This window comes from Lytechinus variegatus, chromosome 13, assembly GCF_018143015.1.
Source record: "Lytechinus variegatus isolate NC3 chromosome 13, Lvar_3.0, whole genome shotgun sequence".
Taxonomy (NCBI): domain Eukaryota; kingdom Metazoa; phylum Echinodermata; class Echinoidea; order Temnopleuroida; family Toxopneustidae; genus Lytechinus; species Lytechinus variegatus.
Window position 1 is genome coordinate 11,719,561 of NC_054752.1, and position 72,089 is coordinate 11,791,649.

Below are 72,089 nucleotides of genomic sequence, written 5' to 3' on the forward strand. Positions count from 1 at the left end.
TTCTCAGCAATTACACAATTTCTTCTAGAATCCTTTGGCACATAATTTATTTATACAAACAGACACTTTGGTGGACATTTTATTGGATTCTGTACGAATTCATTTTGATATCATTACTAAAACTGGCATTTACCTTTAAGCGTAAGGATGTGTGTGTGTGTATGCAAAATAGTGTGTGAATATCTCTATGTAGTCCCCGCCACAAGGCGAGCATTATTTTCTAAATAGACCCTGCCTTCATGACCTTATATATTTACCACATTTATTTTATGATTATTAGGTGGCTTATGGTATTATTCAGATGATGATCCTCGTTCTGATCCTCGTGGACCTGGTGCTGTCTACCACGGTCTCCATACAAATATCTCCAAGGCGTTAATGGCGTACTCAGACTTTCCTTTTGCAAAGGATCTACCCCCTTTCCCGAAGGTATGCCAATGTTATGTGGTCTTGGAAATTAGCGAATCAAGCTATTTTCATTTTGTTCTAATTTATAGTCTAAAAATTGTGGCTGTAGCGGGTATTAAAATACTGAAAAAGTATATTATCATGGTTTGCACCCGGTGGGGTCACTCAATATGACTTGGGGATCGCATGACCGTTACCAAAATCGCGGGAAATAGGGGTGCTCATCACCGTCCTCGATCTGATGGAAATAGGGGTCAGGAAAAAGGGGAGAACGATTACGGAAGTAAAATCTGTCGCCGAGTCACCAGCCGCAGAGGGCACGCGCTTCATGCTCTGTATCTTTATATGGACAACTCTACATTTATTTTTACAAAGAATTCTACTTTTCTTATTTTTCAAGAAAAATAAGGTTCTTTTGGATTATTGTATTAGTATGACATGGCTCTTGCTCATCTTTAAGGACTGAGCACTCTGACACCTGTGTTGCAATTTCCTCTGAGGAAAGGGTGTAAATGACCTGTCCTTGAAATACGGTAAATAGGGGTAAATTTTCGAAATGGGCAAAAGTGTCCTTACAATCTTATAATTAGGGGTGTTTCAAGGTACCATTTTACCGCAATTTTGTCCTTGTTTTGCGTGAAAATAGGGGAGTAAATTTCACAAAATGTCCTTGAAATTGACTGCAATAGGGGGTCACTTGCATTTGTGGTAACGGTCATACGTGTCCCCCTCTGCGGCTGAGTGGTAAGCACATCCACAACTCCCCACATACAAATAACGCACACACACACAAGCATGATAGCATCATTGATCTGTACCCCGGGGGCCACTTACATTGACGAGTGGATACCATGCGCGACCAAAAAACACGTAAAAATTATGTCTTTTTCAAGATAGGGCACGTTACGTACGTAACGTGATAAGGATGTCAAAAACACAAAAATAATGAAAAGATTGTCTATTTCGCTAGGAAAAATACATGTTTAGGGTCAAATTGTGGGGATGATAAAATAAAATTAAAATGTTTTATAAAGGATGTCCTTTTTCCCCCCCACACTACGTGTTTAGAGTCCGATTTGCGCGAGGTGTGGAAGAGGGGGTTGTACTAAACCAAATGATGTATAAAGGTAAAACTGACGACCGAATGACCCGTGATACAACAATAAAATATTCCTGTACTTGTTTCGGGGGTTCATTTCAGGGAATATTTGCCAAAAGTGTCGTTTTGTTTCCAATCCCAGAAGAAAAAACCAGTTCCACTGGACCAGTATAATTTTAACTGGTAACTCTGGAAATTGGAACATCGGTTTACTGGTCTAACTGGTCATACTGGTCCAGTTAAAATTTTACTGGTCCAGTTAAAAATTAAACTGGTCTTGAAGAACTGGAATTTTATACTGGTCTTGTTTCTGGTGGTTGTTACTGGTCTCACTGGTCTTCATACTGGTCTAACTGGTCGAACTGGTCCTCGTACTGGTCTTACTAGATCAGTATATTATATGCATTTGGTTTGTTATATACCATGGCCCGTGAAATGTGATGGAAAAGATAGTTAGTAAATTAATCTTTCTGCTGTTATTTTGAATGTGATGTATGAAATTACACATTTTCATTGTGAATTAGTTCACACACTTATTTTGAAGGTTTTCAAACAACAATGAGTGCTATTGCAAGGATATTCCATTATAAATCCTGATTTTTCTTTAAAAAAAACAGGAAATATGCAAATGAGGTAAACCACGTGATCAGCATCATCAGAATTACTGGTATTACTGGTCTTGACCAGTTTAATTTCAAACATTGAATTACTTTAGACCAGTTGACTTTATATCAGAGGAATACATCTTGCTTTGATCTTCATCATAATTAGAGGAAATAATTATTTTAATGTTAATATCAATACTTGATAATTGGACCAGTATACCAGAATGCAATTGTTTGAACTTGTCTCCAGTTCATTTTTACTGGTCCAGTTAAAAATCAATTGGTCCAGTAAACATATACTGGAAACCAGTAAAAATCTACTCGAAACCATTTATTGGACCAGTAACACCAGTTTAATGAAAAACAATTTAACTGGTATAACTAATTGCTTCGACTGGAATGCAATTGTTGGAACTGGTCTCCAGTTGATTTTTACTGGTCCAGTTAAAAATCAACTGGCCCAGTAAAAATATACTGGAAACCAGTAAAAAAAAATTACTGGTCTAACTGGTTTTTCTTTCTGAGATACTTGTTAAGGGTAGGTTTTCACATGCCAATACTGGGGTGCATTTCAGAATATGGAAAATATGTGTTTATGGTGCTTTTCGAGACCCCATAGTCGCGCATGGTATCCACTCGTCAATGGAAGTGCCCACCCCCCGGGATCTGTACACTAATAATATTCAGATAAGTGATCCGCATCCACGTAGGCCTAACCCGTATGGTTTCTCTTTTACAAGTAATAAAAGAAAAAAGTAAAGGGAAGAGAGGCGAATATAAAAATTTAAAAAAATTAAAAAAAAAAAATTGAAAAGGTCAGAGGGTTCTAGATAGGGATAGATATAATATACAAATAATGCACGTAAGCGCGTGCATAAATAATGAAGAGCCAATGGATCTACCGCGCCGAATTCCGCAGGACCGAGTGCGGTACCCATATGGTGAGTCGAGCACAGAGTTCGTGATTTAGGTCCTCAAGAATCTGTGCATTATTTTTGTTTTATAACCCCCCCCCCCCCCTGTTACTGAGTTGCCCCGAATGCTATTTTTTATCTAAATTGTAGATAATTATGGAAAATTCTAGACACCGCACTATCCTGCACTCTCATGTCTGAGTACTGGACAGTACATTTGGTATGACGACAGAGTGTAGGATAGTGCATTTTCGATGGAATAATGCAAATTCGCTGAATATCATGTGATCCGATTTGGACCAATCAAATTACAGAACATTCTTTGGAGTTGTATAAATAAGTTTATCCCTCTTCTTTCTAATCAATAATAAAGGGGGCCGATGTTTATAAGTACTACCAGCGGTATGCCGAACACTTCAGACTCCTCAAGTATATCAATTTTAATGTGGAAGTCGTGTCGATCGACAAGGACCCCGATCACAAAAGCACCGGGCGATGGACGGTGACAGTCCGCCCATTGTCAGGCGAGATAAGGAGTGAGGTCTTCGATGCTGTAATGGTGTGTACTGGTCCTTATCCCAGTGGGCACCTGCCAGACTATCCTGGGTTAGATTCTTTCAAAGGACAGATCATGCACAGCTGCCAGTTCAAAAGAGGGGCTGACTTCACGGACAAGAGGGTTCTGGTTGTAGGTAACTTAGATTCTTATATATCTTTACTGCCAGATAAAAATCTGTGAAAACAAACATCATCGTTCTATCAGGGATTCATAAGGTCGTGAATTTATTAATTTGATAAAAAATGAATTATACATAATTTGTTTGATTAGCGGAATTTTTGAAAGTTTAGCTTGTCCAAAAAGAATCTAGGATATTACATATAATTACGCAGTTTGCATGACATCATGTAGCTTCATAATGAAAATATAAATTGTTGATAGTTATTCCATGGATCCTACTAGAACCCATGGTTATTCTGGACCATCTGTGGTGCAGGCACAGAGCTTTGACGTCGCAAGGTCTTGCATTTACATGATTTTCTGCTTTTTTGACATTTATATCCGGGGATGATTTCCTCTTGTTTTCCATCTAGATGTTTGGCATCTTTTAACAAACTTCACAATTTCCTGTAAAGACTTAAGAGTATGCGATTCTGATTTTGAACTGTTAACATAGATATGCCACGATCTTGTGAAATAAGCCATAACTTTAGCCTCTTGGTCTTTGTCATGCGCTGTGTCTATCTGCATGTGAACGTTCCTATACCATGTATACCACATGTTCCTACAACTCAACTATCAGCATGTATCTGTTTCCAAATAGAATTCAATTTTTCGTCATAAAAGTTTAGGTTATATAGAAAATACATGTTGATTAATTTCATGCGGAATAAAATTCGAACACACGAGCCTCTGTTTCAATGTTAAAGGACTAATCCCCTGGGCTACAACCGGTCCATATGGATGTACTGATAACTATTATTACCCTTTTGCTTTTGGTTGATAAATATGGTTAACGCTGAACAGGTTCAAGTATTTCTGGAGGAGATGTTTCCAACTTACTCAGTCACCACGCTGATCAGGTAAGTGCATGGGATTTTGCAAAAAAAGGATTTACCAATTAAGAAATAAAAAATGTAGGCCTTTAAACATGTTAAAGGCCTATACATTCCTTCCCGTTCTATTAAACCATGTTTAAACAGAGTGAGTGGAGTACTAGATGAAGGGCTTGGGGTGCTTGCCCCTCCTCTCTCCTCCCCCCCCAAAAAAAAAAAAAAATCACGACCAAGGGAAAAAAATGAAAAGGAAATAGAGAATCGATAAAATCGATGGTATTGTATTATTATGTCAAAATCTATCACAAAAGTTAGATTTTGTGATAAAAAATACCTGCTATATCTGGCATCAAAGTTTTGGCCCATTGCGCCAATGTGTTTAAAACATTTCGAAAGGGAGCGAACCGATCAACCATAATGTGTTTCCAGGCGCTGATCCATGAGGGGGCCGAGCCGGCCCCCCCCCCCTCCTTTTTTTTGACAACCTGCACAAAAAAGTCAGTGTACTCTTTATCTTGATAGAAACTACGAAAAACAGAAAGAAAAGTAAGAAAGAGGTATTATACCCATGATGTGTAATTTACAGCCTCGTAACGGCCAGCCCGACCCCGAAAGGAAACAAGAAAAGGTGAAAAGGTTCTTTAATTTCAAATAAAAACGCGCTTAGACTGTCCAATTTTCAGGTCGGAAAATAAAAAATGATTAATTGGCGATACTTGTATCCTCTTCATTAATCACTAAAAACAGTCTTAATTGAGTCTCTTTTCACGGTACTGTAAAAAAATTTCGGCTCGCGCTTCGTGCTCGCATTGTTTAGTTGGATACTTATCTTTGTTCATGATAAAAACTGCTCAAAATCTTCAGTTTTGAGGACATAAAATATCAAAGAGTTTTAGCTTGCACTTCGCGCTCGCATTATGTATTAAGACCACATGAGATATCTCGTTTTAACAATAAAAACTAACGTATACTTCAGTCTTTAGTTAGGAATACCCCCTGAAAAACCAAGAAAAAATCAGATTATAGCGGCCATTCGAGAAAAATGTTGGTGAAATATTTTTCGCCCCCCCCCCCCCCCCCCTATTGGCGAAAGCTGGATCCACCCCTGGTTTCGGTATGAATATTTTGATCAATAAGAATTTATTAGTCATCCAAATGTGCCCTTAGCCCTATATTAGATTTATATTTATTTCAGTACAACAAAATAAACAAATATAATCGAAGTAATAGAACATATTCAAAACGATATAGACAGTTCAATGACATTTTATAGCAAATATAGAAAATTAATTAACTGAACGGAGGGACTTGCCTAGAAAAGCGATGCTTGTATTAAACGCAAGTCCCTAAACTTAGTTTCAATAATAATTAACAAAGCTATTGTTACATATAAGAAGAATTGTAAAAGCAATTACATTCATCTATTAGTTATTTCCTCTTTAATGATAGCCAAGAATGATAAAGAACATTCCAGTATGTCTTTGTAAAAGCTTTTTTATTATGCAGGCCTTGCCTATTTAAAGGCCAAGGAGTTTTATTGTTGAATAGGGAAAAGCCAAACAATCGATTGCTACATTCCAGTGAACAATAGGATTAGCTATGTTAATTTCACTGAGGTCATTCACGAATGTTTTAGAAATGTCAATGCTCCAGAAAGAAGGAGACCGCGGCAACCGATGAAAAAAGAGGCGGTCTCGCGGACCTTCGGTCTCGCGGGCCTTTGGTCTCGCGGACCCTCGGTCTCGCGGACCCTCGGCCTCGCGGACCTTCGGTCAAGTGGTCGGACCCCTCGCCATCATTGCGAATGTTTAATTTCTGCCAGCCAAATTGGAATTTTACTTTGGATTATTAATCAGATATATTGCACATCTGTCACCTCAAGGGACGTAAGATAGACATTTATTTGTTTTATTTATGATTGTTACTGCATAATCAATTTCCTGTAATAAAAGAAAAGTAAATTCAATTTCAACACTCAAATTTTACTTGTTATTTGTTGCAGTATCGTAACACTATATACAATAATGGAGACTGTAAAAACAAGTAATCTACAAAAACAAATTGAAAAATAAAGCGACTACAAACATAAGAGAAAGCAATTTAAATGATAACAATAATAATAAGAATAAATTGGAAGTATAAAATTATAATAGGGAGAAAAAAGGCAAAGGAAAGAGGGATAGAGAGAAGGATGGTGCAAATAAAGCTGAAAACAAAAAGAGGAACATGGCAGGACTGGTGCACAGGTCATTGAGCATTGTGTTATTATTTAGAATATATAATATTGGAGAAATTTATGACAAGACTACATGTCTCAAGATGTTGCATGATGGGTTGTGATCCTGGCCAGATATGAACAGTTTACATGGTTTAGGAATTTAGTTAGTGTTATACATGTCCTGGTATAGGCTGTTTGTTCCTATCAATCTGCTGAAAGATACACAGATGCTGCGCTTAACAGACGTAATATGATCCCGGTCATCGGATCTTCACTGGCATGTCCGTACAGAATGCATGCATTTTTGCCACTTCCTTACCAACGGTCTCAAATAAAACCTTAAAAACATAGTAGCATGGATTTCTTTTTTCTAGTGGTGATTGAATGATTCATTCTTTTGATTCCAGGTATTCCTTAGCTTGCGGCACGGAGCATGGTGTATCCCGCGATTCTTTTACAACAAACAGTCCGCAGTCGATTTCTTCAGTCAAAGATGGAAAACCTGGATACCACCAAGGCTGCTTATGAACTGGCTTGTGAACAAGCTGAACTACCACATGGATGGGAAGATACTGGGCTTACAGCATTCAAAGGGCCCATTCAACATCCATTGCATGGCAAACGAGGGTATACCTACTAGCATCATGGAAGGGAGAATAAGAATCAGAAGTGGAATTGACAGATTTGAAGGCTCCAGTGTCCATTTTGTAGATGGTTCGGTGATTGAAGACATTGACTTTGTCATCTTTGCCACAGGCTACGAGCTCAAGTTCCCTTTCTTCAAGAAAGACCTCATTCCGGGTGTGTTACATTAGACAATCCGCTATGTTCAATGCAATTGTAATTTTTCCCTCACCTGAATTGGCGAAGTTGAAATTTCCAAACCAATCACCTTCGATAGGATGTGAGTTACCTGTACAGATTTTGGGGTTTTTTTTAATAAAAAGATATCCAAAGTTATCCATACCTATCAAAGCGTCATCTGTTCCATTAACCATTTCTTACTTGTTTCCATATTCCTTCCAACTTTCGCTGGTTATAGAAAATTTTGTTTTGCCTCCCTTCCTAATTTTGAAACGTTACATTTTCCTACCATGATTGCATTCTTTAGACGGATACGATAAGATAGAGCTGTACCGATACATGTTTCCTCTCCGGCTTCGGCATCCAACCCTCTCTTTTGTTGGGATGTGTCTCCCATTTACAATTGGTGCCAATTCGTTCGTTGAGATGCAGACAAGGTACATCACCAAGGTCTTCAGAGGAGAAGTCAAGCTATCTAACTTTAAAAAAATGCAACAGGAGATCATGACTACAAAGGTTCTCAACTACAGGCAATTCGAAAATCACTTCCCATTCTCGGTTAGTTATCCAATGTGATCTTGGGGCCGTTTCATAAAGCTGACCGTTAGTTAAGAGTGACGAACGACTGGTGATCATTTCTTGTGGTAAATGATATTCTGGTGATCATTTCTTGTGGCAAATGATATTCTCCATTAACATGATTGAGGTTGTTATTTAACGCGTAAGAATGTTCACCAGTCGTTCTTAAAGGTATTATTTAACTTTGTGAGCAGCCGATTTAAAGAAATTCTCAAACCAAGATAAAAACATTTGTACAAGTACATGTATTAGAACTTTATAAAAACCATGAAAACAACCATTATTGAGAATGAAAAGCTAAAAATACAAGGCAACACCCAATTTTGTAATTAGGCGTCTTAAAGACGCTTAAATAGAACACATAAGTGTATGGGATTACATTAAGATGGTGTTTCCGGTCACTTTATATTTTACCTTTTGAAGCACTAAATAATGATTTCCAGACGCGAGTTTCGTCTGGGCAACATTTTTGTAACATCACACACACAGGTAACAAGTGTGACCTTCTAGCTCAGATTTTGTTAAAGTCAAATCAATGTTAGCCAATCACTTTAACTTACGAACAGCTTTATGAAACACCCACCAAGATGTGAAGCTGTGTGAGAATGTGGGATATTATAAGAGGATTCATGTTGGTGGATGGGTGGTAAAACTGTTCAAACCCGTCAGGTGGAGCTAGGAGTATCTCGGGATGTCGGCTCAAGCCACTTCTGCACACAGCAAAGAAACAATGTACAGTACTTATAATGCATGTTGTAAAGTCCAGGGCCCGTATTCTGATAGCGTGGTTTAACTTAACCCTGGTCTAAGTGTGGTACTAAACTGCCATATTTAGGTTTAAGTTTCGTATTCCGATAGCGAGGTTTAAGTTAACCCTGGTCTAAGTGTGGTAATAAATCCTCAAAAAGTTAAACTCGCGCAGGGGGTAGTTAAAGCCTGGTTTAAATCCAACAAATCATGGCCAACAATTTTTTAGAATGTATGCCTATCCCGGGGGGCCACTTCCATTCACGAGTGGATACCATGCGCGACCATGGGGTCTCGAAAAGTACCGCCAATTTCCATATTCTGAAAATGCACCCCTTAACAAGTATAGGCGTGTGAAACCCTACCTTAACAAGTATTGGAAACAAAACGATACTTTTGGCAAATATTCCCTGAAATGAACCCTCAAACAAGTACAGGAATGTTTTTGTTATACGGGTCCTTCGGTCGTCGCTTTACCTTATTTGGTTCAGTAGGACCCCACCTTCTACACCTCGGTAAATCGGACTCTAAACACAAAGTGTTGGGGCAAAAAGGACATCCTTTATAAAACATTTTAATTTTGTTTTATCATCCCCGCAAATTCGACCCTAAACACGTAATTTTCCTAGCGAAATAGATACCCTTTTTCATTATTTTTGTGTTTTTGACACCCTTATCACGTTACGTACGTAACGTGCCCGATCGTGAAAAAGACATCATCCTTTTTACGTGTTTTGGGGGTCGCGCATGGTATCCACTCGTCAATGTAAGTGGCCCCCGGGATGCCTATATTGCATTACAAGCTACTTCCTCGGTTTTTAACCGATTCTCATGAAATTTGGAACACACATTGGTCTCAAGGTAAGGAGATGTAAGAATTTTTTTTTCCTTTTTTTTGTAAATTGCGTTGCCATGGTAACAGTATATCATGGCCAAAATCTTTTTTAAAATACATCACAGTTTTTTACCAACTCTCATGGAAGTTGGCTCACACATTGGTTTTGAGGTAAAGATGTGCAAGACACGTTTTTCCATGTGTCGGATATTGTGTTTCCATGGTAACGGTATATTACAAAAAATTATGAAAAATATTGCTGTTCCAACTACTTCCTCAGTTTTCAATCAATTCTCGTGAAATTTGGCACAAACATTAGTCTTATTGTGAAGATGAGCAAAACATATTCTATGTCTAAAGTATGTGATTGCGTTGCCATGGTAACAACATATTACATATCGAAAATTAGGTTAAAAAGTTGTGGTTTTAATTACTTTATAATTTTTAAACGATTTCTCATGATATTTGGCACAGACATAAGTCTTTAGATGAAAATTTGCGAGACACATTTTTGCATGTGTCGGAAACTATGTTGCCATGGTAACGGTATATTATTACAAAAATTATGTAAAATTCTTGCAATTCCAACTACTTCCTCAGTTTCAACCAATTATCACGAAATGAGGCATAAACAATAGTCTTGATGTTATATTTTATGACTTTATAAAAAATCATGTTGCCATGGTAACAAATCAAATATCAAAGTTAGATGAAAATCAAGTGATTTGAACTACTTTATCAGTTTCCAACTGGTCAATTCTCTTAAAAATTTGACACATACATTAATGTTGAGTTGAAGATGTGCAAGACATATTTCTGTATGTATCAGAAATCGTGTTGCCATGGTAACAACATATTACATAATGAAATTAGGTGAAAATCTGAACTCCATTAGTTTTCAACCAATTCTAATCAAAGTTGGCTCACACATTGGTTTTGAGGTATAGATCTGCGAGACATATATTTGTGTGTGTTAAAAAAATGTGTTGCCATGGTGACAGGATAAACAATAGATGTGTAAACACATCTAATGGACTGAACTTCTTCATTTTATGACATAGGCCTATGCTCATGAAATTGACTTGAGTTAAAATAATCTGCAAGGCACATTTTCTCATTCATCAAAATATGTGTTTGTATGGTATAAATTACACACACCAAAATAAAATTAAGACAATGCTAACTGTTAATTGTTTGGCTACACAGAGAACTACAATGTAGCTGTAGGCTTAGTACTAGTTTTAAGGAGGGGTGCTAGACCTCTAGATCTCGAGTTACAGTCCCTAGCTTTAGATATAGGCCAAGATCTAGATCCTTTAGATCTATCATCTAGTAATAGAAAGATAGTATGGGGTTAAGGATACTGCAGGAGCTGTTATTTTCGCGGGGGTTTTATTTTCGCGGATTTCGCGAATTGCCGATCGGCCGCGAATTTAACAACACGCGAAAATATTGACACATTTCTTAGTCAGCGCCAATGCCCCCAACAGCAAAGCTTTGCTATTGAAAACATCCTGCATATTGAGAAAATGGAGATATGCACCTCTATATGTACAAAAAATAGGCTTAGAAAGTACAGTTAGTGATTCAAAAAGTTAGCTAGAATTTCACTTTTTTAATTTCTCAAATAAAATCAGGGCCTAAACTATTTTCTAACATTATTTTATCAATATTTATACACTCACTGTAATATTTAAATGTATTTTCCATGAAACAATTTGATTTTATTGTCATCTGATTGACTCTATACACACGTATTGGTAGCTATTTGCATACTCATTAATATTCATAAGTCACATGAATTTTGAGGAGAATATTCTGTTCACAAAATTCCACAATTTTGCACTTTTTACTAACTTTTTGAAAAATGAATCGAATCAAACACAAATTCCAAAAATTGCTTAACCCTATAGATCCTGTGGCATGATGAATTTTTAGATCTAAAGGTTAAAAGAAGTGAAATTTAATCCACTTTTTCCACAATTTGTAACTGTTTTTACAGGGACATATTTATGTACAAAAGACATATCAGCATGGTGACTTTGAGAAGTATAGATTTGCACATGAATTGCACTAGTTTTGCTTCTTTGAAATGCTGTGGAAATGTATCATACATCTTCCGATCGCGAATTTAACAACCCGCGAAAATGTCGGGACCCCCGCGATTCGCGAAAATTTCTGTACGCGACAATAACACCTATTAGAGAAATAATCCAACGTTAGATCTCTAGCCTACTTTACTTAAAGGCCTAACGTTAGATGAGTAGATCTACTGTAGACTAGCCTACATTTATTTTTTTAATTTAGAATCTACATTGAGCATGTTGAGAGTCTACAAATCTTTAGATCTAGACCTACATACCTAGATTGATATAGATCTAGGTCTAGATAGGGTCTAACTTTTAGTCTAGTTATTTATTCTAGATATAGGCTAGCGCTTCTAGATCATACAGTAGACTAGAGCAGCCAGTTAGGGCTACCGGCTAGGCTAGAAATAGAATCTAGAATGAAAAATATAGCACAGACTAATGTTAGGCCTAGATCAAAATTCTTAAATCGAGGCCAGGCCTAGTCTAGTCAAGACTGAGCTGTTGGTCTAGGTTTAGGCCTGTTTTCTATTCCTGGATCTGGAAACCTAAACGAGTCCCAAAAAAGTTTGAATAAAAAACTCTTCAAAGACAAAGCAACATATGGACTTAAAACAGGAGTAGAGAGATGTCTAACGTAAGGACTAATTCCAAATTTAGCCAGGCCTATTTCCTTGGCAAGCAATGCAGCGATAGTCAGATCTAACAATGTAGACAGGAATAACCATTGTTCCTGGGGATTTGTTTTAAAAATTCTGACATTTTACTCTCATATCACATTGCCTTGGTGAGAGAGGCCAACGCAGACTAATAATTCAGCAGAACAAACAATACAGAGACTGTTCAAAGCTTTTTGTCTAAGTCAGATCTATTCCACTAGATCTAAGCTAAGGTTAGAATAATAATCTATATCTATCCCTGTCCCTAAGCTAAGCAGTCTAAGTCCTGAATGCTATTCTGGGCCTAGACCAATATGTATCTTCAGTCTCGGTTGCTCCACTAACTCACTAGACTCCGACGTTTTGCTTCAGGAAAGTAAAAAAAAAAGTAAAAAACAATGTTCAATTCTCAAAAAAACAATTGGGCCTAGGGCCTAGGCTAGAACTAACTATAGGCCTAATGGTAGACCCAAGACTACTCTCAAAAGTTACAAAAATTTTCCCTTACTTAAAGTTAGAATAAAGACGGCGACCTCTTAATAAGCTAATTTATTGTTTTAGATCTAGGATTAGAGTCTAGACTCTAGTCTAGAGTGGTTGAGGGAATCTATTCAATTTAGATTTTGACAAACATGAAAAGCAACAAATGGGACTGAAACACAAAAAAACTGTGCAGGTCACTCTGTTTGGGGTTGAAATGTTCTAGTAATTAACAAACATAGAGATAATCTAAATTAAAATTTCTTACCATATATGGGTGATGAATGCTTTCCTTTCACTACAATAGTTGTAATTAGTTTCCATAAAATCCAAATTATTAAGAAAAAAACAACTTTAGTGACATTTTTTCAACTTTGTTGCAATCATCCCTGCAGCAGTTATTTACCAAAAAGGTGCTAGTCTTGGTTAAAAGAGGACTATTATTTCCAAAAAGAATTTTAAACCCGGGTTTAACCCAGGTTTAGTTAAACCCGGCTATCAGAATACCAAAATAATTAAACTACACTTAGACCAGAGGTGAGGTTTAGAGGTTTAGTTAAACCAGGGTTAACTTTAGACTAGGGTTAAATTAAACCTGCTATCAGAATACGGGCCCAGGGGTCGAAATTGCAAGGTGAATCGTAATCGTAAGTATGTCGGACGAGTCCCAAATGTCATCGTTCCCATTTTCCTTATTTGCCATCAACATACTGAATCTCATTAACTTTAGTTGTTTCTGTTCGTATTAAAGGTGCCACTCGATGTTTTGTTCTTTTACTCAGGTCAATCCAGTAGCCTACCTTGATCAGCTAGCCAAAGCAATCGGTGCGCTACCAAGTTTGACAAAGCTTCTCTTCACCGATCCTGTACTTGCGTATCACTTCTACTTCGGAGTCGCCTATCCACCTTGCCATAGGTTAGTAGGTCCTGGTGCCACTCCTGGGGCAAGACAGGCTCTTCTCGACTGCAAGGAGAACCAGGTACATGGTATTACACTGACAACAGTGCGTAGGGATGCGGAAAATTGTCTGCAAGCCTATGAAGACGGCCAGAAATCCTCCTTAACTGTGTATATCATGATCTTCGGAGCCATTTTATCTGTAATTGTCCTCATGGCTATATTTTGATCAGAAAAGAGAATCTTAATTGATTTAAACAAATTGCCAAACGTTATACGTTTTATATTACCTTCATGACGGCTCTCAGCCTATCCCATCAATATTCGAAATCAAGATTAATTTCGATTATGAAAGGCCAATTGTACAAGACAATGCCCATCGATATTGTTTTGATGTTCTTAATGACACCCACCCCATGGATCACAAGTAGAAAATATTATAGTGATTATAGATATTATATTGAAATGAGAGTCGTTTATGACAAAAAAATGTCCATTTTGAAAAGATATATTGTTATAATTGTAATCATATCATCATAGCATTACATGTACCCACTCTTGGTATTTTTTACATCAATGGTTGTTGCTAATCTTCTGTATCTAAATAAATACAATCATGTAAAATGAAAAAAAAATATCTGTAATGATCAGATCTTGTTACAAATGAATCTTTGTATGTATGAAATCGTTTACATGTGTGGGGATGAAATGAAACTGATTTCAAATTCAGTCAAAGTCCATTTTGATATCAAGTTTAATTATATACCTAATAACTGCTTGCAATTCACTTATTGGAGATGTAGACATTTTGCTGATCGACTCGGGCGAATGTAGCATAATTACTCTGACTTGTTTGTAAAAAGATACTAATAACCGGTAAAAATACAAAAGACAAGAGGTACCGCCAGAAAAGGAATAACTTCATTTTCTCTTTTTTCCCCAAATAAGTGTTTATTCAAAACAAACATGAAACTGTAGGAACCAAAATAAACCAACATTTATTAAAAATGTTTACACCATGGCGTATTTGGTCATTAATATAACACCCATATGGATTTTGCCCAAACACTTCGAGCCTGTGTATAGCTTTGGTAAAGGGTCAATAATGTGATTGATAATCGAATATCATCTAATATGACAGTCTTACTGAAGCGTAGAGACCGTTAGATATTTTTCCAACTGCACTTCTCTGAGAAAATTTCAAATATTCAAATCTTGGATATATAGCGCCCTCTCTCGGCGATGCTTGTTTTAAATTAAAAAAATGGACATTCAAGCACTTATCTTAAAAAATTAGTGATTAGATATCCAAAAGTTACAGACAAAGAACATATCTTGAAAATTTCTACCCATTCAATGATTTGGAATAGGATTTAACTGAAAGACAAAAACACACAGATATTTTAATTTGATCGGCTGACCCGATCAAGTTAAATTTCCATGTAAAAACGCAAAATTTATCCTGTAAAACACATTTTCATTTCATATCCTCGACATCATAACTGTTATAGGGCATATCCATTCATATTAGCTAGCAATGAATTGGAATAGTGATAGGTGCATTTTGGTGGATTTACGTAAACTATACACAAGCTTTAAGCGTCAACATCTTCAAACACACCACGCGCCGCCGTGAAAGCCGCAAAAATGTGCCATCCCCCCCCCCCCCCTTTTTTCAACCATATATTTTGATCCGATTGGCCTAATTCACCATCAGAAAAAGCATTAGAAAATTTAACTCTTCTTCGTTACGGTGATGTAAAATCACGATTTTTTTTGTTGTGCCATTGCACCGTCATTTATTGTGTATTTTCCATCAATATTGTCAAAATTTCTGTGGTATTGAACTTTTTGACTGAGCGCTTCCGGCTAGATCTGGCGGTTTCTTGCCGGGTGTGGGCTATTTTTTACCACCGGAAAAAGATTCAAGTCATTCAGGTCATTCTAAACATTTTGATATATAAATGATTCTCATTGGATGAAAAATAAACCGTCAAAAAAATTAACAAATTGGAGCCTCCGTCTGATTTTGGGAACTTTGCTACATTTGCGCATTTCATTTCTCCACGAGGGGAACAGAAACCCGACACCGGGTATCGATGAGATTGAATGAGAAAAAGATGGAGAAGAGAGGCGACATTTGTACTAATCTTCAGTAAATAATCACGTAGGCAGAGACCGATGAGACAGCTATAATGAATTGCATCTCACATTCCTTGAAAAGAAAATGACAATAAACAATTCCTGCTGAAAATAAACAGTCTCAATAGATCGCCGTACGTATCCCTCCCACCATGCCCACCTCCGTGTCACCCTTGCTCTAAATAGAACGGTCGCGAACCTAGCGTGATCCAATCCGATCCAATCAGATTCAACCGCACAGCTGAGCGACAATTGTACGCTTAGTCGGTTCTGTGTGCGCGCAGCTGACCCGGGCTGATTAAAAGCTTCAAATTAGGTGAAAAAAATCGGGGGTCACAAATTCATATGTACTAAGTCAATTAATTGAAATTTGAAAACCATTTCAATGGGCATATTCTATTGATTTTTTTCCCTTTGCCTCCCCCCCCCCTGCACAAGTACCATTATTAAGTAAGTTAAAATGTTCAGGTAATCATGTATTTTAGTTTTGCTATTGAAAAAAATCAATTAAATCTGTACCTCCATGAACTTGCCAAATTATTATAAAATCTTCATGTAATGTATTACCTTAATGCTAATAAGAATAGGGATCTGACTAATCCCCCCCCCCGACATTTTTGGCGGTAAACCGACCGCTCGTCGCTCGCTGACTCTTTACTTTCAAGTCTCGCGCAACTTTTGAGACCCAAATTGCGACCCCCAGGTACGTTGTTACGAAATTACGCATTATAAGTGCATGCAGACCAAAAAATTGCAACGAATCCCCTCCTTTGGGCCAAAGACCGTCACCGCTAATACTTTTATAAACAGAGCGATGGCAGCTAATGCCCATTGGTTTGAACTTAGGTTATATATAAATCAAAAGTCCAGTAGGCAGTTCTTTAAACGTATATACAACAGACATTTATTAGTTGAGATGCAACAACGATGATCACTACTGCGTCATCTTGACAGCAGCCATAACTTTCTCTATGCAAGTAGTCACGTGTAATAACAAAGTATAGTCTACGCTTGCAGACCTTTATCAGTTATCACCACACCTCCCTTTCTTTAAAGAGGTTTATATACACATATATAATACTTCTTAAACTACAGAGTGACAGGGTGGACTACCTGTACACTTACAACAGTACTAGGGGATTATTCTGCCCCTTAAAGCTGGAACACTGTCGCTGTCAAATATTTTAACATGCAACATTACAGTTCATATATATTTCATTTTTGCTGTTTGTATGATGCGACAATTCGTTGAACCGGTAGAGACATCTGTTGAGTAGAGTTTTGTGATAGCGATAAATTCAATCCGGTATTGCTGATTAACTTTAACATGCAAATTTATATCATGCACATGCAATCATGCAGTTATCATGGGGTTGTATTAGAGTTCAAACCATTTACAGTTTCAAAGTTATTTTTGAACTCATGTGGCTATTTACAAAACGAAACGCGAAAGTTTTCCTGTTTAGTTCGCTTTCCTCTATTTACATGTTTAAACGATCTGGCGGTTTAACGACTCGTCCGCTTCTGGTTGTTCGGGATGGTGACGAAGATGCGCGAACATCAGATGCTGGTTCCGCTTCTGTGCTGTCATCTAGCTCGAAGTCATCCTGTGTTGGCAATGGAATAGACTCGGCTTGGTGTCTGGGATCTGGCCTAAGGTGACGTCTGTTTCTGCGACGTATCTCGCCTGTGGCTGTTTCGATTTGGTATGATCTGTTATGATTATTGACAGATTTTATGATACCATGTTGTGACCAGGTATTATTTTTCATGTCTTGGAGTATCACATGATCTCCAGGTTTTAGCTTTGGCAAGTCATGAGCATGTTTATCGAATCGCTCTTTTTGTTTCACCTTCTGCTCATCCTTTCTTCCCCTCACAGATTTAGTATCAATCTGTTGGTTATTGAGCAAAGTGTCAAGCATGGGAAGGTTTAACCTAATCTGACGATTGTACAGAAGTTCTGCTGGAGATTTTCCGCATGCTATTGGTGAACTTCGATAGACTTGTAAAGCTCTGTGGATATCTTGTCCACTGTGTTGTGACTTCAGTATGAGATTTTTGACAATCTTCACAGCATTTTCTGCGAGGCCATTTGATTGTGGATAATGTGGACTCGATGTGGTATGGTGAAAATCCCATTCTTTTGCAAAGCTTTTGAATTCTTGGCTTGCAAATTGAGGACCATTATCCGACATCAGTTCACATGGTGTACCATGACGAGAAAATATTGCTTTCATGTGATTAATCACGACCTTGCTTGTAGTTGAAGTCAAAGTACATACTTCAATGAATTGTGAGTAGTAGTCAACGACGACCATATATTCTCTTTTGTTCAAAGTGAATAGATCTACTGCAATTTTTTCCCAAGGACGATTAGGCACTGCATGAGGATTTAGGCTTTCAGCCTGTTGTTTTGGTTTGTACATTAGGCATGAAGTACAATTTTGGACCATTTCAGTGATGTCTGCATTGATTCTTGGCCAATAGATTACTTCCCTAGCACGTTTCTTACATTTCTCAATGCCTAAGTGACCTTCGTGTACTTGGTTTAGTATGTATTGTCTCATGGAAGTTGGAATTACTATCTTAGAACCTTTGAATATGATTCCATCTGCTTCAGAGAGTTCACTTCTAATGTTCCAGTACTGTTTTATTCTAGCTGGACATTGTTGCTTACTTTCTGGCCAACCATTTCTGATGGTGGCTAGCAACTCTTGAAGCTCTACATCTTTTTTGGTCTCTTCAACAATTTCTTGTCTTTTGTTTGATGTTACTGGCATTGCTTGTACTATCATATCTACATAGACTCTGATATCTTCTTCAGTTTCAACATTCAATTCTGCTTTTGGATCTACTGCTCGTGACAGTGTATCGGCAGTGAACATGTACTTTCCAGGTGTATATGACACTTTGAGATCATATCTCTGTACTCTGATTAGTAATCTTTGAATGCGTAAAGGACAATCTGCCAATGACTTAACAAACAATGGGATAAGTGGCTTGTGATCTGTTTCAACTTCTATCTTTTGACCATAGATATATTGATGAAATTTTTCACATCCGTAAGTGATAGCTAAGAGTTCTTTTTCTATCTGAGCGTAACGTGTTTCTGCATCAGTCATAGCTCTTGATGCGTAAGCTATTGGATGCCAATTTTGTTCATGTTGCTGTAGGAGAACTGCTCCTAGTCCATTTTTTGAAGCATCAGCTGATATCTTTGTGGGTTTTGTGGAGTCATAGAAATGAAGCACTGGTTGACTCATTAGAGCTTCTTTCAACTCGCACCATGCTTTTTCTTGTTCATTTTCCCACATCCACTCTACTTTCTTGTCAAGCAAAATACGTAGAGGTGCTGACCTTGTTGATAGGTTTGGAATGAATTTTGCTTGGTAGTTTATCATCCCCAAGAACCTTTGTATGTCCTGTTTACATGTTGGTCTTGCCATGTTCCTGATGGCAGCAACCTTTTTAGGATCTGGTCTGACTCCATCTTGGCTGATCAAGTCACCAATGAAAGTCATCTGGTTCACATTGAACTCACACTTGTCTCGATTGAGTTTCAGGTTTGATTTTTGTGCGATGTCTAGAACTTTTCTCAGACGATCGTCATGCTCTTCTTGAGTGCTTCCCCATACCACTATGTCATCCATCATGGTATTGACACCAGGTATATCTACGAACAAGTTATGTATTATCTTGTGAAATACTTCAGGAGCACTGCAGATACCAAAAGGTAGTCTCAAGAATCTATATCTTCCGTACGGAGTGATAAATGTACAAAGCTTGGAACTATCTTCATCTAGTTGGATTTGCCAAAAACCACTTGATGCATCTAATTTACTGAAATACTTGGCTCCAGCAAACTGAGAGGTTATTTCAGCTCTAGAAGGCAATTTATAGTGTTCTCGTTTGATTGCTCGATTAAGATCACGCGGATCTAGACAGACTCTGAGTTGACCATTCTTTTTCTTGACTACAACAAGAGAAGACACACAATCTGTCGGTTCATCAACCTGTTTGATTACATCCATGTTTTCCATCTTATCTAGTTCCTCTTTGAGTTTCTTTTGAAGTGGAAATGGAACTTTACGACATGCATGTTGAACTGGTTGTGCATTGTCTTTCAATGTAATGTGATGTTTGCCTGGAAGACATCCTAATCCTACGAATACATTGTCATAATCTTGCACTACAGTTTTGCCTGTTTTTATCTCTGTTTGTTTATCAACATGATAGACGCGTTTTACTAGATACAAGTCTTCACTCGTTCTGAGACCTAGCAATGGTTGACGATTTCCAGGAATGATGAAACATTGAACACTGTGTTTAATTCCTTTGTACTCCATTTGGACATAACAACGACCTTTTACTGGAATGTTAGTCTCATAGTAACCTGTTAACTTCACTTTGGCTTTTTGTAGTTTTGGTTTTGGTTTCAATTTGTGATAGATAGTTTCAGGGAGAGTGTTAGCTTGAGCTCCAGTATCTATCTTGAACTCAACTAGCTCATTATTGACTCTCAAATTGACTTTCCACTCTTCTTTTGATTCATGTTCCTGTGAATCAACTGAACAAATCATGAAACAATCTGAATCTACCTTCAAGTGTTGCAATTCATTTACTTTTGCTACTGGGGTACGACAACACTTAGCAAAATGATTTTGCTTACCGCACTTTTTACATGTTTTACCTTGTGCAGGACATTTTTCTTTGGTGTGTCTATTACCACATCTTGTACATGTTTTATTGTTAGTACGATCTTGAGGTTTTGTTTGTCTTGTTTGGTTTGACTTTTTACCAGAAGATTTCTTATTCTTGCTGAGAGAATCAACCGGAATTGAGGCATTTTTCCCGGTGGAACTCAACGCTTGGGCCTGCGTTCGAGTTTGTTCAGCCACCCGACAAACTTGCAACGTTTTATCCAATGTGAGATCATCTAGCCTCAACAAATGCTCTCTTAGACCATCATCTAAGATACCACAGATAATTCTGTCCCGTATAAGACTCTCTTTCAACGAAGAAAACTCACACGACTGTGCACGACTTCGCAATTCAGTTGCATACTGATCAACACTCTCATGCTCTAATTGTGATCTTGTGAAAAATCTATGTCTCTCATACGTTAGATTACGTTTTGGCATGCAATATTCCTCAAATTTGTCCAACACTTTCTCAAGCTTCATGCTCTCATCCTCGGCAAATACAAATGTATTATACAATTCCAAGGCAGCATCACCAATTACGTGTAGAAGCATTGATGTTTGTGACTTGTCATCTTTTTCTGACATTCCTGAGGCAACATTGTATAGAGTGAATTTTTGTTTGAATCTTTTCCAATTCTCGGAAATATTTCCCTTTAAGTCAAGTGGAGGAGGTTGACTTAGATTTGTCATGTTGTCTGTTGTTGTCGTTGTTTCTATGTATCGTTAATGTTAGTAACTTTGTCTTACTTTTTAGTTTAGTAACTTTAACATACCAATATCACTTGTGCATATACTCATGAACAGTATAATAATTAGCAAGTATTTGTATCTTTCCAACAATTATGTTTGCTCAATTATTACTACTCTCACTGAGATAGAATGTTCATGTCCCATAAACGTCACGCTAACTGTCCGTCATACTGTAATTTGGCCAGGCACATTCATGCACTCCAAATACATACAACGACATAGCCAACTACTATGGACATAACATCACACATACAGCAATGGTCATTCACTGATACACATGAATACAATAAGCTCTTTGTCTTTCACCATCTCTCTCCTCACGGGGGTTAGGGAGAAAATGGAATGAACTGGCCTGATTTCAATGATTCCTCCATCTCAAAGCTCGGTGGGTTACTCAGCATAATAATGCAGAATCTGACACCATGGTTTGAACTTAGGTTATATATAAATCAAAAGTCCAGTAGGCAGTTCTTTAAACGTATATACAACAGACATTTATTAGTTGAGATGCAACAACGATGATCACTACTGCGTCATCTTGACAGCAGCCATAACTTTCTCTATGCAACTAGTCACGTGTAATAACAAAGTATAGTCTACGCTTGCAGACCTTTATCAGTTATCACCACACCCATGAAGCCGGTCGTAAAACACGCTATCACCGATGGACAGCGGAAATCAATTGTGCGCTGCTCCTACCCATTGCGATGTTGTTCGTTCACTTTATCAAAAGCAACGCACATCAGCGAACGTTAGCGATGTGAAAATGATTGCAGAAACAAGAAAACAGGCGTGCATAAACATATTTTTTTACGTACATCGCAAATAATCGCACATGAAATGCATTCAAGTTGACATCACCTTGCAGATCAGTATATTTACGGCAAAGATGCACTTGAAATTTGACGGAAAAATGTGCGGAAAATCGTTAAAATGTCCATTTGTGATAGGTCCATGGTTAGACAGCGATTTTGACAGCTGGAAACAGGTGGTGGTCATAAAATGCTCTCGTTGAATGTCCATTTGTAATAGGTCCATGCTGCAACGGACCCCTGGTCTATTAACGAATGATACACGCAGCACCCCCACTTCCCAGGGCCATGGCAAGGCGGAGAGTCATGGTTGCTCAATCACGTTTTCGTTGGATAGTATATAGCCTCCTCCTTAACTTGGGAAATATCAAGTTTTCGTATTTACTACGGGGAAACTTTCTACTTTCTACAACGCACCGATTCCTTTGAAAATTTAATTAAAATCACAATGGAGAGCTAAGAGGCTTTTGTCATGTTTGTCGAAAGTTGGTGGACTGGGACAGCAGATCATCTAAACTAAGATTTGTACTGGACGAACTGAAAATATGTCGTTGTCCAGAGTCAATTGAGAATCCGATGCTGTCTCGGTCCACCAACTTTCGACAAAAGCCTCTCCGCTCTCCATTGTGATTTGAATTACATTTTCAAAGGAATTGGTACGTTGTAGGGTTTCCCCGTTGTAAATGCGAAAAGTTCTGCATAACTGAGAGTTGTCTTGATAATCGTTTGAGAATAAGGTCATTAGAACCAGCTCAAAGTTGTCTGATTTCGGCATAATACTACCATGACTACACACTCTTGCCATTCCCCTGTAAGGTTTCACTTTTACAGGTCCTCTATCCATGCTTTTCTTTCTTTATTTTTTCTTCAGGTGGGGGTTTCTGTTATGTGCCAGGTTAATAGGTTAACGAAAAGTCATTCATCATTTGATGTTGATTGTGTTGAGGTGAATTGTTGAATTTATGTGATAAAGGGTTCGGAGAAAATTCCCTTGACATTCAAGCAAAATGTCCTCCCACCCCTCTTCTAACTTCTCGCTTGCTCTTAATAGAAAGCAAAAGAAATGTTGCAAATAAAGATCTCAAAAGTCGTTAGATCAAAGGTTCAGGGGTTAGGGATATGGAAAATGCGGATACCGCCTAGAAGATTTAAAGCAAGCCCGAAAGCAAGCGAGGGGAGACAGACAGATGAGTTTTCAAATCAGTATTAACCTACATTGGCCTTCACGAAGCTGAAGTGTTTCAGAGGATTTCGTTCTAATGGGTAATGGGATAATGTTGGCCTACGACTGTGCTGAAGCTATTAGGCGACTTGGTCTTGTTTTAGTTATGTTTTAATGGAATTAAGGTGCATTAATCAGAGTTGGTGTCTGCAAAACTGGTTAGCGAAATGACTGGTCGAATAGCAGTGATAGGTGCAGGAGCTTCGGGGCTGGCCGCCATTAAAACATGTCTTGAAGAAGAATTACAACCTGTTTGCTACGAACGATCGGCGCACTTGGGTAAGTCAAGAAAATGAGGAATGAGGAACATATAGCAATTCCTCGCCATTGCTCTAACGGAAGAATCTTAACCCCCCCCCCAAAAAAAAAAAAAAAAAAACACAGAATATTCATTCATATCTGAAGGATTTACAGGTAAAAGGGACTTAATCCCCCTTTCCCCTTCACAAATCAGAGGCTTTCCCTCCTAATTCAGGAGTTTATTTTACCATGTTTATAAGAAACATGGATAGAGGTAAAAACAAAATTATCTTTCACAGATTTGTTTAAAAAAATTGCAGCGGGCTAAGGTGCCTTTTATTTCATATGATTTTTTTACATTAATTGGTTGTATGAAGTGTTTTGGAATTATTCACTTTTGCATGAAAACGTAAATTCCATTTTTGATACTTCGGGAGTTAATTAGTTTGGTTGCACAGGGTTAATGTCTGTTTAAACATTTAAAAAAAAAGCAGGATAAGAAAATGGATTTAGTCTCTTATGATGACGAGCTTCGACTATTAGCATGGATGTGATGTTATGTGCATGTTGTGGGTTTATTCTCATTGTTCTGTTGAGTGTTTTATAAAGTTTGTAAGTTATGAAGGTGGAACTGGTGATACTTTCTGACTTGTGCTCTTCCTGTGTAGCTGACTTAGGCCCGTATTCTAAAGTCGGGTTTAATTAAAACCCTGTTTTAAAGTTGTGTTTGACTATGGATGGCCAAGAGTGGCATAGATCTTACAGTAGAATTTCAAAGTATCAACTCATTTTGCTCTAAAAATCATTCTTGACTGTTTCGGCCTCCGAGTGCGCTCGCGCAGAGGCGGATGATGGGACAGCGCTTTGCGGCCGCTTTTCATCAAAATTACATCTTATTCTAGCAGATCAACACGACCGGAACGGCGCGACGAAAAATATGCAAAGTTTTGGAGCGGATTTTTTTTCTCGATAAGAAGAAAACGCACAGTTATAACCATGGTCTAAGTTAAACCTGACTTTCGAATACATGCCAACTGTATCCAATAGCAAGTAGTTGTGGTAAAGTTGTGGGTAACTTTACGAAAAACTTTAAAATGTTTATGAAACGCCCACCTGCTCCATGATTGACTGTAACTTTCTTGACTGATTCCCAGGACACTCCCAGGACAATCTGTGAAAAAATCCGCGAAGATTGCTAGTATAATGTGCTGGGAAACCTAGATTTTCCGCCTCTGGTCCGACAGAACGCCGACAGAACTGACATAATTTGATTCCGCAAAACTTCCATTCTAGTTTTGTCCACGCTCTGGTGGACGGTAACATTGAGGGTGTGTCGGGGGGGGGGGGGGGTCACTCGACCAAAAAAGTGGTAGGGGTGTGCCGCGGACGAGACGAAAAATGGGGGGCTTGGAGCAGGCTTATTGTAAAAAGGAGGGTTCTCGGAACCACAAATGTTTGTGAAAATGGGGGTCCTTGGAACGGGTCGCTAGCGTGTGAGTGCGTAGGCATCCCTATGGAACGGGTGTGCGTGCATGATGGAGCTACTGAGGGGCGTTTCATGAAAGGACTTGTCGGACGTTTTATCCGACAAGTCCCATTTCATCCGACAGTTACCATAGTAACAGTACCTCTCAGCCAATCAACATCAGAGAAAGATGTCAGATCTGACAACTTGTCGGATGAAAATGTTGATGAAACACTCCTCTGGTGTCACGGCCGCCGAGTGCGCTCGCGCAGAGGCGATGATGCGACAGCGCTCTGCGGCCGCTTTTCACCAAAATTACAGCTTATTCTAGCAGATCAATATGACCGGAACGGCGCGACGAAAAATATGCGAAGCTTTGGAGCGGATTTTTTTTCTTTTTTCTCGTTAAGAAGAAAACGCACAGTTATAACCATGGTCTAAGTCCACCTAAGAAAAATGTTGATTTGAATCAAAAGAGAAAAATCAGACAAGTACAATTATGCTGAAGATTTCATCAAAATCGGATGTAAAATAATAGTTATGACATTTCAAAGTTTCGCTTATTTTTAACTAAATAGATATATGAACGAGCCAGTTACATCCAAATGAGAGAGTTGATGATGTCACTCACTATTTCTTTCTTTTGTTTTTTTTATTGTTTGATTTATATATTTTGGTCTGGAAGTATGGGGTGGGACGTGCAAAACAACCCTGAACCCTATATTATTACTACAAAAACGAATAGCTAGAATAATGACGTTCAATCATCATACTTACCACTCTGTGAAAAAATCCGCGAGGATTGCTAGTATAATGTACTGGGAAACCTAGATTTTCCGCCTCTGGTCCGACAGAACGCCGACAGAACTGACATAATTTGATTCCGCAAAACTTCCATTCTAGTTTTGTCCACGCTCTGGTGGACGGTAACATTGAGGGTGTGTCCGGGGGGGGGGTCACTCGACCAAAAAAGTGGTAGGGGTGCCGCGGACGAGACGAAAAATGGGGGGCTTAGAGCGGGCTTATTGTAAAAAGGAAGGTTCTCGGAACTACAAATGTTTGTGAAAACAGGGGTCCTTGGAACGGATCGCCAACATGTCAGTGCGTAGGTATCCCTATGGAACGGGTATACGTGCACATGGTGCATGATGGAGCTACTGAGCTCACCCGTTGACACGCGTTGACGAGTGTGCTCGCGCAGAAGCGATGATCGGACAGCGGTCTGCGACCGCTTTTCACCAAAATTATTCACCAGCTTATTCTAGCAGATCAATACGACCGGAACGGCGCGACGAAAAATATGCGAAGCTTTGGAGCGAATTTTTTTTTTCTTTTTTTTTCTCGATAAGAAGAAAATGCTATGCTTTAGAGAGCAGCTTTATTTTTTCTTTATAAGACAAAAAATGTTGTGACTTAATTTGGAAAGGAAATTTGAGGTAAAAATGGGGGTCCCTCCCCCACCCGGGGTTGTGCGTGTGTGCGTTTTTGGCGCTAGGATGAGTGGGTGTGTATGCAAGAAAATGTATGGATATCTCTCTGTAGTTCTCGCCACAAGGCGAGCCTTAATTTCTAAAGAGACCTTCATGAACTTAAACTTTTGGAACAAAATAACCTGTACGTGTGAAACAGAAAAATCAAAGAAACAGATTAACGAAAGTTAGAGAAGAATCGGACAAAAAACTGAGAAGGTTATGAGCATTTGAATAATGCGATCACAAATGCTATGGAGATCCTGATTGGCAATGCGACAAACATGTGTGATGTCACTTGTGAACAGATCTCCCCATTGCATTACTATAAATTTCACTTAAATTGCCTCTTTTATCACATCTATCAGTAGATCATGTATTCTGTTTATAGGAGGGCATGTAATACAAATATTTAAAGAATACATCATGGATAAAGTATTTGTATCAGAAAAAGCAAAAAGAGACAGTTGGGGTACTTTATAGTCCATCAAAGGGAAAGTTGTTCACATATTGTGACATCACACATCCGTGTTGCATTGCCAATATAAGAATCTCCATGTTAGTGAATGTAATATTCAAATGCTCAAAACCTTCTCATTGTTTGTCCGATTTTCTCAAACTTTCGTTGATCTCTTTCCTAGTATTTTTCGTATCCTCACAAGCCTTACTTTTTCCGAAGATTTCATTCCCCTTTAGTAATATTTACGACATCTATTTTGTGATCATTATTAGGTGGTCTGTGGTATTATTCAGATGATGATCCTCGTTCTGATCCTCGTGGACCTGGTGCTGTTTACCATGGTCTCCATACCAATATCTCCAAGGCATTGATGGCTTACTCAGACTTTCCTTTCGCAAAGGATTTACCCCCTTTCCCGAAGGTATGCCAATAACATGTGGTCTTGGAAATGAACGAATCAGTCTATTATTTCATTTTGTTCCAATATAGTCTGGAAAATTGTGGGATGTCGGATATCAAATTACTGGAAAAAATAATTAATCACATAACAGGGTTCGTTTCCCAAAGGGAATTGGTAAGCACCCCCGCAACTCGCCTGCACACAAATACCGCACACACACACCCACACATACATACATCTGCATCATATCTGTACACTAATAATACACAGATCAGTGAACTGCATCCACATAAGTCTACACTGTATGGCAGCTCTTTTACAAAATAATGAAAGAAAAGGGAAGATCTTTTGAAATGTCAGAGGTTTCTAGGAAAGAGATATTAATAAGTTTATCTCACTTATTGCTATTTAATGATAAAGGGGGCTGATGTCTATAAGTACTACCAGCAGTATGCCGAACATTTCAGACTCCTCGAGCACATCAATTTCAATGTGGAAGTCGTGTCCATCGACCAGGACGCCGATTACGAAAGCACTGGACGATGGAAGGTGACAGTCCGCCCAATGTCTGGCGAGAAAAGGAGTGAGGTCTTCGATGCTGTGATGGTGTGTACTGGTCTTTATCCCAATGGGCACCTGCCAGACTATCCTGGGTTGGATTCCTTCAAAGGACAGATCATGCATAGTTGTCAGTTCAAAAGAGGGGCTTACTTCACGGACAAGAGGGTTCTGGTCGTAGGTAATTACGATTGTATCTGATGTTTGAACTTCTGCCAAGTAGTGATTCAGTCTGTGGAAATTCGATGAGAGCTACAGACACCCAGGCAACATCCAAATATTACCTTGCCCTCTGAAAGGACATGTCCACCCCCAACATGAAGTTGATGTGAATAAAAATGGATAATCCAACTAGCATAACACTGAAAATTTCATCGAAATCGGATGTAAAAGAAGGTTATGACATTTTTAAAGCTCGCTTAACTTCACCAGACTGTTATAATATGCACATCCTCGTCGGTATGCAAATGAGAGGAGTGATTACATCACTCACTCACTATTTCTTTTGTATTTTATTATATGAAATATGAAACATTTTTTCCTCACTCTCCTGAAAAACAAAGTTTTCATCCTCTCTGAACATTTGGAAATACAGTTATTTTATTATTCAATGTTTCTGTCAAGTTGGTCCTTATAGTCAAATCTGTTTAAAATTGAAATATTGCATAATTTAAACAATAAAAAGTAGTGATTGAGGGACATTATCGATTCTCTCATTTGCATGTCACTGAGTTGTGCATGTAACTGTTATGTGAAAAATAAGTGAAAACTTAAAATATCATAACTTTCTTATTTTACATCCACGTTTGACGAAATTTTCAGCATTATGCTTGATTGATTTTTCTTTCTAGAATTCATTCAGGGGTACACTTGACCTTTAACCCTATCTAGGCCGGGGGCCTCTGAGCCCCCCCCCCCCCCTCAACGAATCGCGCGATATTTTTGCCGCGCGAAATTTGTGTGACCGCGGCGCTCACTGACTTTTACTTTCAAGTCTTGCACAACTTTTGAGACCAGGTATGGGTTCCGAAATTACGCAACAATATATAAGTGCATGTCAGGCGAAAGATTGCTCAAAAACGTGGTTATATGTACAAAGTCAATTCAAATTGTGTTTTCAACCAAAGTTCATAAATGTACGATTATTTTTAGTTTTGCTGGTCTAAATGTATTTATTTTATGCTTTTTGTGATCTCAGAAGAGTCCCCGACGAATTTCATTGAAAAAAAAATGAAAAACAAAAGGTCAAAAACAAGGAAATACATAAGAAACTGCCAAAAAACAATATAATACATAAGAAAATGATTTGATATCGCGATTTTTTTCATGTACACTTGCTAAGAACACCGCAAAGTGTTTCTATGCCAAAAATTAGTACATTTGGAGCTTTATTTAGGAAGTAAGAGGGAAAAAATATGATTTCGCATACTATTTATGCGTAAATTAGCATGAAATAAATTCGTATAGAATTTGTAGATTATGTCCCAGGCAACCCGCGTGCCAATTTTCGGCGCCATCGCTCGGTCGACGGCCGAGATGGCCGGGGGCGCCTGGAAGCACCCCCCCCCTCGGCCATATGAACTCCCAAAATACCCCGGCCTAGATAGGGTTAAATAATGTTGACAGGTACTTCAATCTAGTTTCTTATAATTAAATCAGCGCCAGGTGTAAGGAACCAATGATGCACTACTTCCAAAAATATAATCTGACACGTAGGAGTACGCAAATGCTGAAATCATCCCTTTCTCCACGTTTTGACTCTGTGGTTGATATATGTTATCCGACTGAACCCTTTTTAAAGGTTTTTCTTTATTCCCTTACACTTCCCATTTCTAGTGTTAACCTGGGACATGAGACCCCCACACCGCCCCCTAGATGCGCCCTATGCATATCACAGGAAAATCATTGCCCAATCGTAATCAACCAAACAATCCCCACATTATTCAATTTATTTCAATCATAAAATTATAAAATATATAAAAAAAAAAGAACAGGATCGAGAGTTAATGTAATGAATGAAATTGGAGACTAATATGAAAGTTAAAAAACTTGTAAGTCATAGTCTCCCAAAACGAGGAAAGAAAACACTTGTTACGATGCAATACAAACACAGACACACACACACCCTTACACACACATACACCATGACACGCATGATACATAAGTACTTAAAATAGAGTTCCAATGAATAGGAAGAGACGAGCTGTCTCTTCAATAAGACCTTAAAAGATGACAATGTAGTGCATGACATAAAATTATTGGGTAGATTGTTCCAAATGCGGGGACCGTTGTGTCTAAAAGAGTTGAGTAGGGACTGAGACGAAACCTTGGGGTAATGGTATTTTATACATGTGTGGGTACTATGGGAATGGAGTAAACATTTGACAAATTGTTTTAGGTGCAATACTATTATTAACATGAAACATTATTATGGCAATTTGGAATTGCCACAACTGTTTTTCAACTGTTTTTCAAGAAAATATATCTAAGCTAACCTTATGATTGTTGATATTTGATGTTCGCCAGATAAGTCAGGAACTACACATTGGCAAATATCTTATAATATTAAACATTAGAGTCGGAATACTAAAATACTTAATTCTTAATTGACCAGCCTACCTAAATTGAGTTATTTCTCTATGGATATTCTTATTTAATCATACAGGCTCGGGTACGTCGGGAGGAGACATATCCAACATTATCAGTCATCACGCAAGTCAGGTAATTATTTACTTAAGTGTTCGTCTGATGTTGCCAACCCACCTTAAAACGTGTTTTTTTAATAATGTATTCATAGGGGGAACGGAATTTTCCCAGCCCAAATTTACGATGAAAATACCGTTCAATCCTCAAAATTTTTACGGTATACCTAAAATGTTACGGCGGAATGTCACATATCAAGTTCCCAGAAATTTACCATAAAATAGCTCATAAATGATCTTCTCTGGTCATATCTACCAAATAAGTTGTCAAATAAATCTCAACCGCGTATGTGGTATTTCACTGGGACACTACACTTGGCACTTTTACGTGAATGTTTCTTGTTATCGTCAGGTATACCTTAGCTTGAGGCACGGAGCTTGGTGTGTCCCTCGATTCTTTTACAACAAGCAGACCGTGCAAGATTTTTTCAACCAACGGTGGAAGACGTGGCTTCCCTCGAGACTCCTCAACACCTGGCTGATCAATAAAATGAACTACCACATGGATGGGAAGACTCTCGGTTTGCAGCACTCAAAGCTTCCGTTCAACGTCCATTGCATGGTTGACGAGGATCTCCCCGCCAGCATCATGGAAGGGAGAGTGAGAATCAGGAGTGGTATTGGCAGATTTGAAGGCTCCAATGTCCATTTTGTAGACGGTTCCGTGATTGAAGACATCGATTATGTAGTCTTTGCCACTGGGTACGACCTGAAGCTTCCCTTTTTAAAGAATGGAATCGTACCAGGTGGGTTGATTCGGCCAATCTGTTCTTATTTCATTTTGAGCGACATGTTTGCCTTACTCAAAGCGAAAGAAAGAAGACAACCAATATGCACCTTCCAAAAAGCTTGCGAATGCAGGAATCTAATACGTTATAATCTCGTTTGTTGATATGATAAGAGCCTCTATTTCGCCTAAACTCTGGAAACTATTAATTATATTTAGCTATTCCTCTATTCTCCATGTCATATAAATAATCATGTTGGTTGGCATTAATCTGATTCAGCCCTCTGTCATCCGGTATTGTTTTTTCCCCCTTTCTTTAGACGGATACGATAAGATTGAGCTGTACCAATATATGATTCCGATTCGGCTTCGGCATCCAACCCTGTCTTTCGTGGGGCTGTGTGTTCCTTACACAATGGGTCACAACGCACTCTGTGAGATGCAGACAAGGTACATCACCAAGGTCTTGAAAGGAGAGGTCAAGCTACCCAGCTTTGAAGAAATGAAACAAGAGGTCATTTCTAGAAAGGATCTCAACTTTAAATTATTTGAAAACCACCAGCCCTTAATTGTAAGTTTATTCATTATAAACCCTCTGGAGTCTGTTTATATTCCATACAAGTTCTAAAACTCCTTAAACCAAAGTAGAGCCCAATTAAGGTTCGAACCTGGCCGTAGTGGAGAAGAATATTGCTCTTGTAGGCCCATGTCCATATTTAGGAATGCAATGTCATGCAGATGACTAGAATTATTCTTTGGTGGCATCAGATAGTTTGTTAGCCGCCATTGGTGTTTGTGGGTTTCTTACACGGCTTTTTGCAGTCTAACTCTTTTTAATCCTAAATAGACTGGGCTATTTCGACGCCTAAGAAGACGGGGGGGGCTGATTCAGCCCCCCATTATGATCTCGGCCGTCGATCGCGCGATCGCGACGAAAATTGGCACACGCGTTACCCATCGCATTATCTACAAACTATAACATCAAATTCTGCAAAAAAATCTCATGTCTCATTAATTATGCTAATTTATGTGTAAAATCAAAAGTTTGCTCTAATTAATAAAATAATGCCCCTGAAATGCTAATTTTTGTTTCACATACTCTAGATAGGCATCTGATCAAATTGATTTTTAAAAAAATTTCAAAATCACATTTATTTTTCTTATGTATTCTATTGTTTTCTAAATTTCTTATGTATTTCTTTGTTTTTCGACTTTTTGTTTTTTATTGTTTTTTTCAATGGAAATTGTCAGGGACTTTATTTTGACCATAAACGAGATAAAATTAATTGATTTTAAGCAGTAAAGAGAAAAATAATGATACATTAATTAATTTTGACTAAGAACACTATTTGCATTGGATTTCTACGCAAATTCACGTTTATGAGTAATTTTGGGTCTGCATGCACTTACAAAATGTTGCGTAATTTTGGAACCGCGTAACCGGGGGTCACAATTTTGATCTCAAAAGTTGCGTGAGACTTGAAAATAAAAAGTCATCGAGCGACGCGGTCAGAAAATTTCGCGCGGCGGATTTATCGCGAAAAATGTCGAGGGGGGCTGAATCAGCCCCCCCCCCAGTATTTTAGGGTTAAACGTGGTGTCGTAGATTCCCGCTACGACCGAAGATTAACTAGTGAAGAGGTGTTCTTGAACTTACACTCCAGCAAAAAGATGATAAAAGGTTATCTTTTCGATCGCACCTGTTTCTGATCAGACGTCCAGTAGTAGGATAGTCTGATGGTCTAGCCATCATCGGCGGTGATGATTGTGCTCTGTCTGTTCTTGTACACAGAGTTGTGGTAGTTCCACAATAATATACGCTCTGTTAAAATTTGAATAGTGCTTTAAGAAACATGTTATACGTATTTTTCATAGATTTGACGTTGCTATACCTACTATGTCTTCAGTTCTACTAGAAATATGTTTATGACGTACGCAAGTTCTGCATTTATTTCGTGTTATTTTTTCCAGACGGACCCAACTGCCTACCGTGATCAGCTGGCCGAGGCAATTGGTGCGCTACCAAATTTGACAAAGCTATTCTTCACCGATCCAGTACTTGCTTACCACTTCTACTTCGGAGTCGCCTATCCACCTTGCCATAGGTTAGTCGGTCCTGGTGCCACTCCTGGTGCGAGACAGGCTCTTCTCGACTGCAAGGAGAACCAGGTACATGGTATTACACTGACAACAGTGCGTAGGGATGCGAAAGATTGTTTGCAAGCCTATGAAGAAGGCCAGAAATCCTCCTTAACTGTGTTTATCATGATCTTCGGTGCCATTTTATCTGTAATTGTCCTCATGGCTATATTTTAATGTGTTATCTAGTGAAAAGAGGATCTTCATTTGGACAATACGGGGACGTATAACGTTTTGGGGGGTTATTGCCTTCATGACTGTTCCCAGCCTCCCATCAAATTCATCAATTCAATCGTGGACCTACTATTTAGTAGGTCCATGGCATAGGCGGATCCAGGGGGGCCTATTGGCCCTATTGGCGGAGCAAAAAAAAAGAAAAAAAGGGGAAAAGGAAGGAAAAAAAGAAAAAGGGAAAAGAGAGGAGAAAAGAAGGAAGGCAAGCATAAGAGGAGGAAGATGAGTGAATAAAATAAGATAAGGGGAAGACTTGGAAATTATTATTTTTTTAATCTTTCATGTCGGGATATAAAATTTTCGCTCGCGCTTTGCGCTCGCATTGCCTTTTAGGTGATATCTTGCTCAATATGGACCTTAAAATATCAAATTCTAAAGTCAATATACAAAACATATTTCAGCTGGGAAATTGAACTTTCATTATTTTGTTTTATTTACAAATTGATTTTTTAAAAGTGTAAAAATTTCTGTTTTATGGTCTGAATATTAACAATTTCTGCTTGCGCTGCGCGCTCGCAAAATTTGATTTGTCAGGTACCTATTATTTTCCTGTATTCCATGAAGTTCTCAAAATATCCCTATTTACATCTAGGTCAGATTGTCAAAACGTATCAGCTAGCGCTGCACGCTTGCATTTTGATTAGTGAGTTATGTATATCTCAATATTAATTCTAAAACAAACTACTTAAAATCACCATTTGATGACAATTAATCATAAATTTCTGCTCGCGATTTGCGCTCGCATTGATAGATTTTAAACTCATGCATCTTATGCATAATTACAAAAGTGCTTAAATGTCCAATTTTCAGGCCATAATATTAATAGATTTTGCGCTCTCATGCTTAGGAAGAGAAATAGGAAGATAGTCATCATTTTCTTATGATGACATAATGTCCTTATAGAATATCCCGGTCCTATGTCAAAACTCAAAGTAACAATAATTGAAAATATCAGCTCTGTTTTAACTGTGATCCTTCTTCACCTCACAATTTTTCCACAAAGTGCTTGCAATACAGAGCTTAAAGTGACCCCTTTTCAGATCTGAATATGATATAAATTTTTAGCTCGCGCTTTGCGCTCGCTTTATTGATTTTCATGGTAAAAAAAAGGTATTTAGAATACCCAAATTCTAGGTCGATATCTCAAACACACGTTTATTCAGATACGCAGCTTGTTCTCCATTTAAATAATTATCCAGTTTCAGATAACAATATAAAAAATTGTCTGCTCGCGCTTTGTGCTCGCATTATTAATGTATGAAAATTTCCAATAGCTTAACCTTTTCATGATTTACAAAACATGAATAGAGTGTCCAGAATTTTTCCGCTCGCGCGGAAAAAAACAAAAAGTGCTTAAAATTTCCATTATTCAGGTAGAACTGTCAAAAATTTTCAGCTCGCGCTTCGCGCTCGCAATATTTGAATGTTGAAATATGTAACGTCTTCATGGCTAAGTTCAAGCAGTCCATAACAAATACGTTTTCGATCAGCTCAAAACGTATATAAAAATTTTCCGCTCGCGCTCTGCGCTCGCATTATTAATGTAAGGAAGATCCCCACTTCCTCATCCTTTTCATGATTTACAAAACTTGAATAGAGTGTCTCGTTCAGTAGGTCTAAATCACGAAATTTTTTGCTCACGCTTCGCTCTCGCACCAATCGTTTAGTTATATACCTATTCTGTTAAGTTACAAAAAGTGCTTAGAATTTCCATTCCTTAGGTAAAAATGTCAAAAAATTTCAGCTCGCGCTTCGCGCTCGCATTATTTGATTTTTTTTAAATATGTAACGTCTTCATGGCTAACTGCAAGCAAGTCCTTAACAGTACCTTTTCCATCAGTTCATTTCTGCTCGCGCTTCACGTTCGTAATAATTATTCACTTGCATACACATCTTTTTTCAGGATTGCCCAGAATGTTCAAAACTTTTAGAAAAAAGTACATAAGATTCCCCCAAAAAAAAGAATAGCTCGCGCTTCGCGCTCGCATTATATAAATGATGATTATACTATTATTTATTTATGTTTATTCATAAGAATAAAGCTAAGAAGTGACTAAGAGGACTATCCCTTTAAAGATACCAAAAATCCCGGCAAATATCATATTCGAGTGGCCGATCGGGGAAAATATGGCTGAAAAAAAATTCCGCCCACCCCCCCCCCCCCCCTATTGGCGAAGACTGGATCCGCCCCTGCATGGTTGTGGATTTATTAAGAATTAACTGGTACATCCAATTTGCATTAGCAATATGAAAGACGTGGAAAGATAAAGTGTTAAACATGGTAAAGCGGCAGTATATGCCAAGTGACTTCTATCGTCGGACAACTTTCCTTGATTTCGATTGGCTGAGGACAGGGGAGTGTTTCATCAACATTTTTGTCCGACAAGTCGTCAGAACTGACAACTTTCCTTGATGTTGATTGGATAAGAAGCATTGTTACTATGGCAACTGTCGGATAAAATAGGACGTGTCGGATAAAACGCCTGACAAGACCTTTCATGAAACACTCCAAGGGTGCTGACTGTTACTATGTCACTGACCGATGAAACATCTGCCAAGTTCGTGAAACGTTGTCTTGAAAGAATGATGTAGGTTTCTCGTCTAGGGCTCGCTTGTTACCGCGAAAGAATCTCTCAATATTCGAAATCAGATTAATTTCGATTATGAAACGCCAATTGTATACAAGACAATACCCATCGATACTGTTTTTATTTTCTTAATGACACCCACCCACATTGATTCACGCGTAGAAATGCAATTCTTACGTTGTGTAAATGGAGGGAAGTATTGTAGAAAAGATTACAGAGATGAGAAATGTGGCTCTTTTTTATCACGTAAACAGTCATAAAATGCCATTTCAATACATGCTTGGAAATAAATATCAAGTCATTCCATTTGATTTCCAACTGTTATGGCAATCTGGACTGTTGGTGACAGCCCGCTAGACCGAGGGTCCGCGAGACCGAGGGTCCGCGAGACCGAGGGTCCGCGAGACCGAGGGTTCGCGAGTCCGAAGGCCCGCGAGGCCGAAGGTCCGCAAAGACCGACTTTTTTCCCCCTTCATCGGTTGCCGCGGTCTAGGCGCCTCGTTGCAGCGGCGTAACAGGTGCCTGTTATCAGAGGGGGGGGGGCAGAGCCAAATATTTCCGAGTAAGTATACAAATGTGTGAAGTTATACATGTACTACAGCTTTGGCAACTCTTTTATTCAATATTGTGTGAAAGAAATGGATGAAGAGAACAATGGTAGGCGTAGCTTAAATCAAGGTTTCCCAGAGCTATCTACCCTTTTGGAAAAATTGGTGATGCCGAAAAAAATGTCTCTGCCGGGAATCGAACCCGGGCCCCCAGCTTTGAACGCCGGTGCCTTAACCACTAGACCACAGAGACGGGTTAGTGGCTAGGGCGACCCCGATCCGATTGACCGTCAGATAGACAGATTTTCGACACCATACCAATTATAATTTTCTTTGTCGGGTGAAGGTGGGTTATATATATTATATATATATATCATGAGAAAGAGACACATCTTACCAACAAATTATAATGCGAGCACGAAGAGCGAGCTTAAATTTGTTCGTATACTGACTTGAAAACATGAAAAGGGTACCTGTTTACGACTGTTTGTATTAACGAGGAGGATACATATCTCACTACGCAGATAATGCGAGTGCCGAGAGCGAGCTGAAATTTCTTTATATTCTGATCTGAAAGCTTGATATTCCAAGCATTTACCAATGATTAAGATGGGTAACAAAAAGAACAATTGACGCAAGCGCTCGAGCTGAATTTTTTTTCGATCTGAAATAAAATTGACAGTTTAATGGACGTTTTTGATAAAGAACAAGATGTATGTCCAACCAAATATTATTGCAAATCGAAGCGGGAGTTTTTTTTAGGTTTACCTGAAAACGGGACATTCTATTCACCTTTTTAATCATGAAAAGTATGGGTTTATTCCTAAAGAAGTGATGCGAGAGCGAAACGCGAGCTGAAATTTTTGATATTCCACTCTGAAAACGGACATTTTTGCACAATTTTGAATAAAGAACGAGTTGTGCATCTCAATTTCGCTTGCCGATTTCTGTCAAGCATTACAATCTTATTTTATTTTTACACATCCGGAATTATGGGGGGGGCAAAACGATATGTTCCCCCCCCCCCCGGATCGACGCCTCTGATCGTAAGTTTATACTGTAAGTAGCAGAAACACCCCCTCTCTGCACCACACCCCCTAGAGAGACGTTTCGTGCGCGCACATAGAGATGTATATTGACACTAGAGTAATCGCTCGCATTGACGCGCGCGTTATGCGGCTGTGATTCCATGTATTGCGCAGCCGCCATCTTAAGGCCCCCATCTCACTAGGATGGCGATCATGGCGACCAAGGCGACCATGGCGATCTGATTAAAATCCCGCAAAGCGTAGCAGAATCGTCCTCGAATTCTATTTTTAGCCTGCGAGGCGATTGCACTACAACTTCACTGCGACGGACCTGCGCTGAAGGCGATGGTAATACGCTGGTAGTACGACGCTGCCACTCTCTTGCCGCGATTTGAGGCAGATGTGATGCGCTGCTTCTGCGATCAAAGCGACCGTACAACGAGGCCCATACGCTAATTAGGACCTCGGTACGGTGGTGCTACGAATGGAACGATTGTGTTACGTTCATGATGGGCTCTTGAAACGATTTCAAGCAATCGGCATATTGATCGCGGCACATGAGACATTTTTCAGTCGATTGCCAACCTCCGACCAAGATGGATGTCCAGAATTTGGTTGGACTTATACATCTTAGCATTATACAACTTCAATTAGAAGTTGAATACGAGGACCTGATACGAGGACAGTAGGAGGAGGCCAAAAAGATACTGGGTCCGAACCTGGCTGTCACTTAAGTCATAATATACAATTTATATTACAATTTCACTCAAAAGATGTCGATGAGCCTAATAGTTAATATGAGGGATGCATCCAGAATTTCATAAAAGAGCATAAAAATGTTTTATATTTTGTTTATTTTTTCCACAAAAGTTTGTCACTCAAAATTGTTAGGTAAATTCCTTTCAAATTTGCTTTCAAGAAGTAGTCTACTGATGTGAGAGCACTCATAAGGGGGGGGGGCACAATGCCAGAATCCCCATAAAGTGTGCTTTCCCAATCAATACATCAGTGATCGAATCATTAAAATTTTAATATTGTTTACTGTCACTGTAGTTAGAATTCATTCTATTTTTAAAACATATTCAATTTATATATTTTTGCGGAGGTGATGAGATGACAAGATCCCGGATCTCATCATGTTGACATCTTGTAGAAGAGATGATGAGATGACAAGATCCCGGATCTCATCATGTTGACATCTTGTAGAAGAGATGAAGAGATGACAAGATCCCAGATCTCATCATGTTGACATCTTGTAGAAGAGATGATGAGATGACAAGATCCCGGATCTCATCATGTCAACATCTTTAAGAAGAGATGATGAGATGACAAGATCCTGGATCTCATCATGTTGACATCTTTTAGAAGAGATGATGAGATGACAAGATCCCGGATCTCATCATGTTGACATCTTGTAGAAGAGATGATGAGATGACAAGATCTTGGATCTCGTCATGTCTACATCTTTAAGAAGAGATGATTAGATGACATGATCATGGATCGAAGATCTTGTCATCTGATCATCTCTTCTACAAGATGTTGACATGATCAGATCCTGGATCTTGTCATGTCATCATCTCTTCTACACGATGTTGACATGATGAGATCCTGGATCTTGTCATCTCATCATCTCTTCTACACGATGTTGACATGATGAGATCCGGGATCTTGTCATCTCATCATCTCTTCTAAAAGATGTTGACATGATGAGATCCGGGATCTTGTCATCTCTTCTACAAGATGTCAACATGATGAGATCCGGGATCTTGTCATCTCATCATCTCTTCTACAAGATGTCAACATGATGAGATCCGGGATCTTGTCATCTCATCATCTCTTCTAAAAGATGTTGACATGATGAGATCTGGGATCTTGTCATCTCATCATCTCTTCTACAAGATGTCAACATGATGAGATCCGGGATCTTGTCATCTCATCATCTCTTCTAAAAGATGTTGACATGATGAGATCCGGGATCTTGTCATCTCATCATCTCTTCTAAAAGATGACGACATGACGAGATCCGGGATCTTGTCATCTCATCATCTCTTCTAAAAGATGTTGACATGATGAGATCCGGGATCTTGTCATCTCAACATCTCTTCTAAAAGATGTTGACATGATGAGATCCGGGATCGTGTCATCTCAACATCTCTTCTAAAAGATGTCAACATGATGAAATCTGGGATCTTGTCATCTCATCATCTCTTCCAGAAGATGTTGACATGATGAGATCTGGGATCTTGTCATCTCATCATCTCTTCTAAAAGATGTTGACATGATGAGATCCGGGATCTTGTCATCTCATCATCTCTTCTAAAAGATGTCGACATGATGAGATCTGGGATCTCGTCATCTTATCTTTTGCTATCAAGATGTCGACTTCCCGAGATAATTATTTCAACATCTCGGTGGCACTTTTAAGCTTCCATACTTTTTGGTCCTTTTTCTGGGAAGTATATTTGAAAACGTCGTGGTGTCGCCTCGTAATCTGTTGAAAATGTGATAATCCGCTACCATCGGCACGTTGTTTCATAGCAGCGCAGACGGTCGCTGCTCAATCGCTGGCCAGTCATCAGCGGCGCAGCAAAAGCGCAACGCGAATGCCTGCAGCGGGCTGAGAACGTGTGCCACATGCCACCCAAAGGGAAAGCGTCGTGGTGGAAACGGTGTGAAGCGTGTCGAGCGCAAGGCAGTCGCCTTGTAAACGGAAGCAGCGTAGCAGAATTGTCTTGGGAACGGGCCTGAAAAACACGGGCGATCGGTGCCGCTTTTAATGCGCTTCTACCACGCTTTGTGCGTTGGAGCTTCGTTACAGCTACGAATATGTCGTTTGTAATACGCTCTTGACTCGATTATGATGCGCTTTAGCACCTCCGCGATCTCGCTACGTAAGTTTTGAACATGTTCAAAATTTTGTGGCGACCAGGAAGATGGTGGCGATCCTTGCCGCTTCAGAAAAGATCAAGGTACGACGGAGAAGATTGAAAAGATCAAGCCACGTTCAAGCTACGATATACCACGCTTTGTCGATTTTTGACGATCGCAGCGGAATCGCCATCTAGTGAGATGGGGGTATAAAGAGGGCAAGAGCGCGGATTTATAACACACGGCTCTATGGGAGAATATCACACATTTCACTTTTTTACATTATATTTTCAATTTAATGCTGTATGCAACGTTAAAATCACAAGGCAAAACATTTTTATGTTAAAATATATGATAACCATGCATATTTGATAAAGGAGATGGACTGAACATCCAGAAAACGGGGGAAACGACCGAGGTCGACTGAGTAGTAGTTATTCAATATATAAGCCATCATATAGCATATACCGTGACAAGGGTGTAAGATAAGGTCAACTGAACACTTTAGAGTGTTCATATGTTCTCTTGATTTGGTGCTCATTTGACACTCAGTGTTCAAGCAATATACTGTATTGAAACAACACTTAGAGTGTAAAATAAACACCAAATACTCAGAAGTGTTGAAACAACTTGGTGCTCATTTGACACTCCGGCAGTGTTCAAGCAATATACTGTGTTGAAACAACACTTAGAGTGTAAAATAAACACCAAATACTCAGAAGTGTTGAAACAACACCGTGACAGGTGTTGGATAGAAATATTTCAACAAAAATTATTATTGAAGTTACACTTCACTGGAGTAACTCAACACTGTCTGTTGTTGGGGTATTTAAAAAAATACCCTAGTGTTAAGTTACACCGTCAGGCTGCAGGTGTTGAAGAACTTAAAATCGGACACCAAATGGTGTGAATCCGAACCGTGAAACAACACCAAAACTGGTGTTGGTTTTTTTTTACACCAATGGGTGATTTAAACTTTCGTTTAAATGTTCGTTTCTGCAGGTGTTCGAGGGTGTCAAATGAACACCAAATGGTGTCAACTTCATAACATTCTCCGACTCGTGTTCAAATCGAACACCAAGACTGGTGTTGATATATTTTAACATCCTAAATGTTGGTAATCTTAGCACCAGTGGCAGTGTAACTCCAACACCAGATGGTGTGGTCCTTTATTGATTGGGCTGCTAGATTTAACTCCCGTGGTGTTAAATATAGCTATAACGTCGCATAGTCTCCAATATTATATTTAATGGGATTATCAGTGATTCACCATATGATTTCTACTTTGATTTCCTCAAAATTAACTGAAAGGAGGGGAACCTTCAGACCAAGCCCTGATCTACATCATAGGTAATGCACGTACAGCAACCTATTTTTCCCCCGTTTTCTGGATGTTCAGTCCATCTCCTTTATAAAATATGCATGGTTATCATATATTTTAACATAAGAATGTTTTACCTTGTGATTTTAACGTTGCATACAGCATTAAATTGAAAATATAATGTAAAAAAGTGAAATATGTGATATTCTCCCATAGAGCCGTGTGTTATAAATCCGCGCTCTTGCCCTCTTTAAGATGGTGGCCGCCCCAAACATGGATTCACAGCAATTTGATGAAGTCCGCCCTCTAGTGTCAATAATATACATCTCTATGTGCGCGCAGTATACGTGTTTCGCACGAATCGTGTGCTCACCACCGCCATGTTCGCATTATAATTTGTTGGTGAGATATGCGTCTCTTTCTCATGAGTCATGAAATCCTAGCAACTCCACTGATTCTATTTAGTTACCGGGAATTATTTGGCACCTCCCCCCCCCCCCCCCCCCCCGATAACAGGCACCTGTTACGCCACTGCAACGAGGCGTCTTAAATCACTCGACCGCGGCAACCGATGAAGGGGAAAAAGTCGGTCTCGCGGGCCTTCGGTCTCGTGGACCCTCGGTCTCGCGGACCTTCGGTCAAGTGGTCGGACCCCGGACTGTTATTGTAAGTTAAGTTCATAACATTTCAATAATGATAAGTGATTTCATTTTTCTCTTGATATGACACATAGAAAGATCCTTGTGAATTGATTGGCTGTTTGATATCGTTCATTCAGCCCATTTTGCAATGACGTCATCAACCGTGTAATTTTGGATTCATTCATCGTGCAATTTTTTATCCATACGATTTTTTTTGTCCATTGCACGCGCCCAACAAGACCTGCAGCTGCAGGCACATGTAGTGCGCATGATGTAATGACGTAACATTTAGATAATAATAGATGGGTTTTTTTCTCTCTCTCTCTTTTCGATGAAATAAATGCTATGTGCTTCTTTTTTCCTCTATAAATTGCTATTCAGATTTGATCAAACATTGAATATATTTGACAAGTCCTGAGTGGTTTCTCGCTCAGCTATTGTTGAGGGCATATGTGTTGCGTTATCACAAATTTCGCTTCCTGTTACTCGTTTAATTCCTTTATATTTGTTATTCACTGTTATGATTTAAATCGGAAGTTCGCACTGGTTAGAGGTTGGTTAAAAAAAAAATGTTAATGGTATAAGTGCGATGAAAGTCTGTCAAAGAATTATGGAGTTTTAAAATGTTGATATTGTGACGTCACAAACGAGCAGCCCCTCCATACTCGAGTGGAATAAATTCCCAAAACTTTCATTTTCTTCAAAAAATAAAATTGAGGAAATAATTTGTGTTCATCGTATTGAAATAGGTCATTTGAATTTAAGGAATTTTCATCACGAGATATATGGGAAAGTTGCTGGCATATGACGTCACAAATGAAAACTGAAGAAAAGAATCGCAACTCTCGTATTCTTTGTTTGGATTTTAATGAAGCCTTAACTGGTGTTTTTTTTCTATATTTCTGCATTTATTTCAGCCACTCTCTGGTCAGGTTGAACCCCCCAATTAATATGCATCCATCGTATTACATTGATTGATATTGTTATGAAACACTTTGTGGAGTTTTATTGTAAAATATGCATTTTAGTCAACATAAAAATTCATGATGTAATCGTTTATCTAATCACCTTATTTTTCTGTGCGTTGCCTTTAGTCAATAATATTTTATTCCATATAGTTATATTCATATCATAGCATTACATGTACCCAATCTTGGTATTTTTTACATCAATGGTTGTTGCTAATTTTTGGTATCTAAATGAATAAAATCATGTAAAAATGAAAAAGAACTGTCTGTGATTATCATATCTCGAAACAAATGAATGCCGAATGATAAGTCATCTAAGTGCTCGAAAGCGGAGACATGCCAGCTTAATAGGCATAGGTAATGATAAAGATGTCATGTTGCTAGGGGGTCGGGTCCGTCGTGTATTTCCTCTGGAAAAAAATAAGAATGTATATCTTTGTATGTATGAAATCGTTTACATGTGTGGGGATGAAATGAAACGGATTTCAAATCCAGTCAAATTTTTGATATCAAGCTTGATAGCTCGTAACTGCTTGTAATTCACTCATTGGAGATATAGACATTTGCTGATCGACCGTCGAATGTAGCATAATTACCCTGACTTGTTTGTAAAAAAATACTAAAAACCGGTCAACAGACAGAGGTACCGTAGCAGAAAAGGATTAACCTCAATTTCTCCCTTTTCCCAAATAATTGTTTATTCAAAACAAAAATGAGCCTGTACAAGGACCAAAATAAACCAACATTTATTATACAGTGCGTCCCAGAAAAAACGAAACCGAGATTTAGAGATCATTTATCATTACTTAATCATAAATAAAATAGATATATGACCTACCAATTTAAAGCTTAGAATCTCATCTTTCATCTGATATTACTTAGATTATTTCTCATTCACGCATGAGTGAGCAAATGCAATTTGAAGAAAGGATATCAAAAACTCATTTGGCGGGGGGTATCTGGGTTTCAAAAAGAAAACCACATTTTTGAAAAGTTCAATATCTCCTCTTTAATTTGATACCTAAATTACAGAAAATGGTCCCGAAATAACAAAGTTCTGGTCATTTGAAATAAGGCTTGAATTTCAATAATTTTATAAAATGAAGAGGTTCTCCAGGCTGGCTTTCAAACTCTCTCGATACTCTGTTTTGTTGACGATCAGCCATGCATTAAATCTTTTGTTCACCATGCGAAAGCTTCTGTGGGAAACCGGTGAAAACACGTTTATCTCATGAAATTATGGAAATACAAGCCTTATTTCAAATGACCAGAACTTTTCATTTCTTGACCATTTTCTGTAATTTTGGTACCAAATTAAAGAGCAGATATTGAACTTTTCAGAAAAGTGGTTTTCTGTTTGAAACCCAGATACCCCCGCCAAATGAGCTTTTGGTATCCTTTCTTCAAATTGTTTTGCTCACTCATGCGTGAACAAGAAATAACATGAGTAATATCAGATGAAAGAGGAGATTCTAAGCTTTAAGTCGGTAGGTCATTTGTCTATTCTATTTATGATTAAGTTATTATAAATGATCGCTAAATCTCGGTTTCGTTTATTCTGGGACGCACTGTATATGTTTACAGCATGGTGTATATATGTGGTCATTAATATAACACCTATTATGTCAATTATTCCATTGAATTTTTCCCGTTGCTGCCCCACCCCCTGCACAAATTGCCGGTCGGACTAACTAACATATCCCATATCTGCTGAGTCAAGTACCATTATCAAGTAAGTTGAAATGTTCAGGTATTATCATTTATGCTAATATATCATTTTAGTTTTGCTATTTAAAAAAATCAATTAAATCTGTACATCCATCAACTTGCCGAATTATTATAAAATATTCATGTAATGTATTAACGCTAATAAGACTAAAGGTCTGACGAAGCCCCCCACCCCCCGACATTTTCGCGATAAACCGACCAAGCGTCGCTCGCTGACTCTTTCCTCTCAAGTCTTGCGCAACTTTTGAGACCAAAATTGCGACCCCCAGGTATTTTCGTGGTTTCGAAATTACGCAACATTTCGTGCCAACAGGGTTCTGGGAACGATTTTTTTCACTTGGGGTGCTGATGTAAATTGAAAGAAAAAGGTTTGATCACTACAAAATTGGTCCGAAAATTTGAAAAGAAAGAAAAAGGGGGTTACTAAAAAAATTATAGTAATTTTGGTTCCATATTTTTCAATTCTACACATCTTCTAGAATACCTGGGGTGCCGGCCTATAACGAATAATACACCCAGCACCCCCGATTCCCAGGGCTATATGGCAAGGCGGAGGGTCATGGTTGCTCAATCACATTTTCGTTGGATAGTAGCCTCCTCCTTAACTTGGGAAATATGAAGTTTTCGTATTTACTACGGGGAAACTTTCTACAACGCATCGATTCTTTTGAAAATTCAACTAAAATCATATTGTAGAGCTGTCCCGGTTCACCATCTTTCGACAAAAGCATCTCAACTCTCCATTGTGATTTGAATTACATTTTCAAAGGAATATATTGTTACGTTGTAGAGGGTTTCCCCGCTGTAAATGCGAACAGTTCTGCATAACTGAGAGTTGTCTTGATGATCGGTTGAGAATAAGGTCATTTAACAGCTTGTAGTTGTCTGATTTCAGCATTATACTATACACACCCTCCCATTTCCCTTGTAACATGGGTAGGGTTTCACTTTTACAGGTCCTATCCGTGCTTTCTTTCTTTTTTTTTTCTTCAGGTGGGTGTTTCTGTTATGTGCCAGGTCATAGGTCAACGAAAACTTTTTCATCATTTGATGTTGATTGTGTTTAGGTGAATTTTCGAATGTATATAATTCCCTTGACATTGAAACGAAATTTCCTCTGGCACCCCTCTTCTCACTTCTCGCTTGCTCTAAATGTTGCAAATAAAGATTATAAAATCGTTAGGTCAAAGGTTCAGGGGTTAGGATATGGAAAAATGTGGGTATCGCTAATGAGATTCAAAGCAAGCGAGGGGAGACGGACAGTTTTCAAATCAGCATCAACCTACATTGGCCTTCACGAAGCTGAAGTGTTTCAGAGGGTTTCATTAATGAGTAATGGGATAGGCCTACCACTGCGCTGAAGCTAGATGACTTAGTCTTGTTTGAGTTATGTTTTAATGGAATTAAGGTGCATTCATCACAGTTGGTGCCCGAAAAACTGGTGAGCGAAATGACTGGCAGGATAGCGGTGATTGGCGCAGGAGCGTCGGGGCTGGCCGCCATTAAAACATGTCTTGAAGAAGAATTACAACCTGTTTGCTATGAACGATCGGCGCACTTGGGTAAGTCAAGAAAATGAGGAATGAGGAACTTATAGCAAATCGTCGCCATTGCTCTAACGGAAGCATTTTACCCCCCCCCCCCACCCCAAAAAAAAGAATATTCATTCATATCTGGATATAGGTACAAAAACAATTATCATTTACAGATATGTTTTAAAAAACTGCAGGCTAAGGTGCCTTTTATTTCATATGATTTTTTTTTTATTAATTCGTTGTATGAAGTGTTTTGGAATTATTCACTTTTGCATGAAAACGTGAATATTTGATACTTCGGAAGTTAGTTTGGTCGCACAGGGTTAATGTCTGTTTAAATATTTTTCTAAAGCAGAATAAGAAAAATTGATTTAGTCTCTTATGATGACGAGCTGCGACTATTGGCATGGATATGTGCATGCTGTGGACTAATCCTCATCAGCTCATTGTCCACTTGAGTGTTTCATAAAACTCCGTCACACTCGAGGCGGAATGAGCCGGAATGCCGTCGGAAGGAAGATTCTTGGTACATTCCTGGATATTCGAAGCGCATTCTAAAAATTCTGACTGCATTCTGAGTGCATTCCAGACATTCGGGTCCATTCTTGTGACCGGCCCGAATGTTTTTCTCATGTTCAAAACTTTCGAAGTGCATTTGAAGTGGAGAAATATCGAACGACATTCGAAGTGCATTCTGACTGCTCTCTGACTGCAATCTTAATATTCTAAGAGCATTCTGATCGCATTCTAGTGAAAACCGAATCGCATAAAACGCGGCCAGCTGCTGTTGTAACGTCATTTGGCAGTAGAAGTCACCCGGTCATGTCGCAAAAAAGGAAGACATTTTTGCAAAAGTAGTGAAAATTTCGAATTCCTTCCCGAATGTGGCACGAATTTTGAAAGTTCTTCGTTCCTGCTGGTTCTGCTCGATTCCTGCTGATTCTGAATAAGTGTGACGGGGGTATAATGTTTGTAAATTACAAAGGTGGAACTTGTGATACTTGTGCTAGAATATATTCCTGTGTAGCTGACTTCGGCCTGTATTCGGAAGTCGGGTTTAATTAAATCCCTGTTTTAAAGTTGTGGTTTGACTATGCCATAGTGGCATAGATCTTACAGTAGAATTTCAATGTATCAACTCATTTTGCTCTCAATATCATTCTTGACTGTTTCGGAAGGATAAATAAGATAGCTTACCTCATCATTCATGCAACTATATGAGCACAGTAAGCATTAAAAAAAAACATACAATGTAAGTAAAATGTTGACATGTTTGGCTTTCTATAATTTCAGCACAGTTATAACCATGGTATAAGTTAAACCGACTTTAGAATACAGGCCAATTGTATCCAATAGCAAGTAGTTGTGTTAAAGTTGTGGGTAACTTTACGAAAAACTTTATCATGTCTATGAAACGCCAACCTGCTCCATGATTGACTGTAACTTTCTTGACTGATTCTCAGGACACTCCCAGGACAATCTGAAAAAATCCGCGAAAATTGCTAGTATAATGTGCTGGGAAAACCTGGATTTTCCGCTTCTGGTCCGACATAAACGCCGACAGAACTGACATAATTTGATTCCGCAACACTTCCATTCTAGTTTTGTCCACGCTCTGGTGGACGGTACACACTGAGAGTGTGTCCCGTGGAGGGGGGTGTGGCACTCGACCAAAAAAGTGATAGGGGTGTGCCGCGGACGAGACGAAAAACGGGGGCTTAGAGCGGGCTTATTGTAAAAAGGAAGGTTCTCGGAATTACAAATGTTTGTGAAAACAGGGGTCCTTGGAACGGATCGCCAACATGTCAGTGCGTAGGTATCCCTATGGAACGGGTATACGTGCACATGGTGCATGATGGAGCTACTGAGCTCACCCGTTGACACGCGCCGCCGAGTGTGCTCGCGCAGAAGCGATGATCGGACAGCGGTCTGCGACCGCTTTTCACCAAAATTATTCACCAGCTTATTCTAGCAGATCAATACCACCGGAACGGCGCGACGAAAAATATGCGAAGCTTTGGAGCGGATTTTTTTTTCCTTTTTTTTTCTCGATAAGAAGAAAATGCTATGCTTTAGAGAGCAGCTTTATTTTTTCTTTTTCTCAATAAGACAAAAAATGTTGTGACTTAATTTGGAAAGGAAATTTGAGGTAAAAATGGGGGTCCCTCCCCCACCCGGGGTTGTGCGTGTGTGCGTTTTTGGCGCTAGGATGAGTGGGTGTGTATGCAAGAAAATGTATGGATATCTCTCTGTAGTTCTCGCCACAAGGCGAGCCTTAATTTCTAAAGAGACCTTCATGAACTTAAACTTTTGGAACAAAATAACCTGTACGTGTGAAACAGAAAAATCAAAGAAACAGATTAACGAAAGTTAGAGAAGAATCGGACAAAAAACTGAGAAGGTTATGAGCATTTGAATATTGCGATCACAAATGCTATGGAGATCCTGATTGGCAATGCGACAAACATGTGTGATGTCACTTGTGAACAGATCTCCCCATTGCATTACTATAAATTTCACTTAAATTGCCTCTTTTATCACATCTATCAGTAGATCATGTATTCTTTTTATAGGAGGGCATGTAATACAAATATTTAAAGAATACATCATGGATAAAGTATTTGTATCAGAAAAAGCAAAAAGAGACAGTTGGGGTACTTTATAGTCCATCAAAGGGAAAGTTGTTCACATATTGTGACATCACACATCCGTGTCGCATTGCCAATATAAGAATCTCCATGTTAGTGAATGTAATATTCAAATGCTCAAAACCTTCTCATTGTTTGTCCGATTTTCTCAAACTTTCGTTGATCTCTTTCCTAGTATTTTTCGTATCCTCACAAGCCTTACTTTTTCCGAAGATTTCATTCCCCTTTAGTAATATTTACGACATCTATTTTGTGATCATTATTAGGTGGTCTGTGGTATTGTTCAGATGATGATCCTCGTTCTGATCCTCGTGGACCTGGTGCTGTTTACCATGGTCTCCATACCAATATCTCCAAGGCATTGATGGCTTACTCAGACTTTCCTTTCGCAAAGGATTTACCCCCTTTCCCGAAGGTATGCCAATATAACATGTGGTCTTGGAAATGAACGAATCAGTTGTTCCAATATAGTCTGGAAAATTGTGGGATGTCGGATATCAAATTACTGGAAAAAATAATTAATCACATAACAGGGTTCGTTTTCCAAAGGGAATTGGTAAGCACCCCCGCAACTCGCCTGCACACAAATGCCGCACACACACACCCACACATACATCTGCATCATATCTGTACACTAATAATACACAGATCAGTGATCTGCATCCACATAAGCCTACACTGTATGGCAGCTCTTTTACAAAATAATGAAAGAAAAGGGAAGAGAGACAAATTTGAAAAATAGATCTTTTGAAATGTCAGAGGTTTCTAGGAAAGAGATATTAATAAGTTTATCTCACTTATTGCTATTTAATGATAAAGGGGGCTGATGTCTATAAGTACTACCAGCAGTATGCCGAACACTTCAGACTCCTCGAGCACATCAATTTCAATGTGGAAGTCGTGTCCATCGACCAGGACGCCGATTACGAAAGCACTGGACGATGGAAGGTGACAGTCCGCCCAATGTCTGGCGAGAAAAGGAGTGAGGTCTTCGATGCTGTGATGGTGTGTACTGGTCTTTATCCCAATGGGCACCTGCCAGACTATCCTGGGTTGGATTCCTTCAAAGGACAGATCATGCATAGTTGTCAGTTCAAAAGAGGGGCTTACTTCACGGACAAGAGGGTTCTGGTTGTAGGTAACTTAGATTTTTTAAATATTTAAATTTTACCCCATGTTTTATTTCCAACGGCTTTAATGCAAAATATCTGAAAACAATAACCTAACATCATCGTTCTATTAGTGATTCATAATATAGAAACATGATTAATAATACAGTTTCCATCAGGACATCATGTAGCTTCATGATTTTAGGATAGTAGTTCTGATTGATTCACAGGACAATGAGGAGAAAAATAGAATATTTCGTATTTAAAAAAAAATAGAGAGTGATGTCATCAATTCCCTAATTTGCATACCAACCGAGATGTGCATATAACTGTATTGTGAAATAAAGCAAAAATCCAAAATGTCCTAACTTTTTCATTTTACATCCAATTTTGAGCAATTATGCTAGTTGGATTTTTCTCTTTTATTCAAATCTAGGTTTTGCTGGGGTGGACTTGTCATTTAACTAACAACATGTATCTGTTTCCAGTCATTATGTTAAACGAATTCCATTTTCGTCATAAAAGTTAAGGTTACATAGAAAATAGATGTGGATTAATTTCATGCGGAAAAAAAATTCGAACACACGAGCCTCTGTTTCAATGTCAAGGACTAATCCTGGCCACAACCGGTCCACATGGAGATACTGATAACTATTATTACTCTTTTACTTTTGGTTCATAAATTTGGTTAACGCTGAACAGGTTCAAGTATTTCGGGAGGAGATGTTTCCAACTTACTCAGTCACCACGCTGACCAGGTAAGTGCATGGGATTTTGCAAACTATGTTCTTACCAATTAAGAACAAAAACAAAATTATGTAGGCCTATTTATCATGTTTATGATGAAGGCCCATACATTCCTTCCGTTCTATTCAAATATATTTAAACAGAGTAACTGTCTAGATGGGGTCTAGGGTTGCTTGGCTCTCACCCATCATTCAGAAGGGAGCGAACCGATCAACCATAATGTGTTTCGGTATAAATATATGGATCAATAAGAATATATTAGGCATTCAAATGGGCCTATATTACAAGACGTCACAACTCATGACAAGAGTTGGCGCGATAGCTCAGTCGATAGAGTGGGGGTTTGGATTCCGATAACCCGGGTTCGATTCCCAAATGGTGCATTAGTGCCCTTTGGTAAGGCATATTTATCCTCATTACCAGGTCCCTTGGAGAGGACCTTAAGCCGTTGGTCCTCTGGTTGCTTCCTCACAGGCATTCGTGCTTTCTTATCAGTCAGGTAAAAAAAAATCAGTACAACGGTATGATGGGTATGTTCCTGAATAGTGCACAGGGTTTAGGACTTGATTTAGTGTTATACTGCATGGTATTGGCTGTTCGTTCATATCATTCTGCTTAAACATGTTAAAGATACAAGTGCTTAACAGACGTAATATGACCCCAGTCATCGGACCCTCATTGGCATGTCCGTATACAGAATGCATGCACTTCTGCCACTCCTTTACCAAAGGTCTCAAAATAAAACCTTAAAATATTCATCATAGTAGCATGGAAATAGATGATTTCTAGTGGTGATTGAATGATTCATTTTTTTTTTATTCGAGGTATTCCTGAGCTTGCGGCACGGAGCATGGTGTATCCCGCGATTCTTTTACAACAACCAGTCTGTAACCGATTTCTTCAGTCGAAGATGGAAAACCTGGATACCACCCAGGATGCTTATGAACTGGCTTGTGAACAAGCTGAACCACCACACGGATGGGAAGATACTCGGCTTACAGCATTCAAAGGGTCTATTTAACGTCCATGTCATGGTGAACGAGGGTATAGCTACTAGCATCATGGAAGGAAGAGTAAGAATCAGGAGTGGAATTGAGAGATTTAAAGGCTCCAGTATCCATTTTGTAGATGGTTCGGTGATTGAAGACATTGACTTTGTCATCTTTGCCACAGGCTACGAGCTCAAGTTCCCTTTCTTCAAGAAAGACATCATTCCGGGTATGTTAGATTAGACAGTCCGCTATGTTCAATGAAATTGTCATGTATCCCTCACCTGAAATGGCAGAATTCAAATTTCAAATCGTGTCAGTGGCCAAACAAATCACATTCAGTAGGATGTGAGTTACCTGTACAGATTGTGTTCCATTTTTTTAAGATTTATCCATAACTATTAAAGCGTCATCTGTTCCATTGTGCGTTTCTTGCTTGTTTCCATATTCCTTCCAACTTTCGTTAGTTATTAGAATTTTTTCCCTCGCATCCTGATTTTAACTCGTTATTGTTTTCGTACCATGAGTGCATTCTTTAGACGGATACGATAAGATAGAGCTGTACCGATACATGTTTCCTCTTCGGCTTCGGCATCCAACCCTCTCCTTTGTTGGGATGTGCCTCCCATTTGCAATCGGTGCCAATATGTTCGGCGAGATGCAGACAAGGTACATCACCAAGGTCTTCAAAGGAGAAGTCAAGCTACCTAACTTTAAGGAAATGCAACAGGAGATCATGACTACAAAGGATCTCAACTACAGGCAATTCGAAAATCACTTCCCATTCTCGGTGAGTTCTCTGTAATCTTAGGGCCGTTTCATAAAGCTGACCGTTAGTTAAGAGTGACTTTAAGAACGGCTTGTGCTCATTTTTGTGGTACTCTCCATTAAGGTGATTATATAACGCGTAAAAAATGTTCACCAGTGGTTCTTAAAGTTACTCTTAACTTACGAACAGCTTTATGAAACACTCACCTGGATGCGTGAACCTGTCTGAGATTGTGGGATATTCAATGCGTATGATGGGTGTGAAAGGATATATTCATGTTGGTGGATGGATGGTAAAACTAATCAAACCCGTCTGGTAGAGCTAGGAGTATATCGGGATGTCGGCTGAAGCCAATACTGCACACAGCAAAGAAAGAATGTACCGTACTTATGATGCATGTTGTATAGTCCAGGGGTCGAAATTGCAGGGTGAATCGAAAGTATTTCGGATGGGTCCCAAATGCCATCGTTCCCATTTTCCTTATTTGTCATCAACATCCTGAATCTCCTTTACTTCAGTTGATTCTGTTCGTATCAAAGGTCCCACTCGATGTTTTGTTCTTTTCCTAAGGTCAACCCAGTAGCCTACCTCGATCAGCTTGCCAAAGCAATCGGTGCGCTACCAAGTTTGACAAAGCTAATCTTCACCGATCCTGTACTCGCTTACCACTTCTACTTCGGAGTGGCATATCCTCCTTGCCATAGGTTGGTAGGTCCTGGTGCCACTCCTGGGGCGAGACAGGCTCTTCTCGACTGCAGGGAGAACCAGGTACATGGTATTACACTCACAACAGTGCGTGGGGATGCCAAAGATTGTCTGCAAGCCTATGAAGATAACCAAAGATCGTTCGTCAAGATCTACGTCACAATGGCTATTGGTGTCATTTTATCTCTTATTGTCTACATGATCATTTTCTAGACCTTCTCATTTGAAATTTAAGTTCAGGCGTTTGTAATAAGTCTAATCATGCAAATGAAAAGAGCACACTTAGATTCGGGCTTTGTCATTCCGGTGAATTGACAAGCAGTAGCCTCTCGACGAGCATGTGGAACTAGCATTGTTTAACATAATTCAATCAAGTTGGTCCTTATTGTCAAATCTGTAAAAACAAAATGAAATATTGTATATAAAACAAAAGCAATATTGAGTGCGTGACATCATTGACTGTCTCATTTTCCATGTCACCGAGTTGAATTTTTCAGTGCTATGCTTGTTTGATTTTGTTCTATTCAAATCAACATTTTTTTCTCAGGTGGACTTGACCTTTAATTAGAGAGGTGTGGATATTCTACCAGTAATATTGCCAGATGTTTTCTTGCTTCCGAAAACAACTCACATATCCACCATTGTCCACCATTTTTATTAAGCCAAGGACATAGCTAAACGATAGATAGTTGAAGACGTATTAGCCATCCTTCACCTCTTATAAGAGATGCGTTTCAACATTTAAAGCAAAAACTGTTTTATATACGATATGCATAAATATGTATTCTAATATTGTTTTCATATCACTTTATTATTTACTTCCGATTTTGCTATTTTTATCCCTTTAATGTATTGGTGGATTGTTGTGTGATTGTTTAGACTTTCTTGTAACTGTTTAACTTGCCGTTTTTATCAGGTTTACTGTGCTTATGTTTTATTATGTTGGCGCGCCGAGGTCTAGTGGTCCTGACTCTCGCCTTTCAAACAGAGGGTAGTGGGTTCGAATCCTAGCTATGGCGTGTTTTCCTTCAGCAAGAAATTTGTCCACAATGTGCTGCACTCGACCCAGGTGAGGTGAATGGGTATACCCGGCCGGATTATTTCCTTGAATGCACTGAGCACCGGTGATGGTAGGTCGAGCTAAAGCCGGGGTAATAATAGCAGCGCTTTGTATTCTCAGGCAAAAAACGCTTTATAAATCCAGCTATTATTATAATGATTATCCATGTTTATTTTTTCTTACGTTACTTATTGCAGCTATTAACAAAAGTGATGTGACGAATATTACTGTTTTTTTTCATCCAATCTAATTCGGCCATTTCAATGCGAATATCATGAATATGTTATCTTGTATAGTCATACATTCGATTATTCTCAATTATTTAGAAGATTGCTGATCCGACAGTGATATTAACCTTTGAAAATTGATAATCTTTGCATTAACTCAAACTTAATCGCGCTTTAAAGTGTGTTACATGTACGTATACAGGTTATAACTTTAGTTTTCTCTTGCATTCTTCTTGCAGTTCGGTATTTAGTCGCGTATACTAGGGTATGATGAGTGATTATATCCATAATGAACATGACGAATTAAGTATGTTTGTCGTAACCCACCATCCAACAATCTCGAGTCTCGGCGGTCACTCCCACTTGGACAATAGACAGCATCCGCGCTAGAAAAAAAAAGATGGGTTTCAACGCGGGGAACACGAGTACTTCTCCTCAAGGCCAACTCCTCAATCATGTCAATATGACATAGATCATTCCAGATTTGAGTTCCAAACATTCCTCCATGCTGTCTCTGTCCATACTCCCACAAGGACCAAACTGCTATCTAAATATACAACCTTCGATCCTTCTCCCTCACCTCTCATCACTGAGCCATTTACATACTCCAATCTATACGCGTGTGAAAGAACTATTCTGGATGCTCATGATGGAGGCAGGGAAGGGCATCAACCGAATGTCTTCTCTCTTCCTCTGGGGAACCCTCGTAATGCTTCCCATGACAAATCTCTTGAACCCATCTTCACTTCCTCCGCACCTCCTGCTGCTGTAATTCTCCGGGCCAAACTTCTCAAATCTACACAGCAAAAACTGTGGTGTTAACCGGTGTACATAGAGAACCACACCAGTTACTTTGCACCGGTGTAAAATTGGTGGTGTTAGTTATACACCTACAGGTGTTATTACAACACCTTTTGTTGTTTACATTTACACACTTTGGTGTTATGTTCAATCTCTAGGGTGTAATTTCAACACCTCAGGGTGTGGTCCTCTATTAACACCAATTGGTGTCAGTTTTAACACCACAGTTTTTACAGTGTACCTATCCTACTCAGCAACGTTTGGTTACCATCGGCAAAGGCACAGATCCCATGCAGATACAAGCTATATGTGCCCTTGAGGATGAAGACTTTCTTCATCTCCTTGCTAGCTCTTGCCATGGTGCGTTGTGGCCCAGTGGATAAGTCTTCTGACTTAGAAACAGAGGGTCGTTGGGTTCGAATCCCAGCCATGGCGTAATTTCCTTCAGCAAGAAATTTATCCACATTGTGCTGCACTCGACCCAGGTGAGGTGAATGGGTACCCGGTAGTATTAATCCCTTGAATGCATGAGCCCTGAAAGGCAGCTCCAGCTAAAGCCGGGGTAATAATAATAACAACGCGCCTCGGAATAGAATATTTCTAGACAGATAGCGCTATATAAATTCCTATTATTATTATTATTATTATTAGGGCACATGAGAGTAATTCAACCGCGCGCAAAGCATGCCGGACAGGCGTAAGTAAAGATCACATGACTTTATTGATTAAAATAATTCATTAAAAATAGATTAAATGTTTGTATATCAAAAGAAAAACGATAGAGAAAATGCTACGTTCATACTCTTTCATAATTAAGGCGTTTTGGGAGGCTAGACTGCATTTTTGTATTTCAATTTAATTATTATTACCCACAATGCAGTTCTGGTTTTTGTGGCAATGAACTGGCCGAAATTATGGTTAGTCTTATTTCAGGCCATTTAAATTTTGATTGAGCTGGTCAAGTACCTGATTAACATATCAAGTCTTAATGTACTGTTAATTGTGACTAATGTCAGTGAATTAAAGCAAAATCTATCGAGGGATTGATTTTTAATGATTTTTTGATGAGCTATGATATAACACGTGAGTGAATGGGGTCTGTAATACTCATGTGTGCCCTATTATTAGTGTCAGCCCCATGCTCTTGCCCTGTCTTTTTGGAACATCGCCCCAATCTTGCTTGAGTCCACGATGGCATGTGTTCTACCTACGTTTAGCAGCACCCATCCATCTCCTCGGGGCATTCTCCCCTTTTTCTTCTCTTTTTCTGGGGTGGGGAAGGCTGGATATATTTTAGGACGGGTTGTTTTGTGCTTTATCCAACTGTATTTTTTGATAACTTCGTATGTACTTTGTGAGTATAATTTCTCTCTCATTTCTTTTTTTTCTCGCTTGATCGTTTGATTACATATATCTGTATTTATACTTTGTTATTTTGTTATTTGTTGTGTTATCTATTGTTTTGAGGGGCCCGGATTGTACACGCATTGCTTTTTAGTGGGTCCTTCCAATTCCATCTTCATTTAATATGTATTAAAAAATAGTATACAACGTGTGTTGCCCAGATTGTATAAGTATTTTTTCACAACATATGTATTATTTTTTTTTGCAACAGATACAAATATTTTATTTATATATGGTATACAATTTGTTTTTGTTTGGTGGAGTTGAAATAAATAAATTTGAATTTGAATTTATCTGTTTGGCTGAAAACCTTAACCCTCCTGACCATTATCATAGCAGACCTAAAGGATGATGACCCTCTGACCTTTTCAAGCTCTAGCATCCTCTTCCTCTCTCGTTCATTACCATCTTTTCTCCTCCGGCGGGGGGATGGGGGGGATGTGTCCCCCTCCCCCTAATTTTTCTTTTATATCTTTTTTTTCCTTGTCAATTATTTTTCTGCAGCCCCCCTAAATTCACGTGGACCCCCTTAAACGTGTGTTGTCCCCCCTAAAATTTAGGTTGATGTCGGAACGCGATACCAGACACACACAATAACGCAATGCACACTCATACACTCTCACCCACACACACAAGCATGCTGGTAAATAAGGGGATAGATTCAGTTTATTTCCAAATTGTTAGGTTGAAAATTCTTAAACATTTTGATAAAATGTTAAAAAATAAAGACCAGTTCATTTTTTTCTAAATGCAATTTTGCAGTCTCAAGATGAGGTATTATACAATTAAAAACACTGCAATATAGGTGGATTAAAAAATTGATTTTCTCAGAATGGCTAAAAGTAGACGTAATCCCTTTTAAAGAGTGACTCTCCACATATCCCGAGTTGTGACCATCGTCAATCAGTTGCGCAGTGTGCCATATTTTTTAGGGGCACATCATGGCGTATGGGTATTTCTTTTAAGTCGCGAGGCGAGAGAGCGAAATATCTTTGGCGTTAATTGACAATCAAATTTCATACAAGATTTTGAAATGAATCATAATGTGTTATGCCTTTGACCCTTCATCAATTTCTTTTTCACCTTGTTTTTATTTCTTGGTCACATTTTTTTTGGGGGGGTCAGTGCTTCCAAGCCCCCGCCCCCCCCCCCCCCCCCCCATTGACGCCAATTTGACAAGAAAAAAGATACTCGGGGTGCTCGCGAAAAAAGATTCCGTCTAAAGTATCTTGAAGGGGTATTTCACCCTGGATATAAAATGTAATTAATAATAGAAGAAAAACTGAATAAAATATGGTCATCAACATGATAAATTCGCATACATTCGTAATTCCGAAGCTTCGTTATTCCGAAGGTTCGTTATTCTGAATGTTCGTATTTCCGAAGGTTCGTAATTCCGAAGGTTCGTAAGTCCGAAAACGAAATGAGGTTCGTTAGTCCGAAAACAAAGTGAGGTCCGTAATTCCGAAGGTTCGTTAATCGAAAACGAAATGAGGTTCGTAATTCCGAAGGTTCGTTAGTCCGAAAACGTAATGATGAACGAACCTTATTTCTTTTTCGGACTAACGAACCTTCGGAACAACGAACCTTATTTCGTTTTCGGATTAACGAACCTTCGGAACAACGAAACTTATTTCGTTTTCGGACTAACGAACCTTCGGAACATCGAACCTTCGGAATAACGAACCTTCGGAATAATGCCACAAATGTTCCGATTACCGAACCCTTTTACGTTTTCGGATTAACGAACATCGAGCTATAGGCAATTTACGTGTTTCGGAATTACGAACCTTCGGAATAAAGAACCTTCGGAATTACGAAGTGTAACCCATAAATTTCCCTCTTTACATTCCTGATTTTATGACGTCACAGACGAGCAGCCCATTTGCCTTGGGATGTAAATAAAGAAAAATGTACGTTTGATACATCATAAAACAACTAGTTATTTCTTGTATTCAATAACAATGTAATTTTCTCAATCATTGCCCATGTTAAAAGTGATTTGATTCATTCGGTGGACATGGTAGATATATTATCATCGGACTTATCATTTCTTACCCGTTTGTATTGAATAAAGCAGAAACTATTCATCGCGTTCAGTTAAAAGGGTTTAGTACCACTGAATAGGATACGATGTACTATTTTCGATATTTTGGGGAAAATATAATTGTAAAAATCATCCATTTGGTCATAGGAAGCCGGCCTTTTCATATAGCAAGAAGGAAATCGTGGGGGGGGGGAATGATAGTAAAACCCCTGCAATTAGTTTTATTGTACATCGGACGTTTTAGTAACAGGACTGTGTATCAAAGTTTTATGGTAAAGCTGTGACTGAGCTTATGTAAATATCATACATGGCCATGAAGGTCTGGGTTCTTAATGTGATGTGGATGTGATTGATTAATGAAAGGCCCGAGTAAAATGCATTCCCTCAAAAAAAAAAAATAATGTTAAAAAAATCAGTGTTGGTCAAGACAGTGTACAATATTTAGAATGATGCCATGGACTGATGATGAGGCAATGGTTATATAGCTTCCCCCAGTCTGGAAAGACCCCCCCCCCCCTCCCATCGCATGTCGAATGAGCAAATTGGAAACAACTTGGAATTCTCGAGTAGGAGCTGAGGTGTGTCCACTATTACACCATTGGCCATGTGGTGGCGCCGTACTATTATTGAAGAAAATTGCATTGAATACATGTAAGGGTTCCCTGGCCTAATTCATTTCCCATATACTCGTGTGTTAAAGTGGCACTTAAAAGAATTAAAGAAAAATAAGGAGGAAATTCGAGGGTTGAATGTTTACTACCAGTTGATAGGATACATGTCTGACATTCCATATCTTACCAGAAAGAGTACCTCAACCGGCTCATTTTTTTTTAAACTCATCATTTATGAAGAATACACCTGACGGGATCAAATAAGATATAGCGCCTGTAAATAAAAGTGTATATATGTATATGATATGTTCTATATTGTTTTGTTATTTGTTTTCCTCTCTCTAAATTTATTTGTATTTTTGGCTACTGCATTTTGAAGTTCCCCTTGAGTCTATGTACACAGGTGTCACCCATCTATGAATCGACAGAATATTCCAGATAACCGTGTAAAACATATAACATTCAATGATAAAACATGAGATTAATTGCACCGAGCACAAGCCCAAAATGACTGCATTAATTGATTGTTTCCTTATATTTGGTTATGATATATCATACAGTAACATGTATTTTATATTACACACTTTTTATTTTTCTCTTCAAACTTCGGAAGGAGAGGTCTGTTGACAGGCATCACAATGTCAAGGTTGGGTATGGGGGGGGGGGGGCCTATGACAGTAAAATGGCCCTAATTCTTCCGCCAGTTAAAGTATAGTTCCATAGTGGTGATATATCTCTCCAATTTGGAAAAAGGAAGTTCAGTAGGTACCCTCCCTAGAATCAGTGTTAGATTGTCAGTCATATTCATTCATTTTTGTCAATCAGCAATATCAAATTTAAAAACCGAGCAATTGGCTCGAATGAATATATTTTGCCTGCCAGTTGTGATTAGGCCCATGCAACCATAGAATAAGGATAGGGTGTCTAAAACCAGATCTACACCATGGGCGGCAGAGGCGCGGGGGGACACGTCCCCCCTTAAATTTCAAAAGGAGGGGACGGTCCCCCCCCAAAAAAAAAAAAGGAAAGAAAGGGAAGGAAAGAAAAAAAAGAAAGAAAGAAAGAAGGAAAGAAGGAAAGAAAGAAAGAAAGAAAGAAAGGGAAGGAAAGAAAGAAAGAAAGAAAGAAAGGGAAAGAAAGAAAGAAAGAAAGAAAGAAAGAAAGAAAGAAAGAAAGAAAGAAAGAAAGAAAGAAAGAGAGAGAAAGAAAGGGAGGGAGGGAAGGAAACAAAGAATTAAAGAAAGAAAGAAGGAAGGAAGGAAAGAAGGAAGAAAGAAAGGAAAGAAAGAAGGAAGGAAGGAAAGAAAGAAAGAAAGAAAGAAAGAAAGAAAGAAAGAAAGGAAGAGGAAAAGATGCAAGTCAACTGAACAGCTGACACAAAGAAATATAAAATAGGCCTACATTGTATAAAACAAGTTTTTTTGTTGAACATGACAACCAACAACAAAAAGGTTTTTTTTCCTCAACACGAAGAAGAAAATATTTTTTTTTAAAGAAAGAAAGAACGGAAAGAAAAGAAAGAAATGTGAATAAGATCAGGGGAGGGATAATTGGAAATAAAAAAAAAACATCGAGTCACTTCATAAAAAAGAAAATTTCGCTCACACTACGCGCTCGTGTTAGGTAAAAAAACCAGTAACCTACTCATTATGATACCATGGAGTATAGGCCTATCAAATGTTAAAGTCTTCGAGTTTCCATTGCATTCTGTTCATGCTTACAAAGAGTACTGAATATCAGAAAAAAAAATCCGCTAGCGCTACGCGCTGGCATTATTTGACGGGCAAATTTACAATTTAGTAAGATAAGTATTCTCTTCATGTATTACAGAAAACAGTAATTCAAGCGTTACCGCTATAAGTCGTGTATCACTTATTTTCAGCTCGCCTCCTCGCATCAATTTAGTAATAACCCCATTACACCAACGCTACGTCCATGCAGTTCTCGCTACGTCAAAGAAAAATTGCCATGACGCAGTGGGAACTGCTGCAGCGTACTGAGAGCGTAGAGAGAACTGTTATTGACGTGGCAAAGTCTGCATGATCTCCGAAAACAAATTTTCCGCTACGTGGACTTTGAACATGTCCGAAGTCCGCGTAGCGGAAGCGCCGTCTAAACCGAGCGTAGTAATGACGCAGTAAAGACCTACCAACAGCTTCATAGACGTAGCGGACACCGAAAGAACGTGGCAACAACTCTGTCAATGTCTACTGTACTGCCACTACGCGGCCACCACGTAAACTCGGTTGGCTCTACGTCGAAATAGACGAAGGTACAGAAAGTCGCGCAATCTGCTGGATGTAGTCGGAGCGTAGTGGGAACCGTTTCGACGCAGCATGGACCGGCTCTGCGCGCAGAATGAACTTTGTGGCCCGGGGGCCACTTCCATTCACGAGTGGATACCATGCGCGACCAAGGGGTCTCGAAAAGCACCCTAAACACGTAATTTCCATATTCTGAAAATGAACCCCTTAACAAGTATTGGCGTGTGAAACCCTACCCTTAACAAGTATTGGAAACAAAAACGATACTCTTGGCAAATATTCCCTGAAATGAACCCCTAAACAAGTACAGAATTATTTATTGTTACGGTTCCTTAGGTCGTCGGCTTTACCTTATTTGGTTTAGTACGACCCCACTTCTACAGGCTCGCGCAAATCGGACTCTAAACACGTAGTGTTGGGGCAAAAAGGACATCCTTTATAAAACATTTTAATTTTGTTTTATCATCCCCGCAAATTCGACCCTAAACACGTAATTTTCCTAGCGAAATAGATACCCTTTTTTCATTATTTTTGTGTTTTTGGCACCCTTATCACCTTACGTACGTAACGTGCCCTATCGTGAAAAAGACATCCTTTTTACGTGTTTTTTGGTCTCGCATGGTATCCACTCGTCAATGTAAGTGGCCTACACACGCAGCATAAACGTCACATTTGGGACCTTTCGCAATCATCACCGACGCTAATTTAGGGTCCCCTAACACAAATGTTAACGCTTAATCATACACTTGATTTTTAAGATTGATCGTACATTTTAGTCAATAGAATTAAACGTAGAAAACTGTTCTACAATCAATGCTAAGCTTTGTGTTACCGGGGGATTACAGGCCCTACAGATCTGCCTTTCGTGTGCAAAATCCTTTCCCGCGACACCCGCACCGTATGTGCATGTATATTACGACTGATGGCTGGAGATATTCGAAATGCAGGACCTAAAAGAAATTATGACATGGATAAGAAAGTGGTTTTTCAAAAAAAATCGACTCCATATTTAGAGAGGAAAAACTTACTGGATGAAGGCTTAGATATAGATCATTACAGTCCATCGAATCGATATTGCATTTAATGTGGATTATTGGTGGATCACTGGCAATTGATTTCATGAGGTTAGATCAACCTCTCCAGCCGAACATTTCATTTCGCATGCGTTGATACACGTATGTACACATCATGCAATACGTTTGACCAGGGACGTGTTGACCTCGCGGGTTTCTTTTGTTTCTTTTGTTTAACCCTTCTACACAAACGATATGCCTCTAGCACACGATGTAATGGGCATTATGTTTTATACTTTCCGCAGAAATGTGGATTAGATTCAAATTCCGGGGGGACCACTTTCATTGATGAGTGGATACCAGGCACGACCATGGGGTTTCGAACAGTACCCCGCTAAACAAGGGAAGCAATTAATCATTTTTCAGATTATGAAAATGCATCTCTTAACAAGTGTGAAACCCTACAAGTATTGGATATGTATCATTTTTTCAGCATTTTAAACATCGTTTTGACACCTTTATAACGTTACATAGGTCTATACGTAATGTACTTGCCCACTCTGTCCCCTTTTACGCGTGCTCGCTCTTGGTGTCCACTAATCAATGGAAGTGGGCCCCCTGGGCGGCCTCTCGAGCTCTAGGAGGAGTCAAATGTTGATTTGGAAAGTCGTCCTCAATCGGATATCGCTGTTACCATAGTAGCAACCAGAATTTTGCACACGAAACGCATATTGAACGTTTCTGTCGCAGATGCGAAACGAAAAAAAAATCTCATGTCACACAATTTGCATTGCCGGCCAGAGTTTTAAGACGGGCCCAAATGTCTCTTCCAAAGCCAACTACCGTTGTAAATTAGCGTCTGCGTCCTCAAACGAAAGGTCGGGATTAACGTGATGCGGACGTAGCACGCACGTGGCAATCTCACATCTTTCGAGAAATTCAAACAAAGTTGGCGCCACGTCCCAGGGTTTCTCCTGAACTTCAAGAACGTAGCGGGAACTTCGTCTGGTGTAAAGGGGGTATAACATGACCATCCTATTCATCGTTTCAAAAAGTGCTTAGAATCCGGGATTTCCAGCTTGCGCTTCGCTCTTGCATAAAATGTTCAGTTATAGCCATTCTGTTCATGAATACCAAAAGTTCTCAAAATGTCCCAATTTTAGATTATCACAAATTTTCATCTCGCGCTTCGCGCGAGCATCAATTCTTTAGATCGATACCCATCCTGTTCATGGTCCCAAAAGTCAGTAGAAGTTTTCAGTTTTGGGTTGGAATAACAAAAATTCTGAGCACGTTACGCGCTCGCAAAACAGTTAACTTAGATTCCAATCTGAGTAACCAACTCGGAAACGACCTGGCACGGATAATCTACCAGATTGAAGAGCATCAACTTAATTCCAACACCAACCAACCAATCCTACATAAACAACAGCTTTTAGCAGATTTTAGACTGGGAAAATTTGGATGAAAATTTTATTTCCGCCCCCCCCCCTCCCTAAATTTGTATGCTTCCGCCGCCAATGGTCTGCACCCAAGTTGGGTAAATCACCAAATATTTTAGGGAAATATCTTCTTTCTTTCTTCTTCTTTTTCTCCTTCCTCTTCGTCTCCTCCTCCTCCTTCTTCTTCTCCTTCTTCTTCTTCTTCTTCTCCTTCCCTTCTCCCCTTCCTCCTCCTTCTTCATCATCACCATCATAATCATCATCAATTCTTATTATTATCATTATTATTAGTATTATTATTATTATCATTATTAGTTCTTCTTCTTGCTATAAGAACAGGCTATACGAACAGGCCGGCGAGTCAGCAAATGGATGATTCTTACAATTATTTTTCTCCCAAAAATATCGAAAATAGTACATCGCATCCTATTCAGAGGTGCAAATATTATTTCGACATTTCTAATAAAACTCTAAATATCACCGAATTCAAAAGGGCAACAAATAAAAATCACTCGTGGAAAGCCGACGGTCTGTGCATCCAATTTTTGTTATCACTAAATTATTTTGTTAACCGTTGAGTTTCATAGATCTATCTTGGATTGCACTCCCACAGCTGCTCCTACGTCGATATCGATGGCTAGCTAGCTGTTTTGAAAACACGTACACGTACGTACGGTACCGGTATTGTTCGTCACCGTCATCAAAATTCAAAGGGCCAGCCAGGAAAACGGATCGTACATGTAACCGAGAGACTTGTTGTTGGAAGGTAATTTTACATGCTTATTAATTTCTGGCTGATGAATTGCTCGGTAACCGAATCAAACGTAGTAAATTTCCAATAAAATTAATAGTTGTTCGATGTGTTTACAGTTTATGAGTGGGCCAGGGCGATTGAGTGATACGAGAGCGCGCTCCCGCAGCCGGTGGATCGGGGATCAAATCGGTTCAAGGTGCCGAGGACACGGGACAGGTAGGCTGGGAAGTTCCGTGGTGATGAGCGATGGTGGAACTTTCCTGCGGTTGCACCTAGTCCTAGCCTAGCCCTAGGCCTAATGTACATGTATGTAGCCTTGTTTGTTGGGGACTCCATGTCCATGATGATGTTTTTTTAATATTTTCATATCCTACTTTCTTTTAATATGATCATAGACTAGAAAGTACGTACTAGAAGAACCGCGTTAACCGCCTACCAACCATATAAATGTATATAGGCCTATACGGTACGGCACTCATTCACATTCAATGAACAAGACGTTAGACTCACCGCGCCGTAACAATGAATGATCCATCTTCTATTATTAAAAATCACGTAAATGGTATTGATTTTATTTATTTTTTTACTAAATTTTACACCAATATTGGGAATCTTCATAGGCCTAATGCGTATGAAGATTTAATTCCAAAATTGGTTAAACTAAAGGAGAATGAAACCATTGGAACAAGATAGCTTGTGTGAGAACAGAAAAATCAAAGAAACAGATCAACAAAAGTTTGAGAAAAATCAATTAATTAATGAGAATGTTATGAGCATTTGAATATTGCGATCACTAATGCTATGCCTATGGAGATAGCAAATTGGCAATGCGACAAAGATGTGTGATGTCACTTGTGAACAACTCTCCCCATTACTTTAGTATATATTTCACTTGAATTGCCTCTTTTATCACATCTATCGGTAGATCATGTGTTCTTTTTACATGAGGGCATGTAATACATATTTTTTAAAGCTTGTGTAGTCCTATAGTTTTGGTAAATCCACCAAAATGCACCTATCACTATTCCAATTCATTGCTAGCTAATATGAATGGATATGCCCTATAACGGTTATGATGTGGAGGATATGAAATGAAAATGTGTTAAACAGGATAAATTTTGCGATTTTACATGGAAATTTAACTTGATCGGGTCACCCGATCAAATTAAAATATCTGTGTGTTTTTGTCTTTCAATTAAATCCTATTCCAAATCATGGAATGGGCTGAAACTTTCAAGATATGTTCTTTGTCTGTAACTTTGGATATCTAATCACTAAATTTATAAGATAAGTGCTTGAATGCCCATTTTAAAAATTTAAAACAAGCATCGCCAAGAGAGGGCGCTATATATCCAAGATTTGAATATTTGAAATTTTCTCAGAGAAGTGCAGTTGGAAAAATATCTAACGGTCTCTACGTTTCAGTAAGACTGTCATATTAGATGATATTTGATTATCAATCACATTATTGACCATTTACCAAAGCTATACACAGGCTTTAAGAATACATCATGGATAAAGAGTTTGTATCATCATAAGAAAAAGCAAAAAGAGACATTTTGAGGGTATTTTATAGTCCACCAAAGGGAAAGTTGTTCATCAGTGACATCACACATCCTTGTCGCATTGCCAATGGGAGGATCTCCATAGCATTAGTGATTGCAATATTCAAATGCTCATAACTTTCTCATTATTCGTCCGATTTTTCTCAAACTTTCTTTATTCTTATTCTTTGATTTTTCTGTTTCTACACAAGCCTATTTGTTCCAAAGGTTTCATTCCCCTTTAATGAAAAGGCAAAAAATTGGTAAGAGTTCCATATGTACCCCCACTAAAATTGAAATTGAAAATAAAACCATGGAGAAGGTTCAGAATATATCTAGTCCTAATATAGGCCTAGAAAATATATGATGGGGGACCGGAAATACATACCAAAATATGGCTTTATTCCGTCAAATATCGAGCAAGATCTAGTGCATGTAATTGTCCATAGTCATAGACATGGGTTTATTTAGTCAGTAAAGGGTCTGTGAGTCAAGACAAGTCAAACTATAGGTTGATAATTGTCAAAGTACCCCTTATGGTATCAGTGCTTCTTGCTAACGTGCTAGCACAGTGGGAAAGGTCTTGACTGCAGATAAATCGAGGTGAGTTCGAGTCCAAAATAAGGTAAGCAACAGTAAAAAAAAATCTAGAAACATCTGAAGTGAACGAACTGGAAGTCTTGACAATCTTTTGTTATTTTTGGTGATGGTGCATATGGAACTCTTTCCGAAAAATCGAAGGTTTCTTACCCAACCGATCTCATGAAGATCCCTCGATCCATTTGTCAACAAAGCAAATACAATAGGTCTGACCCTGGCTTGAAAGGTGAAACGCTTCGTCATGATGTACGAATAGCGATGTTTACAAAATGCCGCCTTGAAGAAGATTAAAATTAACATGTACATGAATTACTAAACTTTAATACGTGATTACAAATTATAATAATTTTTTATTATCATGTATTACATTTTAGTATTTAAAGTATTATCCATAAATTGTTTCTCAAACGCAAGTTGCACCCATGAATCCATTATTGTGTAGAATCTACTCAAAGTATAAAGCTAGATCCAGAGGTTAAATATGTTGGAGCAACATGTATATCATTGAAGTTTTCATATGCAAAAACTAATAATTTGAAAGAAACTTGTATGAGAATAAAGAAGAAGCCAATGTAAGTCATAGTACATGTGATTGATCCGTATTTTCAAGTTTGAGTATAAACTAATCTTGTTTACTCTTTTGGATTCTTGAAGTACTGTAAAAGCTCTTATTTTCGCGTACAGAATTTTTGGCGAATTGCGGGGGCTTGACATTTTCGTGGGTTGTTAAATTCGCGATCGGAAGATGTAGGAAACATTTCCACAGCATTTCAAAGAAGCAAAACTAGTGCAATTCACGTGCAAATCGATACACCTCAAAGTCTCCATGCTGATATGTCTTTTGTACATACATGTAAATATGTCCCTGTAAAAACAGTTACAAATTGTGGAAAAAGATGGCTTAAATTTCACTTTTTGTCTCACCTGCGAAGCAAAGTGAGACTATAGGCGCCGCTTTTCCGACGGCGGCGGCGACGGCGGCGGCGGCGTCAACATCAAATCTTAACCTGAGGTTAAGTTTTTGAAATGACATCATAACTTAGAAAGTATATGGACCTAGTTCATGAAACTTGGCCATAAGGTTAATCAAGTATTACTGAACATCCTATTAGAGTTTCATGTCACATGACCAAGGTCAAAGGTCATTTAGGGTCAATGAACTTAGACCATGTTGGAGGAATCAACATCGAAATCTTAACCTGTGGTTAAGTTTTTGAAATGTCATCATAACTTAGAAAATATATGGACCTAGTTCATGAAACTTGGACATAAGGTTAATCAAGTATCACTGAACATCCTGCATGAGTTTCACGTCACATGACCAAGATCAAAGGTCATTTAGGGTCAATGAACTTTGGCCGAACTGGGGATATCTGTTGAATTCCCATCATAACTTTGAAAGTTTATGGATCTGATTCATGAAACTTGGACATAATAGTCATCAAGCATCACTGAAAATTTTGTGCAAGTTTCAGGTCTCATGATTAAGGTCAAAGGTCATTTAGGGTCAATGAACTTTGGCCGAATCAGGGGTATCTGTTGAATTACCATCATAACTTTGATAGTTTATTGGTCTAGTTCATTAAACTTGGACATTAGAGTAATCAAGTATCACTGAACATCCTGTGCACGTTTCAGGTCACATGACCAAGGTCAAAGGTCAATGAACTTTGGCCGAATTGGGTGTATCTGTTGAATTACCATCATAACTTTGAAAGTTTATGGATCTGATTCATGAAACTTGTACATAAGAGTAATCAAGTATCACTGAATATCCTGTTTGAGTTTCAGGTCACATGATCAAGGTCAAAGGTCATGTAAGGTCAATGAACTTTGGCCATGTTGGGGTTTTTTTGTGAATCTCTGTAAGTTTATTGGTCTAGTTCATAAAAAGTGGACATAAGAGTAACCATGTATCACTGAACATCTTGTGCGAGTTAGAGTAGTATTCAAAGTCAGCACTGCTGCTATATTGAACCGCGTGATGCAGGTGAGACGGCCAGAGGCATTCCACTTGTTTAATATTTAGATCTAAAAATTCATCATGCCACAGAATCTATAGGGTTAAGCAATCTTTGGAATTTGTATTTTGTTCGATTCATTTTTCAAAAAGTTGGTAAAAGTATAAAGCTAGATCCAGAGGTTAAATATTTTGGAGGCGAGCTACAGCTGTACATGTATCTCATTGAAGTTTTCATCTGCAAAAACTAATAATTTGAAAGAAACTTGTATGAGGATAACCAAGCCAATGTAAGTCATGGTACATGTGATTGATCCGTATTTTCAAGTTTGAGTCTAAACTAATCTCGTTTACTCTTTTGGATTCTTACTTACTGTAAAAGCTGTTATTTTCGCGTACAGAATTTTTTGCGAATTGCGGGGGCCTGACATTTTCGTGGGTTGTTAAATTCGCTGATATGTCTTTTGTACATACATGTAAATATGTCCCTGTAAAAACAGTTACAAATTGTGGAAAAAGATGGCTTAAATTTCACTTTTTTAATATTTAGATCTAAAAATTCATCATGCCACAGAATCTATAGGGTTAAGCAATCTTTGGAATTTGTGTTTTGTTCGATTCATTTTTCAAAAAGTTGGTAAAAGTGCAAAAATGTGGTATTTCGTGAACAAAATCTTCACCTAAAAAGTTTTTCGTCATGTGACTAATGAATATTAATGAGTATGCAAATAGCTACCAATACGTGTGTATAGAGTCAATCAGATGATAATACAATCGAATCATTTCATGGAAAATACATTTTAATATTGCAGTGAGTGTATGAATATTGATAAGATAATGTTAGAAAGTAGTTTAGGCTCTGATTTTGTATGAGAAATAAAAGAAAAGTGAAATTCTAGCTAACTTTTTGAATCACTAACTACTTTCTAAAGCCTTATTTTTTTGTCCATATGAAGATGCATAACTGGGCGGTGAGGCGTGCGCTTGTAATCCAATTCCAAGCTGTGGGGAAGTTACAAATTGATGCAGAGTTTCGAGGTTCGAGCCCTGGTCACGTCTTTCGGATGTTGACGTTAAAGGTCGGTCCCAGACGTAAATAATCATATCTGATTGATACACGTCTGACAAAACTCAACTACACACGCACACACGATTTTCTCACAAATTGGGATGTTTTCAAAAGCAAAGCTTTGCCGTTGGCTGTATTGGCACTGACTAAGAAATGTGTCAATATTTTTTGCGTGTTAAATTCGCGGCAGATTGGCAATTCGCGAAATCCGCGAATATAACAGCTTATACAGTAATTTGCATTCTGTATGCTTTGCAGTTTGCATTCTGTATGCTGAGATTCCACTGGTAATTCTCCCTGATTTCTCATATAAAAAAAAGAACAATCAGAAAATTTATGTTAAAAACAACTCTGAAACAGCGGTTATAACAGTCATTTACTTGAGCATGTACACGTATATGTTGGGCAATTTAGGTTGCAATTTTGGGTTTGGTCGTCCATGGTTACATGTACCATACATGTACCAAAGCTGTGATGTGATACATTATTACATGTAGGCCAAAAATGAATGAATTATTTTCCAGTCCTCTACAATGGAGTCATAATATTTCACAATACAACTGTATTCCAAGGCAGTGAGATCAACACTTTTGATATTGCAGTTTATGCAAACTATTGTTATAATCTCCAACACATGATGCTATGCATGGACAGGGCAATAATCAATATGTCTGTTATAACAGACACTAAATACACTGCACTGATCCGATAACGCTATTGTGCTCTCCAGTTTTCCATTCATTCAGCGGTGTTCTGAGAAGGCCAGCCTTTGTTTTGTTTATATTGTCAACATGGTGTGTGCAGGTTCTTGGTCCATTGTAAACTGCAAACCGCAACCACCCACTATAGAATAATGCAGTATTAATATGTCGTCGATGATGGTACTATAAAAAAAAGTTGTAAGTGTGGAAAATTAATAGACTGATAATAGAATATTCATGAAACTTTCAATACCTAACCTTATGTACAGGAAAACAGGTACATGTACATGTAGGCCTACATCCCTTATTTTGCCCCAGAAATGCTCACAAGAGTCCTAGAATATGGAAAAGTGACCCGGAAACTCCCCATTGCAGGTTTCAGCAGTAATTTGTGAAAACTAGCACCCCAAAAATTAAAAAGAAATGCTACATACAGTATGTAAATGATAGTAATAATAACGTCAAACAAGGTAGCCACTTCAGTTCG

The 72,089-nt window shown here is 38.6% G+C and overlaps 4 protein-coding genes across 4 annotated transcripts; 3 read left to right on the forward strand and 1 right to left on the reverse strand.

Annotated features, from left to right (window-relative positions):
- Window positions 1-259: 259 nt before the first annotated feature.
- LOC121426964 (dimethylaniline monooxygenase [N-oxide-forming] 2-like) lies at window positions 260-14,488 on the forward strand. The gene is made up of 6 exons (XM_041623379.1): window positions 260-429; window positions 3,400-3,718; window positions 4,552-4,607; window positions 7,206-7,599; window positions 7,910-8,160; window positions 13,772-14,488. Exons 1-6 carry the CDS (start codon window positions 379-381, stop codon window positions 14,114-14,116), a joined length of 1,416 nt encoding a protein of 471 aa, XP_041479313.1. The 5' UTR covers window positions 260-378; the 3' UTR covers window positions 14,117-14,488.
- A 3,022-nt stretch (window positions 14,489-17,510) lies between these two features.
- LOC121426643 (uncharacterized protein K02A2.6-like) lies at window positions 17,511-20,378 on the reverse strand. The gene has a single exon (XM_041623013.1). It carries the CDS (start codon window positions 20,376-20,378, stop codon window positions 17,511-17,513), a length of 2,868 nt encoding a protein of 955 aa, XP_041478947.1.
- Window positions 20,379-23,671: 3,293 nt separating this feature from the next.
- Window positions 23,672-34,036, forward strand: LOC121426750 (flavin-containing monooxygenase 5-like). The gene is made up of 7 exons (XM_041623135.1): window positions 23,672-23,798; window positions 27,426-27,574; window positions 27,974-28,292; window positions 30,777-30,832; window positions 31,166-31,559; window positions 31,861-32,111; window positions 33,512-34,036. The coding sequence occupies exons 1-7, from the start codon at window positions 23,687-23,689 to the stop codon at window positions 33,854-33,856; spliced, it is 1,626 nt and encodes a 541-aa protein (XP_041479069.1). The 5' UTR covers window positions 23,672-23,686; the 3' UTR covers window positions 33,857-34,036.
- A 12,834-nt stretch (window positions 34,037-46,870) lies between these two features.
- On the forward strand, window positions 46,871-55,126 carry LOC121425873 (flavin-containing monooxygenase 5-like). The gene is made up of 7 exons (XM_041621956.1): window positions 46,871-47,165; window positions 50,053-50,201; window positions 50,606-50,924; window positions 51,598-51,653; window positions 52,467-52,860; window positions 53,171-53,421; window positions 53,971-55,126. Exons 1-7 carry the CDS (start codon window positions 47,054-47,056, stop codon window positions 54,316-54,318), a joined length of 1,629 nt encoding a protein of 542 aa, XP_041477890.1. The 5' UTR covers window positions 46,871-47,053; the 3' UTR covers window positions 54,319-55,126.
- The last annotated feature ends 16,963 nt before the right edge of the window (window positions 55,127-72,089 follow it).

Bases quoted from the DNA above. Each gene is read 5' to 3' on its own strand.
- LOC121426750 (XM_041623135.1), top strand. From the start codon at position 23,687: ATGACTGGTCGAATAGCAGTGATAGGTGCAGGAGCTTCGGGGCTGGCC. The intron at 31,560-31,860 runs GTGGGTTGATTC...CCCTTTCTTTAG, and splicing joins AAAGAATGGAATCGTACCAG to ACGGATACGATAAGATTGAG. The intron at 32,112-33,511 runs GTAAGTTTATTC...TATTTTTTCCAG, and splicing joins AAAACCACCAGCCCTTAATT to ACGGACCCAACTGCCTACCG.
- LOC121425873 (XM_041621956.1), top strand. From the start codon at position 47,054: ATGACTGGCAGGATAGCGGTGATTGGCGCAGGAGCGTCGGGGCTGGCC. The intron at 50,925-51,597 runs GTAACTTAGATT...AACGCTGAACAG, and splicing joins CAAGAGGGTTCTGGTTGTAG to GTTCAAGTATTTCGGGAGGA. The intron at 52,861-53,170 runs GTATGTTAGATT...TGCATTCTTTAG, and splicing joins CAAGAAAGACATCATTCCGG to ACGGATACGATAAGATAGAG.
- LOC121426964 (XM_041623379.1), top strand. From the start codon at position 379: ATGGCGTACTCAGACTTTCCTTTTGCAAAGGATCTACCCCCTTTCCCG. The intron at 4,608-7,205 runs GTAAGTGCATGG...TTTTGATTCCAG, and splicing joins TCAGTCACCACGCTGATCAG to GTATTCCTTAGCTTGCGGCA. The intron at 8,161-13,771 runs GTTAGTTATCCA...TCTTTTACTCAG, and splicing joins AAAATCACTTCCCATTCTCG to GTCAATCCAGTAGCCTACCT.
- LOC121426643 (XM_041623013.1), bottom strand. From the start codon at position 20,378: ATGGAGTACAAAGGAATTAAACACAGTGTTCAATGTTTCATCATTCCT.